This window comes from Cricetulus griseus, chromosome 6 (genome assembly GCF_003668045.3).
Source record: "Cricetulus griseus strain 17A/GY chromosome 6, alternate assembly CriGri-PICRH-1.0, whole genome shotgun sequence".
NCBI classification, from domain to species: Eukaryota; Metazoa; Chordata; class Mammalia; order Rodentia; family Cricetidae; genus Cricetulus; species Cricetulus griseus.
Window position 1 is genome coordinate 46,263,532 of NC_048599.1, and position 72,089 is coordinate 46,335,620.

At 44.5% G+C, this 72,089-nt stretch overlaps 2 protein-coding genes across 3 annotated transcripts in view; one reads left to right on the plus strand and one right to left on the minus strand.

Annotated features, from left to right (window-relative positions):
- Window positions 1-9,575: 9,575 nt before the first annotated feature.
- Window positions 9,576-59,488, minus strand: Cds2 (CDP-diacylglycerol synthase 2). Of its 2 annotated transcripts, XM_027421719.2 has the most exons (13): window positions 59,183-59,484; window positions 31,865-32,001; window positions 30,926-31,022; window positions 29,771-29,868; window positions 27,996-28,135; window positions 27,655-27,713; window positions 26,708-26,790; window positions 22,241-22,328; window positions 21,055-21,123; window positions 20,149-20,301; window positions 17,111-17,230; window positions 16,650-16,753; window positions 9,576-16,262 (listed from the first exon to the last, which is right to left on the minus strand). In XM_027421719.2, exons 1-13 carry the CDS (start codon window positions 59,234-59,236, stop codon window positions 16,130-16,132), a joined length of 1,335 nt encoding a protein of 444 aa, XP_027277520.1. In that variant the 5' UTR covers window positions 59,237-59,484; the 3' UTR covers window positions 9,576-16,129. The 2 variants fall into 2 exon arrangements, with proteins under 2 accessions (XP_027277520.1, XP_035302851.1); XM_035446960.1 differs by lacking the exon at window positions 17,111-17,230 and having other exon boundaries at window positions 59,183-59,488.
- Window positions 59,489-69,264: 9,776 nt separating this feature from the next.
- Pcna (proliferating cell nuclear antigen) overlaps window positions 69,265-72,089 on the plus strand; it is a 3,488-nt gene continuing 663 nt past the window's right edge. The window contains 4 exon segments of the mRNA NM_001246768.1: window positions 69,265-69,495; window positions 70,222-70,319; window positions 70,468-70,535; window positions 70,808-71,002. Of these exon segments, the coding sequence (NP_001233697.1) occupies window positions 69,275-69,495; window positions 70,222-70,319; window positions 70,468-70,535; window positions 70,808-71,002 (582 nt within the window). The 5' untranslated portion in view covers window positions 69,265-69,274.

Here is a 72,089-nt window from a genome sequence, read left to right on the forward strand (position 1 = left end):
GATGGAACATATACTAAATAAATGAATCTTAAAAAAAAAGAAGCCTCTTCTTGTTGGCTCAGAGTCGTTTGACATATTGGCATTTTTTTAATAGTTTACTTGAACATAATGGACCATTGGAAATCTTTGTTCAAAGTCTTACAACACAGAGTGGCTACTAAGAAGAGTTCTGTGTGTTGTCACTATGGGAGTGCTGCCCAGGAGCACACTGGTCCAGGTGGAGCTTACTCCTTGACCACAACAGGACCATCCCAAAGGTAACAGGAAAGGCTAGTGTCAGTGTGGGGTGCAATCCCATACTTAGGAGACTAGAGCAAAAAGATGATGCACTCAAGCCAGAACAGGCTACACAGAGACCCTGACTGGATGTAAGGTAAATAGCTGAGACAAGAAATGAAACAAAGGGAGCTGGAGCGATGGCTTAGTAATTAAAAGCACTGGTCACTCTTCCAGAGGACCTGGGTTCAATTCCCAGCACCTACATGGCAGCTCACAATTGTCTGAAACTCCAAGATCTGACACTCTCACACAGACATACATGCAGGCAAAACACCAATGCACATGCAATAAAAATACATTATTGTAAAAGAAGAACAGAAAGAAACAAAGGCCAAGTTCTCCACATAGACCCAGGGAAATACTAGCACTTTGCTGGAGACAGTGGCTTTGGCTTTTGGCTTTTGGATATTTGAGACAGAGTCTCACTCTGTATCCCAGACTGACCTAGAACTCAGAGGATTCCTCCTGTCTCAGCGTCCTAAATACTGTGATTACATGTATGAGCCACCACCCATATGTAGTTGGCTAGTTTTATGAAATTGACTACAACTAGTGTTTGTGAAAATTTACTGTGTGTCAGCGGTTAGATAAGCTCTGTACAAGCAGAAGCTTATCTAATCCTTACCATTGCATGGAGTGGAACTATGAATTGAATGAGCAATGTCCCCAACATGTTTTGAGTACCTAGTCCCTAACTGATGGCACCATCTGGAAAGCTTAGATAACTTTTTGGGCATGGTGCTTCCATGCAGGCCATGGGAAAGGACCTTTGAGGGCTCTATCCCACCTCTACTTCTGGTCCTGTGCTCTGCCCCTCGGTATGACAAGACACAAGGGCTGCTGCCTGTCCTATCAGGAAGCAGATGGCCACGATGCAGCTGCCATGTCTACCCCACCACCGTGAGCCAGACTCCCAAAGCTATGAGCCCAAATACATCCCCACCCGACTTACATTGCTTCTGTGAGGTATTCAGTCACGGCAACAAGAAATGTAACTAATACAGGTGAGCATGCCATTACTTATTATCCGGTGGTTCCCAATCTTGGGGTCGTGACCCCCTTTGGGGGGGTCACATATCAGATATCCTGCATATCAGATATTTACAATACGAATCGTAACAGTAGCAAACTTACAGTTATGAAGTAGCAAGAAAATAATTTTATGGCTGAGGGTCAGCACAACACGAGGAACTGCATTAAAGTGCCGTAGCATTAGGAAGGTTGAGAACCACTGCATGGACACTGCATTGCTCATTATACACTGAGAAAACTGTAGCACAGATAGGATAACTAACCTGCCCAGTGCCACACAGCCAGACAAGCCAACTGAAACAGAAAGGACAACCCATTCCGCCTCTCTAGATGTGATAGAACATCTGTGGAGGAAGGTCCAGCACTGGCTGGGAATCTCCCCAAAGCCATGAAATAGTCAGCCGATGACAGCCCAATGTACTTTTAGTCCCAGCAGGCCCTAGGGCACCTGAGCTAAGTCAAGTCTAGCAGTTATAACGTGCCCACTCTTTGTTCCCATGACTGGACTTCTTGGAGCACACAGCGGCAACATCCAGCTCCAGTTTCCCTGAAATACTGACTCCGGTTCTTTCTTTCACAGAGAAAGAAATTCACTTCTCAGACCACAGTCATAACATTACAATAGAAGCTTCTGGCCAATGATTACCAGATGCTAGGAACTGGACAAGTTCCTTGCATATTTTCTTACTTATCTCTTACTTCATATGGAGGAGGCTGAGTGGTTGAGCCATTTCATCAAGGCAGAAAAGCCAGTGAAGTTTGGGCCAGGATCAATTGTGCCCTGTGCTGCAGCGCTTGAGTCTAGCTCCTGATTCACTACTGCCCTCTGCTGGGCCTGTGGCAGCACTGCCTGGCTGCAATGGGTACTGGGTAATGTGTACTGTGTTTTTGGTTTGGTTGGTTGGTTTGGGTTTTTGTTTTGTTTTGTTTTGGAAAAAAAAATAGATATTTACACATTTCCCTCTTCAGTTTCCTCACTCCAAATCCTCCCAAATACCCTTCCTTGCTCTCTTACAAATTCATGGCCTCAAATTAATTTTTTCATTAATTGTTGTTGCATACATACATATTTCTAAATAGGTACTGTGTTTTACTCAGGTCTCTCAAACTGCAGTGGACAGGATCAGAAGTTGTGGGTAGAAGTTTCGGTCCCTCCAATCCCAGAGTTGTTTAGTCTCAAATAAACACACAGAGGCTTATATTAATTATAAACTGTGTGGTGGGTGGCTCAGACTTCTTGTTGGCTAGCTCTCTCTTAATTATTAACCCGTTTCTATTAATCTGTGTATTTTCACGTGGTCTTGGCTTAGCAGTGATGCCCAGATCTCTTACTTCCTCAGCAGATACATGGCATTTGTCTTCCAACTCATTCTCTGTGTTCCTCTTCCCAGCATTCTCCTAGTCTGGTAGCCCTGCCTTCTATCTGGCTACACCCTGTCTGTCCGTTGGCCAAAACAGCTTTATTCATCAACCAATAAGAGAAACCTATTCATAGCATACAGGACATCTCCCATCATCCCCCATTAAAGGGGAAATGGGACAGGTGGAGAGGGAGAAGGGAGGCATTTCTTATTCTCTAACCCACTATGAGGCCCCTCAAAATTGCACCAGATAAGAGTACATATACTAATATACTATAGAAATGAGAATATAGCTCAGAGGTAGTACCTGCATGTGCAGACCCCCCCAAAAAAAAACAGGATTAAAGTTGGTAATTTCTCAGAATTCTTCTGTGTAGCAAGGACTCCATACAAAGTAAAAACGACATTTCCTTTATTGCTATAAGACACTCATCTATGTCATGAAACAAATAACAATAGTGTAACACTGACTTTGCATTGTAGCAGGGTCACTCTGGTTCTTTACTTGGGTTTCTTCTCCCTTTTTAAGAATCGATACCTTTTTAGATAGGTAGGTAGATGATAGGTAGGTATATAGATGATAGGTAGGTAGATGGTAGGTAGGTAAGTAGGTAGGTAGATAAAGTAGATGGATGGATAGATAGATAGATAGATAGATAGATAGATAGGTAGATCTATCTAGATGGTGGGTAGGTAGGTAGACAGGTGATAGATACATACATACATACATACATACATACATACATACATAGGTATAGTATGGTAGTCTGAATGAAATGCCGTGAACTCAGATGTTTAAATACTTGTCCCCAGTTGGTGGTTCTGTTTAGTTAGGTTTAGAAAGTATGGCCTTGCTGGAGAAAGTATATCACTGGGGTGGGCCCTAAGGTTTCAAAGTCACATGCCAATACCAATTCCCCCTCTCTGTTTTGTGTTTGTGAGCCTTTAGCTTATGCTCCAGCTGCCATGCCTGCCACCTGCTGCCTCCACTCCATCCTGGACTCTTAACTCTCTGTAACTGTAAGCCTGAATAAACTTCTGTAAATTGCTTTTGTCATGGTGTTTTATCCAACCAACAGAAAAGTAACTATTACAGATAGATGAACCAGGTAGCTAGCTAGACAGACAGACAGACAGCTTGTGCATCTAGGCATTTTGAAGCCCATGCTGAAACCCCTCTCTTTGTCACAGTGCAAAAGTTGTGCATCTGTCAGTTGGGTGGTTCCTTTTCTTGACAGCTGTCCCTGCTTTCTCTATTTCTGATTAAATAACCAGGGAATGATTTAACGTGTAAACAAAATCCTTAATATCAACAAAATAAAATTACCCAAACCTCAAATCATTTAAATCAGTTGTAAACAAGCTAATTGATTTTTTTAAGATTTTATTTATTTATTTATTTATTTATTTATTTATTTATTATGTATACAACATTCTGCTTCCGTGTATATCTGCACACCAGAAGAGGGCACCAGATCTCATAATGGATGGTTGTGAGCCACCATGTGGTTGCTGGGAATTGAACTCAGGACCTCTGGAAGAACACTCAGTGCTCTTAACCTCTGAGCCATCTCTCCAGCCCCCACTAATTGATTTTTAATCTTGGAAATAAATACCTTCTGTGGAAAGGTGCAAATGATTACGCCATGTGAAGACATCCTGCCTTAGTGGGACCAACTTGTAAAGCTTGTGACTTTAAAGAAATCTCTATGATAAAAAGTTTAGGTCAACTCAAACTTATAAAAATAAGGGTCTAGAGGTGGTCACAGTGTTAAAGAAGAAGGGAGATGGCAGCTTTCCAAGAAATCTCACACACACACACACACACACACACACACACACACACACACACACACTGTCTTCTGTGGGAATTTCTGGGCAGGCCTCTGAAAGGAGAGTCCCCAAACAAGACTCTGATGCAGCCTGTTAGTATAGGAGAAAATTGTCATTTGGCTCATTAAAAATCCAAAAGGAACAATATTTTTATAGGAAAGTGTGTTTAATGTCCTTGGGGTTTTTGTTGTTGTTGGTTTTTTGTTCTTGTTTGTTTGTTCTTTCAAGAAACATCCTGTGCAGCCAGTGATGGCCTCAAACTTAGGACCCTCTGCCACTCCCTCCAAGTGGCTGGTTACAAGCAAGCGCCACACCCAGCCTTAAAAGATTGCCCTCTTCTCTGTCCCATGGCTCTGATTTCTCTGGGCCTCCTCCACAGCCCCCATCCACAGTCCCATGCATCGCTTTGTTCTGTTTTTCTTCTGCAGCATCAGGCTTTTAATTTTGTCTTCCACTCTCTTCAGTGATTTCACAAATCAGTTTTTGCAGCATAGCTCAAACAGGGGCTTACTATGCTAAGATGGGAGAAGAAACCCTCTAGAGCTGGTGAGTGTTAGAGACAACTCTGTATTTTCTTTGAGTCTCAGTAGGGTTGTGTTTGGTTTTAATTAATATGAAGAGAGTGAGCCCAGTTTTCACCAACTTTAATCAATCTAAAATACTACTTGTTCTTTTAATGTGTCCTCTCCTCCCGGTCACATGGCAACTCTTACTACATTTCCCAGAATCCTCCTCTCCTAGTCCCGCCTATCTTGCTTCCCTATTGGCCAACAGTGTTTTATTCACCAACCAATAAGAAAGACATAGTTACAGAATGCCATCGCCCATCATCTCTTTTCTGTCTAAATAAAAAGAAAGGTTTTAACTTTAGCATAGTCAAATTATATATAACAAAACAGTTATCAAGTAAGAACTATAGTTACAATATTTAGTCTATTAACATTTATCAAGATTTAAAGAAAATATTCTAGCATCTATCCTATCTTTGTGAGTCTAAAGTCTTTTATCATAACTAAGGAAAACTATAACCATAACCATCTGTCTTCAACTCCATCAATGACCACAGAAGGATAATATATAAACTCTAGAACTGACACGATGATCATGGACTCACCCTCTGAAACCATAAGCCCCCAGTTTTAATTTGTTAGAGCGTTTATGCTTTCTTTTGCAAGGTGCCTTGGCCGTGGTGTCACTTCACGGTAACAGACAAGTAACTTCAGACAGACCTCGACTCTATGGTTGGTGATTTTATCCAGTCTCCAGGCTCGCGGTACTGAAAAGACTGCTCCCTGGACCAGACATCCCCATGAGGAGCATTCACTTCCCTAGGTGTGCCCCATACCATACCCTTCATCTTCACGTCCTGTGCTCTACAGCTTCTACAGCCCAAAACTGGTGGTGCCATTCTTCTGGTAGCCAAGGACAGTCTCACAGCCATCCCTCACAGTAGGGAGACACAGTAGCCCGGCCTCCTAGTAGCCACTACAGGTGTGCCTGGCCACGCCCACGAGGGCGTGGTCAGGGGAGGTGGAGGATGACTGGGGGTGGGTGAGGTGGGGGTTGGGGGGGTGGGGGGAGTGGGGGGGATATTCTTAAGGGGCCGCAGACACGTGGAGAGCCCCTTGGCTCTGGCCTCGCTAGCTTGCTGCCTCTGGGCACACTCTGGCTGGTGTTTATCTGAATAAAGAAATCTTAGCGCACGCAATACCTCACTCCGCTTTTTCTCCCCGTGTTGTATCTAACCTCGCAGCTGCTCCTGTTGGTCTGAGGCACTGGGCTCTTCCCAGCATTGTTGTTGCTCCCTCCTCTGGCCTCCCCTGTTCCCACCCTTGTCCCTCTGCAGTATGTGTGTCATCTAGCAGCATCAGACCAAACAACTCAGGCCAGAACTCTGTCTCCTTCAGCATCTCATTGTGCTCAGAGCACAGTTGTTGCCGGGGCTACATTGCTGCCAGTGCCTCCTTCCCGACTCACCATGCCCCTGCAGCACCTCCGTAGGTCTTCACCCTTGCTGTGCACTGACATGGTGCACCCTTCCCCGCTTTCAGAGTGCCCATTTGTCCGAAGTTGCAGTCTTTCCCCTCCAGCACTCCATGCTCCTCTCTCCTGACTCTATCTGAGTTCCGTCAGAGTGGGGACTCTGTGACAGTGTGTAGACGGGGCCTAGCACAGAGCAGCACTTCCTAAATGTTCACTGAACAAATGCAGGTTGTCAAGGCCCAGTTAGGGGCTCTGAATGGAAGGGTACCAGATGCAGGCCCTGCAAGGGCCTGAGCATCGGGGCCATGAATATATGCACTTCCCTGGTGGACTGCTGACCACATAGTCCCCACTCTAGCTGCACGTGAGTACTCTGTTCCGGGTACAGAAACACAAGAGAGAATGACTATTAGGTTTCTCATCAACCCTAGAAACTGATGGTTATAATCAGGTTTTGTTGGTGCTATGATGCAGATACAAAATGTCCCCAGAGGCTCATGTCGAAGGCTGGATGCCCCTTTTGTGGTGCTACTGAGAGGTGGTTACAACCTAAGGGGGGAAGTTGGTTGTGGTAGGGCATGCCTGCAGCCCTATAACTAGAAAGACTAGCAGGGGGACTGAGACTTGAAGGTCAGCTTGGGCTACATAACAAAACCCTAGCTTAAGAAACAAATGAAAAAAAAAATAGGTTTAGAAGGTGTTAATATCATCAATGCATTAATACGCTGACAAGTTTACGGCTAAATGGACTCTTAGGTACAGCCTAGTTGAAGGAAGGTCACTGGGAAGGCAACATTGAAGAAGGGTCTTTCTTGTCCCTGCTCCTGCCTCTCTGCTTTCTGGTTGCCCTGAAGTGAGCAGCTTTTCCGTCATGCCCTCCCACCATGATCTGCTTGCTTGCTTGTTTGCTTGCTTGCTTGTTTTGAAGCCAACCAAAATAAAACCTCTGAAACTGTGAACCAAAATAAATTTTCCATAAGATTATTTCTGCCAGGGATTTTGTTCCAGTAATAGAATGCTAACACATTTCAAGAAAATAAATGTAATGGGTTTTGCACCTGAAATATTGGTAGGCAATCATTTGGTTAGTCCCTATTATAGAGTCACCAACACAGGCCTCTGTCCATAAGGCTATGGCCATAAGCTTCACTGTTCCCAATCATTAGCCCTGATGAGGCTGGCCTCTCCTGGAGTTTGGATTTAGCCCTATCTTCAACTCTCCCTCCAGGATCTACAGTCTGCCAGGATAAGAGTCCTAAGGCAGGAAACAGGGAACAGAGGGATCACAGGGCCTTTTAGAAACCAGGCAGGAATGATACATGCTGTCAGGAAATGAGTGTCTGGACAACAAAGAGGTGAACACCATGAGTGGCTGGCAAGGGCAGGGTCTAAGTGTATCCTCCAGAAACGGTAGTCACAAATCTGGGCTGTACCCTAAGGCAGCAGCAAAGGGTCCCAAGATAGGAAAACACCAGCTGTGGTAGAAGGAGTGATCAGCAGAGGTGACCACACTGCAGGGAGACAGCCGGAGACTGCCACAGAATTTCTGTCAGGAAAATGGGGCCTTGCCCAGAGGGCCAGAAGGCAGAGTGGCCAATCCAACTACTGATGATGTCATTCACATTACAGGCTTGAAATAGCAGAGATGACAAGTCAAAGAATGTGTTAGAAAAGGCCATGAGTTTGGGTTTGGTCTTGGAAAAAAGCACCTGCAAACACAGGCCCTGTGAGCTACGGCAACACGGGAATGTGGTGACTGCAGCCCTCAGAAAGACTGAACACCGAGGTAACTAGAAGCTTGGGCAGAAGGCCCTGCCATGAGACTGACAAGTGATAAGCCACTTAGAAAGAAGGGAGGCTGAGAAGGAGCAACCACAAAGATGGGAAGAATGCCAGGAGAGCTGGCACGATGACCAAGGGCAGAGATGTCTCTAGGAGCAGGTGTGATGGGCAGGTGACACTGGTTGGGCACACTGCCCACTCCCAGTCACAGGAAGTAAACACACCAAGTCACCACTTTCAGCCTTCAAAACTTCCTGGTATTGGGGCAATGGTTCAGTGGTTAAGAACACTTGCTGTTCTTCCAGAGGACATGGGTTTGATGCCCTGTACCCACAGGGTGTTTTACAACCACCTGTAACTCCAATTCCAGGGGATCCAATGCCATCTTCTGACTTCACTGGGCCCCAAACATACAAGTACTGCACATACATACATGTAGGGGAAACACTCACACATAAAATAAAAAATGAATAAATCTAATTTTAAAGTTTTTAATATATTGAAACAATAAACAAAAACAAAACCATTCTCCCAGTTCTGGTGAGATGGCTCAGCAGGTAAATGCTTGCTGTACAAACCTGAGTTCAGATGTCCAAAACTCACATAAAAATCCGATGGGCATACAGCCTGCCTGTAATCCCATACTGTAGGAAGCAAAGACAGGGAGCCCACCAGACTATCCAAAAGCTGAGCAATGGGTTCAGCATGAGACCTTGCCTCAGGATATAAAGTGGAGAGCAAATGAGGAGAGGCAGACACCCAACATCAACCTAGGGGCCTCCACACACGTGCCCACATATGCAAGCACATCACACGCATGCATATACACACACACATACACACATACACACACACCCACACACACACGCACGCACGCACGCACGCACGCACACACACACACACACACACACACACACACACACACACACACACACACTTCCTGACAGTGATATACGTGACCCTAGCACTTGGAGGCAGAAGTGAGGGGATATTACATTCAAAATGTCAGCCTAGCTACACTGTTAAGACTGTCTAAAACAAACACAGAAACCAACTCCTTGAGACTAGAGAAAAGGCTCAGAGCTTAAGAGCACTGGCTACTCTTCTAAAGAACCCAGATTTGATTCCCAACATCCATATAGTAGTCTACAACCATCCGTAATTCCAGTTTCAGGGGGATCCGATGCCTTCTTTTGGCTTCTGCAGGCAACAGGCCATGCATGGTACACACATACATGCAGGCAAAACATCTATACACATAAAATAATTTTAAAGGGTTTCTCCCATCGAAAACCACACACAATCTAGAATTTAATATATGTTTATTTATTTAATAGGAACATTCAGGTATATAAATAAGGTAAATACTTTCCAATATACAATATATCACATTCTTATACTGTGCTGAAAAGAATCTACATGTGTTCTACACCAATCCTAAGTGCAGAGAGAGAGAAAGGTAGGACACGGTGAAAACACTGATTTAGTGAAATCTGGGTTGGAAAGGGGCCCAATGGGAACACACAAGCACATGCCTATCTGGGGAGACCCAAGGATTGTCAGATGTATTCCACACAGCCAAGTGCGGTGTCCCAGTCCCCCCAGTCTGGGGACAGGAAAGCAGCCAGGCAGCATAATACAACTGGATTCAGCAGGTCCCTCCACACAATGGAAGAGGCTGAGACACTGGTGGTGCTCTGACCTGTCTGCCACTGTGGTCACCACTGTGATTTGGAAAGTGTTAAACTTCAGTTGAGACTTGGGTCCACACAGTCTCTAGAAAGGGACAATGAACCCCAGGACTCCCGGGATGGATTTTCTGGGGTGATTTCTGGTCCCTACAGCCACGAAGAAACACTGAGCTTGTCTGAGTCTACCTTTGCTTGTGTGACTCCCACCCCGGCCCGTTCTCAGTCATGTTGCTGTCCCCTGGCTTCTCAGGAGTCCCTGAAGTGGACAAAGAGTTGCTTCCTCCTAGGGCCTGACTGGTTCCCGGCCTCCACTCTTTCCCTTTGTATTCAGCCTTAGACACCTGCTCAATGTGACCCAGGACAGGAACCAAGAAATGAGAAGAAACTTCACACAAAGGACTGTCATAAACATGTGTGCACATTCAGCTCACTACAAAAACAATCTCCCCCCTTTTTCTACATCCATGTTCCTTTGAGAAAAGCCAGCACAACAAGCACACAAACCTAATGGGTGAGGAAAAGGTGTTCTAGTAAGGAGAGCAGAGATGGCTAAGAAGGTGACACCTAATACCACAATTTCCCTTGGGGCCAATGGCTGTGTCATGAGTCCTTCTGAATGCTGTACTCATTCAAGGTCCTTCAAGACCTGCCAGCTGGGCCTGGCCAGGGTCTAGAAAAGCAGTGCCCCAGGGCCTCTGCTAGCAATGGATTTTTCTCTCCAGATAACAGACTGCCTGGTCCATCAGATGGCACAGTGAAGGAGGAAGGGCAAGCCTGGCAAACCCAAGTCCAGAGGAGCCAACGGAGCAGGAGGAGCTCCAGTATCTGAATTCCAGCCATGGGCCTGTGGGATGCTCCATAGTCAGAACAGTAGTTCCTACTCACAAGGTCTGAGAATCTCCTGGGTTATGGTCACCAATGCCACTCAGAGTGGAGACTTGGCCAAGACACAATCTCTCTCTCTCTCTCTCTCTCTCTCTCTCTCTCTCTCTATATATATATATATATATATATATATATATATATATATCATTCCTCATGTCCATTCAGAAAATCAATTAAACATTTCTCCATTCATCATTAATAATCTATGTGATATGTGATCCTTTGCTAATCTAGAACAGACAGAAACACTCACATTACCTGTCCCCAGTGGTCACCCGCTCTAACCTGTTCTCTTAAGAAAGAAACACGGGGTGGAAGGGTTATGGGGTCAAGAGCATGGGCCGGGCTTTCAGGCTTCTGGCTGGTGCACTCGGCCTCAGGATTGTTCTCTCTATCCTGCTCTATTCTTGAAAATACCCACTTGTAGCGAGAACCATGGATTCCTGAATTGTACAACAGAGTACAGGCCTTGGTGGACAAGGTGGAGTCAGAGCAAGACAGGCCCTTGCTGCCCAGGGTGAGGGCAGCCCCAGGTCAGAGTCAGCAGCCTTCCTGTGAGCAATCTCAACCACAGGGAAAAGAGGAATGGAAGCAGCCTCGCATCATCCCTCAGTCAGGGGGCCTCAATGCCATGGAAAACATCAAGTTGCCGCACAGGGCTCTTCCTATTGGACTGCTAACGTGCTTCTCTTGGAAGGACAGTGTGGTCACTTTATAGGACACAAGTGCCAAACCATGTGCAGGCAGTGAGTGTGGTGGCTGAATACCCAGCAGCCCACCAGTGTGGGCCAAACTGCTCACTGACCTCAGTTTAAAAGAAAAAAAGCAACTCCCATTTATTTATTGAGTGCTTACTATGTGCCAGGCACCTTGCTAATCGCTTACGTGCATTAGCTCATTAAATCCTCACGGGCACCCTCACGGCCAGCTGGTGGGAAGAGACAGCTGCCAGCAGCCTACAACCCAGCTGGACAGAGAGCTAGATGAGCCTCAGGTCCATCTTCCTCACATTGTTCTCAGTCTCTAAGACAGAGCTCAGCTTTCCCATTTGTAAGATGGGTTACCACCTAGCCCGAGCTTCTTCTGGATTAAAGGAGGTAATGCACGCAAGCACTTAGCACTGTGTCTGGCACATATTAAGCACTATATGATTGAGATTGTTAATAACACATTGCTGCTATTTCACCAGCTGGAGAATAAGATAAAGAGCCAGGAAGATAGGCACCTGACAAAGGGGAAGGGTGGAGACAGGGTCTTCAAACATTTGAAGATCACTGGTCATAAATCTCTAGCTTTTGCATAGTCTGCCCTTCTAGTCTCAAAATCACCCCATGTCCTAAAACCCCAATACTTCAGCATCCAAAGCATACCTCTAAACTGCTCCCAACACCAGGATCTTTTGGCCTTTGCAAACAATAGAGCCGCTTGCCCAATGATAACAGCCTTCACCCACAGGAGAGCCCAGAGCCCAGGTAGGGTCGCTGCCAGTCAACTTGAACAGAGGGAGGGGAGAGGAGGCAGAAAGGTGGACCACATTCTAACAGAATCAGTCAGCAGCTATAGATGCTCCTAAGCATAGGCTCACCCTGGAAGAATGTGAGTGAGGCCTGGCTAGGACACTGCAGATGGGCCAAGCAAAACCCTTAAAAAAATAAGGACCCTTCTCTACTACTTGATCCAAACCTCAGCACCCTCTGTAAGTCCCCAACTCAACCAGGGAAACTGAGTCAGGAAGTAGAAGCTAATAATCTCTTTAAAAACAGGATGCTGAGCAACTGCCTTGAGTGATAACGGGGAAAGGAAGTTCCATTTACCCAAGATAAGCAAGAGTCTGCAGTGCTGCCCAAGAACTAGCCTCTCTTCGGCAGCTGACAGTTCCTCCGGGGTGCCCTCTGCACCCCAAGCTCCAGACAGAGTCCACCCATAGTTGACTACCTCGTGTTCTATCTGCAGCTTGCCACCCTGGCTTAGGCCTCCCTCCTCATCCTGACCTGAAAGAAGCAGCCTGGGTACAAGCGAAACCAACCTCCTCCCCACAAGAGCACAGTGTGCAAGAACAGTAGGGGACACAGACTCGATACTCTGAAAGAGAAAAGACAACATGACCTTGGATGTTCCTAACACAGGAACCTTTCTTTAGCTGTGACATCCCACACTGGAAGTGAGGAAAAGTCTCCCCTGGAGATCTACCCAGGCTGACTTCATAATGAACAGTGACTGCCCTACACTCTGTCCTGAAGTCACCCCTCCTCCCAGCTCCACCAACACAGGGACTGACCTCAGGGACTCATTCAAATCAGGCCCTTGCCAACCCAGCAATTAGCCCATAAGGTCTTTGTTGATTCCCTTGAAATACACTGCTCGAATTTTCTTGTATAATATAGGCCAAGTTACAGGATGAAAGCAAGCAGGGGTGAAATAGCATACAAATAGTTTCACAGTCCACCTATGCAGGATTACACGTAGACTTCCTATCTCTGAAGACTGGTTACTGCACTGAATACTACAGAACATTAAGAATAAATACATTTTAAATGTGGTTATAAAGCAGAAACTAAAAGGCTAGGATTGTGAAACAGACTGTGTGTGTGTGTGTGTGTGTGTGTGTGTGTGTGTGTGTGTGTGTACAGGACTTCACCTTCAGAAGTAAAACAGAAACATGAAGTTCGTTTTTTCACACTGAGGTGGTTAAGAGGGTGGAAATGAACACACAAAGGGAAGGCTCCTTTTCCTAGGAACCATCATGAGCAGAACTCACCAGGGAGCCCCCCTGGCTTGTTCTCTGTCAGCCTGGGTTCTGGGACCCCATTGTTCACCAAATCCCGACCTCACCAGTTATAAGTCATCTAAGCACTGCCTGGCTCAGGCCTTGCTCAGGCCTTGCTCAGGCCTCTGGGGCCTGAGAGAAGGAACACTGCAGTACTCGGTGTTGGGGAGGCAGGACTATATAACCTTGTCCTGCAGGCACACTGTGAGGTGGAGTACTTTCTGGTTCCACCACATGGCTCTCATCTGAGGTACCTCAGAAGGCTGCTATGAAGAGACGGCATACAAGCAGGAAAACAAAGCCCTCTAAATTAAAACTGCACAGTATTTACAATCACACAAAGTGGGAAATATAAAGCCATGCATGAAAGTGACAAACACTGAATTCATGACAAGGAAAGGCACAAAAATTTTTATTTCTGACAAAACAAGATGAGTATAAAGCAAGTTATGTGAGCCACTGAGATCTGCATGGTGTGTGGTAAAGTAATCTCTGGGGTGGTGCCTGTTTGATGGGACAAACAACATGCTGCACAGACACACGGTGGCATTGCTCTCCTGGCTACTTGACCTGGAAATCCTCCTCTTTCCCAGGAACTCAGAAAAGAATAAAAACCTCTGGCTGGCAGCTCCAGTGAGCACTGCGTTTCAGTATTTTAGACACCAGCCACCGCCTCCTCAAGTCCCAGTCATTGCTGCTCAAGGGTGAGTCTTGGCTGCTAGGGACTGGTGTGTCCTTCTCTATCTAGTCTGGTGATCCAAGGTCAGTTTTCAGACAGAAAAGTACAGTCTCATTCCTAACCACCACTGAAAACCTTAAGAAAACACTGACTCATCTTTAGGAGCAATTGTAAAACACAACTGAGTGTATTTCCTTTTTTGGGTGCCCATGACATGACTCAATAGCAACAGGGGCCTCCAGTGACAGGAACTTCTCTATAGAGTTGCAGAATTTGTGAACTTCCAGGGTAAGTCAGAAAAGGAGAACCTGAGAGCAAAGCTTCCCACCCAGGGCCACACAGAAGAACCCAAACCCAAGGCAACAGTGGGCTCAATGCAGCCCTGGGAGCCAAGAAAGAAAGAAAAGCCACAGGCTGACACAGAAGTCAAAGCTCAGAACCAAAAAGCTGTCCCACCCCGACCCTTACCCCCATGTAGGCTGCATGGTGGTGCATGAAAGACATTCTGAGAGCTATCTGCATTGGAGACAGGAGGCTAATTTGAAAACAAAGTGGCACAAACCAAGATGCTTAAAGCAAGTCACTGTGCCCTCCTCAGCAGTGCAGACACTATGTCCATGGTGTCAACATGCTTGGGGAACAAGTTCTTTCTCTGCCAACTGCTCCTGGGCCTGACAAAGAAGCAGCTCCCAACTTATCAGTCTCACTTATGATTAGGAAGGAAAAGAACAATCACAGCTTACACAAACAACAGCAAGAGGTCCCCAGTAAAGTACAAACTACATCTAAACTGGCCACATTTCATACAAAGTGTATACTGAGTCTTGAGATTAGGCTTGCTGTAGTTCTAAGCAGGACTCGGGGACTTGAGAAATCCAGGGATGACCGAACTCATATAGGAAACAAGTGACTTTCAAACACACAGACATACATTCACCTCGAGAGTACTATATACACAACACAGCAGCAACACAAGTGGGCTTCCAGGCAAAGGGTGTGTGAACCGAAGCCCTCTGCTCCCCACCTCTCAGGAGTCCCCGGAAGAACTCAGCAGCAGCAAACCCACAGCACATATGTGAAGGCCTCAGCTCTGAAAGATGTGGTCTACAGGACCTCCTCCAGAAGCCCTGGAGCCTGGGGTGGTGGGGAAGGTTGTGACAGTACATTCTACTGCATACACTAAAAATATTACACTGTGGGTTTCTCTTTCCAGACTTCATAAATTCTTCATGCTTTCTGAGAAAAATGAAGTCTGAAATCTTCTTTCAGTCTGTAATGGTGAAAGCAAACTACAAGCAAAGCTCATGTGCCCTCTGCAGGGTTTTGGCTTGGACAAGATGCTCTTGTGATCAGTGAGCCTCCCTCCCTCCCTCTTACAGCAGGCAGCCCCCCATTGCTCCCAGGCAGAGATGCCCCAGTGAAAGTTGTCACAACAACTCTGCCAGGTGGGACAGTCTCTCTACTAGTCAGACACAGATGAATGCATGACCTCTCATACAGCCCAGGAACAACTAGATGGATGGGAGTTAGAACCCCCCAAGTGGACCCCCTGAGCTGGGCAACACTGTCTTTCATGTTGTTCAATACCTGTATTTAAGAAACCCAAATGGTTCTTCCCTGTGACTTCTTTGCAACTCAAAGCTATAACTTACTCACAGCCCACATTATAAACAGACTGTATATACAGATTTTTTAAAATACAAAACAAAACTCACAAATTTAAAAGAAAAAGACAGTGAGTTGAAGCTTTTCATTATCTAAGTCACAGCATCTGGGCTGGCCTTGGTGACCTGCCCTCACTCAGTCCTGCTCTGGCTCTCCTGGTCCTGGTTGGACACTACTCATCTTCCAAGGCAGAGGTCAGAATGCCCTTGTCAGTCAGGTGAGACTTGAGTGTGTTGAAGATGTGGAGCTGCTGATCTGGCCGCAACGTCAGAAACTGCTGGATCAGTTTGCTTGGGTTTGGGCCCCTACAACAAAACATGAAGCATCCCTGAGCAGGGGCAGACACTTTGCTGGTCCAGTTATCTAAGTGGGGCTCTGATCCCTGAATTCACTACCACTGGAGGGGGAGGAACCTCAGACGATTCATATACAGCAACAACTGAAAACCACACTCACGCTTAGGATGGTTTTTAGTGAACTTAAGAAACTGATTTGAGGATTCCATTATCCACAGCCAGGCATGGCAGTGCACGCCTTTAAACCCAGCACTCAGGAGGCAGAGAAAGGGGGATCTCTGAGTTTGAGGCCAGCCTGGTCTACAGAACGGGTTCTACGCTACATAGAGAAACCCTGTCTTGAAAAAAACAAAAAAAGAAATCCACTCATGTGGTTCAGGTAGAGTGGAACCATACCTAATAAAGCTGGCAATGTACACATTGACAAAGGTGGCCATCAGGTACTGGCAGTCAAAGCGATCCATGATGCCTCCGTGACCAGGAATGGTATTGGCAAAGTCCTGTTAGAGGCAGAGGAAAGAAGGATGAGCCTGGGTCAGACTAACAGACCCACCCCATAACCAAAACCCTGCTGGGTACAGAAGGTGATGGAAAGAAGTATAGATAAAATCAAATGCTCAGGTGATCACAGAGTACAACTGTAAATTACAAAGTGTTCTTTTGTTGAAAAAAAAAAAAACCGCCAACTAAAAACTGACTTTTACTTTTGTTTACTGCCCTCCAAATTCAGCTCCTGGGTCAAGAAGAGCAGGGTGCATAAACTGGTATGGTAAAGGGGTGAATGCTGATGGAGCAGGGCAGAGAGACAACGTGGATGGGCAACAGGGAGTGAGGGGTAGAGAGGCGTGTTTGCCTACTTTGATTTTAAAGGCTCGTTTGAATCCACTTGCGAAGAACCCTCCAAATGGACCGATGAGCGAAGCAAAGGTGGAGAGGGCAATGCTGTGGATCTGGAAAGGGTACATCCTCACTGTTTTCTAAAGAGAGTAAGTGAAATCAAAGTCAAGGAATGTACAAGTCTGGCTTTTTACAGTTAATGGAACAAGTTAATAAAACCGGTCCTCTCTCTTTTCAATCAGAAGACTGAAGGGCTGGGGAAATGGTCCAGTGGTTAGGAGCACCTGCTATTTTTGCAAAGAGCTGGGTTCAGTTTCTAGCACATACGATGGCTCACAACCACCCATAACTCCAGTTCAAGGAGATCTGTGTTGTTTTTAAACTAAATCTCAATCTTATGATTTCACCAATAAAGACTTGGGAGTCAGATGCTGGGGTGAAAACCTGCTAGCTCAGAGAGGCCGAGGAGCAACCAGCTGACCTTCCTCTTTAGCCAACTTCAAAGAAGAGAGAGAGCTTCTCTTCCGCCAAACCAAAAAGGCTGCCAAACTCAAAGTCTTTTCCTACTACTTCCTGTGCGTTTCTCTAGCTGTTTTCCTGATTCCCTCTTACTCTCTGTGGCCACTTCCTTTCGACTAGTTGCTGGATCGGCCTCTTGACCCATGGTTGATTTTCATAATGATCAAATATCCCAAAACAGATCTGCCACCCCTCTTCTGTCCTCCACTGGCACTGCAATCACAAACAACCATGTGTGCAAAACACTCATACTCATCAAAGAAATGAGCCTTTAAAAAAAAAAAGGCTGGCCCCCGGTGGTGATAACACACACTTTAATCCCAGCACTCAGGAGGCAGAGGCAGGTGGATCTCTGTGAGTTTGAGACCAGCCTAATCTACAGAGCTAGTTCCAGAACAGCCTCCAAAGGCATAGAGAAACCCTGTCTCAAAAAACCAAAATAAATAAGTAAATAAATAAATAAATAAATAAATAAATAAATAAATAGAAAATAAATGAGGCCAGCCTATGCTTTTAAGTCTCTAACATCTGGCCCAATGGTAGACATTAAGATATTCTGGCCTAGAGTAGTGGTACATGCCTATAACCCCAGCATTTGAAGGCAGAAGCAGTAGGATAAGGAGCTCAAGGGTACCTTCAGCTACAGAGAGTTTAAGGCCAGTCTAAACCACATAAGAACTTGTCTCAAACAAACAAAAGGAGAAATTCTGCAATCAACTTCTTCTGCTGCTTTGCAGACAATACATGAGAAAATTCCTTCTTAGCCTTACAGAGAATGTAATTTCAAAAAGATGAGTATTTCAGCAGTCTTCTCAGAGAATTGTGGGTATCCTTTATCTTTTCATCAGAACTTGACACAGTTCCTTAAAACTTAGGGGCAGGCTGGGGAGATGCTCATCAGTTCAAGTACTTGCCCTACAAGCCAGAGGACCAGAGTTAGGTTCCCCAGAATTCATGGAAAGGGTAAGTGTGCAAGCAGCCACTTGTAATTCCAGACTCTGAAGAGGATCCCAGAGCAAGCTAGCAAGAAGCCATAGTGTAAGCTCATGATTTACTCAAGAAACCCTGCCTCAAAAGAATAAGGTAGAAAAGCAATTAAGAAAGATTCTGCCATCAACCGAAGGCCTACACACACACACACACACACACACACACACACACACACACACACATATACCTACCTACCTGTAAATATGCATACATTCATGCAGCCACACACACAAAGAGAAGAAAAACAGCTGTAAGCCAGGTGGTAGCACACACCTACAATCCCAGCACTCAGGAGGCAGAAGGATTCCAAGTTCATAGTGAGATGCTGTCTCACAAAAACAAAAGCCAAACAAAGTTAGGTAAGTGTAGAATCTGAAATCCTCCTAAGGAATTTTTTGCACTTCTTCACATAAATCCATTGGTCTACAATGTACTGTAGGTGGACCTTTTATCCAGACGTGACTGTGGAATACCATACAAAACTGTGGAACACCATACACTGATCATTTAAGAAACACCAGGTCACTGTTATGCAAATCTCCCACATGTAGGCACATGCTGTTATGGGATGTCAGAGAGCTTTTAATGCCAGAAAGCCGCCACGTTCACAGTAACAGGTGCACACTTTCAAAATTCTCATTTTCGCCTGAAACGTGGATTTTTATCATTGATAACAACTGCTATCAGTCATTTTCTTTGAAGTGACAGACTTATTTCATTCTTCTCAAGAAAAATGTCCATTATATACTCAAGTCTTTTCTAATAAAAACTCTACACCAAGAACTAAGCAGCTAGTTGAACTCACAATTTAAACAACTGAACACATTTTCTCTTCAGTATTTGGCAAAAATATTTTCTGTGGGTTTTCCATTTCAGTACAGAGAACATTAAAATGATATCAGGGATCAAGACTATTTTAATGAAGTTACTAATTTTAGAATCCTATCAAGGGCATTCACAAGAGCAAGTGGCTTGTCTACACTTGCCAGGAGGGTACAGCATGAAGCAAGCAATGAGCTGCTAGTCCAGGCAGTGCTGTGGTTTTAACTCATATCCAACTGACACAAGTTTTTTGTTTATTTGTTTGTTTGTTTGTTTTTAAAGATTTTATTTATTTAGCATACAGTGTTCTGCCTGCACACCAGAAGAGGGCACTAGATCTCATTATAGATGGTTGTGAGCCACCATGTGGTTGCTGGGAATTGAACTCAGGACCTCAGGAAGAGCAGTCAGTGCTCTTAACCTCTGAGCCATCTCTTCAGCCCCTAACACAAGTTTTAACCACTAATTCTTCATCATCAGGAAGACACCATCCCAGTGAAAGAAACACATTATTTGGGAAGTCACTGGAATTTCACAGACCCCTTTAAAGAAATCCATGATCCTCTAGGAATCCACACAATAGAACCATTGCTCTAAGTGACATTAATTTGGGGAAAGGTCTCCTCTACCCTGATCCTGACCCAGAGCTCACAGCTCTGGGAGAGGGGAAGCTAATATCTCTGGAGAAAACTCCTCTCTGCAGTCACCCCATGAAAGTAGTACATACCCAGCCAACAACTGACTGGATCACTCCAGGAATGTTATACTCCTGCAGGCGGAATAGGTCAGATGGCTCACAGTCCACAGTGAAGCTGTTGGTGTCATTGTTGTATTCCACAGGACAGACAAAGCATCTGTACCCAGACATCACATAGGAGAGCTAGGGATGAAGAACAGAGGGGCAAGAAGGAACACCAGTTGTAGATATCCAGCCTGGCTGGCCAGTGTCTGATTGGGCTATGATTCTCAGAGTACCTCCCACCTTGTTCACTGTATGCCATGGGCTCAAAGAGAGGCTTGTGTGTCACCACATATATATTTTACCTCAACTCTTAAGCAAAAAGGTTCGTGTGTCTCACTGGGGACTCACACATATATATCCAAACACAAACCCTGAAAAACCCAGGAAAGATCTGAGCAAAGACCTATAAGACAATTCCTCCCACCTATGGAGCCCTGCCCCATTGTGCTAAGAATTAAAGCCAGTGCTACACAGAAGCCATGGTGGGAGGGTGGGAGGTACAATGACAGTCAGCCAACACTAGAAAACGGAAGGACTGAGGATCAGCACAGGGAATGGTATCTTCAAAGGGGCTACAAGATTGTACTCCTCCAGGCAAGTCATATGCAGAAGAAAATCTTGAGTGAAGTAACACTTCTTACCTCACCCCTTATTCCAAGTTGCCAGTCGTCACCCCAATCTTAGTATTACCTGGTGCCTGGGCATAAGAGGACATATGAGGTACGCATGGGCCCCTATACAACTACTTGAAAACGGGAAGCTGCCATGCTAGTTACAGAACGTGTTCTTCTGAGCAAGGTCAGCACTGGGCAAGAGAGAGTCTCTGCATAGGCCTTTGAAGATGGTGTGGGGCCCTGTCCCCTCCCCATCCAGACAGAAGCTACCACCTACCAGAAGGCCAAACACCACAGTGGCAAAGAAGCCCCCAATGAAGCCTTCCCAGGTCTTCTTCGGAGAGAGCTGCAGACAGAAAACACACTGTCAGCAAAGGATACTTCTGCAACTCCAGTTTGGTGCTTGATTACTTATGAAAAGTACTTCCAGCCAGGTGTGATGACACAAACCTTTAATCCCAGCTCTAAGGAGGTAGAGGCAAGAGGATCTCTTTGAAGCCAGCCTGATCTATACAGGGAGTTCCAAACCAGCCAGGGCTACACAGTAAGACCATCTCAAAATCATACAAATTAAGTATTTCTATATAAAAATCCCTCTTCAATTAATTGTGTCACTTTCAAAATTCTTCCCAAAAAAGTTTTTTATCTTATTTCCTTTCAAAATTCTCCCCAAGAGGAGGGATGCAGAGGACATACCAGCATAGGACTGATCCAGACCCCAGGAACATGGGTTTCTGTGAGGAAACCTCAGAAATCTACGGGACCTCCTGTAGAAGTTCAGTATTTATCCCTAGCATAGGTGTGGACTTTGGGAGCCCATTCCATATAGAGGAATACTCCCTGAACCAAAACACACAGGGGTGGGCCTAGGCCCTATCCCAAAGGATACAATAGACTCTGATGACACCCTATGGAAGGCCTCACCATCCAGGGGAAGCAGAAAGGATATGGGATAGGTAGGGTTTTAGTTGGGGGGGTGGGAGGGGAGGAGGGGGGGGGGGGTGGTAGGGGAGGACGGGAGGGAGAAGAGGGAGAAGGGAACTGGGATTGTCATATAAAACAATCCTGTTTCTAATTCAAATTAAAAAAAAAGTTGAAAAAAAATTCTCCCCCAAAAAAGTTTTTTCTTATTTCCTATGTTCTTCAGGTTAGTGTTCTTTCTATTCCATTAGTGGCTTACACATTCATTATATTATAAAAATATACATTAATAACAATAGTCAAATAAAGACCAGAGCCCCAAAAGTATGTCTACATAAAAATAGTGTATTTGGTAGATTTTTTGAAATAAGTATTTGCCTGTGTCTCTTTGGGTTTTTTTTCCTCTTACATATCCCCGAAATGACATGAAGACGGGAATACAGTGGGTACACATCGGCAAGATGTCCTCCCTACCCACTGGCAATCCATACAGAAAGCATTACCACCCACTGGGACAACCCATATCAAGGTGACCCACTTACCTTAATGAGTGGGGTCCGACCAAAGAAAAAGCCAAACATATAGGCCATAATATCATTGCAGATGACACATGAAATGGGAACAATAAACCTAGGGGGGAAATCCGAGAGAGAAATAACTCTACCAAGATGATCTCAGAAGTCTACCAAAGAGTGTCAATAATAATTCACTACTAAAATAGCTCATGGTGTATTTGTAATTCATTAAGGTTTAAGTTGAGAAGAAAATAAATATGGGAAGAGGAAAGGAATCAGTGGAAGTGGGAAGGAAGAAAGAGAAGGCAATAAAAGGTGAATAAAGAAAATACATTGTATACATATATTAAAGCATAATAAAATACATTACTATGTTTAATTGATATCTGTAAATAAAAATTTAAAAAGAAAGTTAGTCAGGTATGGTTGTACAAGCCTCTAACACCAGCCGGGGAGGGTAAGACAGGATTGCTTTAAGTCCATGACTGGCTTAGGCTTTACACAGACACCATCTCTAAAGAAAAAGCAGTGGGGAGCACACACCAAAATGCCATACCTAGTACATGGCACATGACTGGTATTTAGATGTTCACTGAATGACAAATGAACACAGCATTTTATAAATGGCATTTGTTCCTTTTTCGTTACAAAGTACTATATGAGCGAGATAACAAACTGTTTGGGGGGACATTGCTTATCTCCCCATCCCTACTACTAGTCCCTAAAATAGCTATTTAAAATCTTTCTTTTTGCCTAGTAATTATCTTTGTTTTTAAGCAATATACATCAATATGTCATAGTTAAATTTCCCACTGTTTATTACTAGCACTAATATTCTCCACGGTGTTTGAATGAGAATGACCCCCACAGGCCCATATATCCCATATATGTGAATACTTGGTCATCAGTTGGTGGAACTGTTTGTGGCCTTGTTGGAAGAGGTATGTCACTGGCAGCAGGCTTTGAGGCTTCAAAAGCCCAAGCCATCCACCCCCACCCCCCACCCCACCCCCGTGTGTGTGTGTGTGTGTGTGTGTGTGTGTGTGTGTGTGTGTGTGTGTGTGTGTGTGTGTGTGTCCATCTCTATCTCTCTGTTATGGACTCTCTTTGGAGTCCTAAGTCCCAAATACAATGTTTTCTCTCATGATTTGGTCATGGTTTTGTCATGGCAACAGAAAAGTAACTAAGACAAAAGCCCAGGGAGTGGGCTATTGCTGTCACAGGTCTGGCCATGCTGTTTTGGAAGAATGTGGAAGACTTTGGGATTCTGGACTAGGAAAATAACTGAATGCTGTAACAGGGCTAACTTGGCAATCCTAGTATGGCCGAGAGCAGTGTGGACTGTGGGTGCCCAACTCAAGAGGTTTCAGAGGAGAACAAATTAGCAATTGAACTAGAGGTCATTCTTGTGATATTTTGGCAAAGAATGTGGCTACTTTTGCCCCTGTCCTAAGAATTCACCAGAGACTAAATTGAAGAGTTTTGGACTAACTTCGTTGGCAGAGACTTCAAGACAGCCTAATGTTGACTCTGCTGTGGTTTTTAGTGATCACTCTTATGCAGATGTTCAATGACAAGGAGAAAGTGGGGTAAAAAGAAATGCAAAATATATAGCTTGAAGAGAAAAAAAAAAAAAAAAAACAAGAAATATAACGTTGGAGGCAAGGTTTGTATTGACAAAGATAAGGAGAAATGGATAAAGTGAGTGGCACCCTCAAGGCGAGACGCCACCCAGCTAACCCTACAACTTGTGAGAAGAGAAGCTTTGCTTCCTCAGAACAACAACCAAACCCTGTGCAAATGTAATTCAAGGAGGAGGTCAGGTACCATCCTAACCAGGTAGCAGAATTTGGCAGCATCAACCAAGTGGTCCTGGCTTTAGTCATGAAGGATACAAAAGTAAAGGGGTTGTGGAATCTTCTTCTTTGCTGAGGACAGACATGTGGCAGGAGAGTCCTGAATGGAGGTCCATAATAGCCATTGTGTGAAGCTGTTTAAAGTGAAGCCTGGATTGTACTACAGACCTCAGAATATTGGAAGTACCAGAGCTGTGGGATACCAGGCAAGGAGAGCTGCACATAATGAGTGAACAAGCCCAAGAAAAGAAGCGTGCTGTAGCCAGCAAAGTGGGGAGAAGACATCTAAGCCTTTGACATGAGACATAGAGCAACAGGATTTGGAGTTTGCCCTGCCAGTTTTCAGTCTTGCCTTTGGTCCAGTATTTCCTCACTACGCACCATTTCCTCCCTTGGAATAGTAATACAAATGCTGTGCTATTGTATGTTGGAAGTATATAATTTGTTTTATTTTACAAGGCATTACAACTAAGAAATTGCCTTGAATATCAGAGGAAATTTTGAACTTTGAAGCTATTGAGTCTGAAAAAACTATGGAGACTTTTGAAGTTGAACTAAATACGTTTTGCATTAAGATATGGTCACAAAGGCCTGGAAGTGGTGGCCCATGCCTTTGATCCCAGCACTCGGGAGGCAGAGGCAGGCGGATCTCTGTAAGTTTGACACCAGCCTGGTCTACAAGAGCTAGTTCCAGGACAGCCTCCAAAGCCACAGAGAACGAAAAACAAACAAAACACAAAAAAAAAGAAAAAGAAAAAAAAAAAGGTCACAGGCCTAGAGGGGCCAAGAAGTGGAATGTGGTGGTTTGAATGAGAATGGCCCCCACAGACTCATATATTGAATACTTGGTCAGCAGTTGGTGGAACTATTTGGGAAGGATTAGGAGGTGTGGCCTTATTGGAGGAGGTGTGTCACTAGGGGCAGGTTTTGAGGTTTCAGAAACACTTGCCATTCCAAATTAGCTCTCTCTCTCTCTCTCTCTCTCTCTCTCTCTCTCTCTCTCTCTCTCTCTCTCTCTCTCTTTCTCTCTCTCTCTGCTTCCTTGTTATAACAAAACCAGTACTCAAAGATGCACTTATTCCTTGATCCTCCACTGCTGACACATCCTTCCCAACAGAACTGGTCCAGTCCACCCCTCTCCTCACTCTGACACTGTTCTAAGTTCCCCTGTTACAGTGTAACATACTATATGTAAATTGTATTTCCTGGCCCAACAACTACAGGTGGTATTTCCTGGCTTACTCTGAGGGAGTTGGAAGTGAACATCCTCACTCTATCACCTCCAACACCCACAGCATTTCCTTCAGCGAGGCTTCCAGCCGTCTCTGTTCTATAGAACTATGATGACGCCTTCATTAGAAATGCTACTATTAGTCACAAATGATCCTCATGGTATGCTTAGCCCTGAATTTAGCACTCTTAAATACCTAATAAAAACCCAGACAGGGAAGGAGCTGGGCCATGGTACCTTGTTTTAAATATAATACATAAGGCTAACATTTTACAGGCACTCTTTAGAGGTGAACACATTCTGAGATAAGTTTGTGGGCTTATCATCCCTCTCATTACATTACACATGCTGTGTCTTGACCATCCCACTGAGGGCATCTAGCTTCTCCAATCAGCCTGTGACTAACAACGGACAAGTTTCCAGGTGAAGCCACCACTTAAGTCAAATTACACAGATGTAGCATACTGTTCTTCTGACCCACTGCCAGATTCAATTCTCCAGCATTTTATTTATTTTTAACCATAAAGGAAATCAGTTTCCCATCTCCTTCTCTCTCTGTATGATCTTCTGAAGGGTCAAGTAACTATCTGCTCTTGACCCATCTAGTCCTGTTTCTTCTACCAAGTATGGAATTAACAGCTTTCAAAGCTCCTCTATAATTACTGACCTATTCAAGTGTGTATGCTGTACACTGTGAAGATGTGTCATTCTGACTGATTTAATAAAAAGCTGAATAGTCAATCACTACTAAGTAAGATTTTCAGGGCAGAGAGAATGCTAGGAAGAAGAAGGCAGAGTCACCAGCCAGGTAAGGAGGAAGCAGGAAAGCAGCTTGGGCAGTAGAGAGTAAAGGTAATAAAGCCATGAAGCAGAAAGTAAATTAATAAAAATGGGTTAATTTAAATTATAAGAGCAAGCTAATTAGAAACAAGCCTAAGCTGTTGGCCGAACTTTCATAATTAACAGAAGTCTCCATGTGGTTATTTAGGAGCTGGCTGGTGGGACAGAAAAATCTGCCTACGTGTGTATCTTCATTACCTTTTTTGTTTACAAGTTGTAGGAAATCATGATTATCTCACCTACATTATCAAGTCTGCTGCCACAGTTTTTGACCTTCGGTTCTTTAACTTTCAATGACCCTTTCAATCTAGATTAGAGCGTCTCAGAGTCTGACTCTCAAAAACAGTTTCTACATCACCTGGGAATGGACTAGAAATTCAAATCAGGTGCCACACCAGACCAACTTAATCATCTACGCATTGTAAACCAGCCCACAGAAAATTCTGATAGGCACAAGGTGGGAAGCTTAGAAATGGAGGCAGAGGCCATTAGCATACCTGTATATTAGAAACAACCCCCAACCCCAAAGGGGGGAAAAAAAGGCAATGTCCCAGTGTCCCTACTTACCATATCATTCCTTCAAACAAGTTATGGATAACAAGATGTGACTGGGTTACGACAATAAGCAAGGTCACATGGGTCCAGCCAAACTGCAAGAGAAGAAAAGGAACTCTACCTACCAAGTTTATTGCAAAAATAGCTTCAAAGAACAGGAAGGAACAAATGGGAAACTCCTGAGAAACAGGGAAGTTTAATACCTGACTTACTGGCAGTGAGAAGCACATAACATAAGCTTCTGGAAATAATGTAGTCCTTCCCAGTAACAGCCCCATCAAAGTAGAGGCTAAGTCAGACATGGGTGAGGCATGCCTGAAAACTCAGTGCTCCACAGACAGGAAAACTGCAAATGTGAGACCAGCCTAAGCTACACAGTGATACCCAATCAAACAATAACAGAAACTAGCAGGGTCTGCACCCTACGAGTGAGTGAGTCCTTTCACGCTCTTGAGCCTGGGAACTTTTCATTTTCCCACTCTTGATTCTCTCAGGCTGAGGCAAGAAACGACCAGCACCAAACAATGAGAGAGATGTAGGCCCACAGCAATGCCTATATGGCTGCAGCATGGTCCTCCCACCTTCAGACGCCCAGAGGAAAGACCTCAGCATGTAAGTTGAATGTCTGATCTAGTTAGATGAAGGACGGACGGCAGGACTCTTGTTGGGTTCCAGAATACAGATCAAACCATATCAAGTTTTCATGTGTCACAGAAAACATGAAAGGCCTGATGAGTTTCTACAGATCATCTGAGCAACAAGTTCATCTGGTTAGTTACTGCAGATCTTCAAGTAACCAAGAAATCAATTCCAATCTCTCACACGGCCCCACAACATACATATTCTGCCTCTGTCTCTGTCTCTGTCTCTCTCTCTCATACACACACACACACACACACACACACACACACACACACACACACACACACACACACACACCACACACACACTCCCCTTACCATATAGAACTGCAGTCGATAATGCTTCTTAACTAGACTCAGTACAAACATGCAGAACCCTAGTTGGAAACAGGAGAGAGGATAAAATGAATCACACTGCATTTCTTTCTTTTTCTTTAGCTGAGAGAAGTAGTCCACTCACTAACTTATTTGTAACAATTAAGCACTACAATGATTTCAAAGCCCATGGGGAAAATCAGTTTACAGTCAATGTAAGACAGAGCTGTCAGCTCACTTTCTAGCATGATCAGCTAACATCACAAAACTTTAACCAACTCCTACAAATGAAGCAGAGGAACAGGATGCCCAGAGGAGAACTGGGGGAAATAAATGATACATACCTGTGAGATACAGGGTAAAGGAAATGAACCGGTGGTATTTACTGAGAATCCGCAAAGGCTCCTCTCTTTGGACCAGAGTGAAGAAGTAATCTGTCACTGTCTCACCATAGAAGAAATAGTTTACACACAGGAGAAAGTACCTGGAAATGATAAGAAGACAATGCCAGGAGAGTGCTGCAGCCTCCTTCAAAAAGCCCCGAAAAGAGAATATAGCCCACCACCTTGAGAGCGGATCTAGAAATTTATGGCAAACTTTATTATTCTCCCTCTATTACAGACCTGGAATTTCCCCCTTTTGTGGTGTTCCCACACCTAATCCTGCCCTCCAAAGTGTGCCTCAGCCTACCTCCCTAAGCTCAGTCCCACTATTCCCACAGGCACTCTCCACTTCTGTCGAAAGTGGTTCAGCTAGCGTTGTCACGATCTATTCTGCTTTACCTCTTCCTCACTTGGAACACCCCCTTCACCTACCCATTGTTTGCATTTGTTGCTCCAACACTACTTTATTTTAAAATTAAAAAAAGTTGCATGACCTGACATCCATCTACCTACCACATCACACTTATTTCTATGGCAAGCAGTAGCTGATGACTTCATTAGGCAATCAGGCTCCATCTCAGGACATATGTCCCTTTGGAAGCCTGGCTGTGGCCCAGATCCTTCCCCAGTACTAACTACGCACTGGTTTATATCCTCTCTTCAACTAGAGGAACATGAGGGGGAAGCCACAATCAACACCTCAATTAAGCTTCTGAACATGGGGTCATGCTACATCACCCCATGCCCTCAACAGAAGAAATCAAAGAGCTTCTCTTTCCCATCTTTTAATTATGAAGTACAAAAACTCCCACATTGGGTTTATTTTCCATTGTGTGGAAAAATTTCCTTTTCCAAGTGACCATAGCAAGGGTCAGGTCTCCTGAGTACGTTCACAAAATTCAAAACACAGCTGTCTAACTACAGAACAGCCACAAGGAGAACAACATCTCAGCCCAGGGAGCAATCACAAGGGCAGGTGGAGGCTGAGAGTTGGCCTGTACTATTGAGGGATACAATACACACAAAGACCCAAGTCTAAGCAAGTCAGCTTCCTTGGCCATAACCAAGTTTCTTACACACAAATCATTACTGTCCCACCCATTAAGTCCCACAGCAATTAGCACAGTCAGTGAGTCTTCCCAGCTCTGCTAGAATAGCACCACCTGAGGACAGAGGAGCCAACAGCAGATGGGACAGGAAGGGGCTCAGAAATCATATGTGCTACAATTCTTTATTTAGCTTTTGCTGCTAGGCCTTTTTAGGAGAAGAAAAACACAGAGTTCCTGAAGGAGCTCAGATCCTAACCATGCTGGCACACTGAGCGCCTTAGAGGAAGTAGGGCTCCAACAGATGAGTCCTCAACAATCCGTTGTACTGATGAGGAAATCAAGTTACAGAGAGCCCAACCCTGACACCAGAACCTGCCAATTCCCGATGACTCCAGTGAGGGGCTGGTTTGCAGCAAAAAGCTACACTGATCTCAGGTGGGGATGCAAATACCATCCCTGGCTGTAGGAATCTAGGAAATCCTACTACTGAGGTAAACCACAGACACGTTTGTTATAGGGAAGTCCCCAGCTACTGAAGACTCCTCAAAGACAGCCGTACAATCCAGCCTATGAGAGACACAGGCTCAAAGACACTGTGTAGGTCTGTGGCCACCACCACTGTAAGTACCTGACACAAATCACATCACCTGCATCAGGCAAGGTGCCCCATAGACCAAGGGAACTTACCAGCTGAGGGTCCTGAACCAGGGCAGGTCATAGGAGTGGTACACATTGTAGCCAATAGTGATTATCTCATGGAAACACTTAATCTGGACACACATCACCTGAAAAACAGAGAAATCCCAGAGCTCTTCTTAGGGTCTTCACTGGCTTTCAGCAGTCATGACATTGAAGAAATGTTTCCATCTTACACTGATGCTGCTTTCCTCCTTTTCTCTCACACCACCAAGGGTAATACAGCCCTTTATTTACATCAGTCACAATTGCTCATAGCAAAATGCATAGCCCTGATGTCCTGATTAACCCTTAATTCTAGAACCTTCCAGGACTCAAGCCAATCCTCTTCCCACTTTAACCTTGCACATATACATGGGGGGTGGGGGGAGACCACACACTCAAGTGCTTTGCTCAGCTGTCATCATCTAGGACCGTCTGTCTGTAAGGGTTGTAAATGTTGATTAGGTTTTTGTCCACCTGACACAAACTAGCAACATCTGAGAGCAGCGAAGCTCAATTGAGAAGATGCCTCTACTAGACTGGCCTGTGGGCAAGCCTGTGCAGCACTTTCTTGACTGCTGATTGATTTGGAAGGCCCAGTCTACTTCAGGTGCTGCCATCACTGGGCAGGTGATCCTGGAATGTATAAGAAAGCAGACTAAGTCATGGGGAGCAAGCTAACAAGCAGTGTTCCTCATGGTCTTTGCTTTAGTTCCTACATCTAGTTTTCTGCCCTGACTTCCTTCATGATGACTGTGTCAGGACATGTAAACCCTTTCCTCCCCAAGCTGCCTTTAGCCATGGTGTTTAGCATGGCAACAGACAGGCAAACTAGAACAGGCGGGAAGACTGAATTCCTGTGGACTGCAACTTCTCAATGGAAGTTCTAAGTCTGTGAGTAAAGCACCAGGAAAGCAAGAAACCAGAGTCTCACACAAGCCAACAGCCAGGGCCACCATTCATGCCAGTAACCCTATAGGTGACACGTGAGATATGGGAGGTTACAGGTGCTCTAAGACACAAGGATCTGAGAACTGGGCACTCCAAGGATTCCCAGAGCCAACCCAACACAAGGCACTGTCGGCAGCAGGCACTGCAGATGACCAGTCAGTCCCACAGGAAAAGCTGGATGCAGCACTGAAATGGCTTGTCAATGGTACTTACAATCATCATCAAAACCATTGGTCCCAGGTAAATGATAATGAAGAAAAACGCAATCATTGCCAAAGTCAGGATGCCTCTCACCCACCAGTTCTTCCATCTAGGTGAGAGAGAAAGACCTGTCAGGAGCCCAGAGGGAACGACAGCACCAGTCTAAAGAAGTGAGACTCCAGAGCACCTCCTTCACCTCAGCAGACGCACAGCTGGTGAGGGCAGGACCTCGTCACCAATGCCTGCTCGCTGCCAAACTCAGCGGTGCAGAAGCCACACTAGCACACACCTTAAACAAAGCCTGAGGGTGGTGTGAGAGAGCAGGGATAAAATAGTGAGTGTCCTTTGTTTCTGGGTCTACATGGATAGCTTCCATGACCATTTATTTCTAAGGCTAAAATCATTTTCTCCTACAGATGGCTTCTACATGGCACAGCCTTGAAATCAAAATAAAAACAGCTATTTTAGACAAAGAGAGTACCGACTATCACAAATATACAACAGGCATATCTATAAGAACTTTATGTAGTGACCCACCCAACCCCCGATACAACAGTCTAAATAGGCATTTTTAAATCAATATATAATATTTGTACATATTATGCTGAGAAATGGAAACAGATCCTGTGGCAAGCTAATGGTAAGCTAGTCTCTGAACCCAGGACCCATGAGGCCCTTCTCCACAGAAGGCACACATAAACACTTTCAGGGAATGCTTTGGAGACTTATGGTTTGTGCTTCTCAGACATACAGCTGGTATTAGAGGACTGGTTTGAGAGTCAGGAGTTTTACCCCTGATTCACTTAAGCTGAGACACTTCTTAGTCTTCCTAGAAAACTGAAAGAAATGTTCACGGCAGATATACATGGAGATAAAACAACCTTGAACCAGAAATCCTAAAGACCTCAGTCTTACATGGAGATGGGCATGGTGCACCACTAAGCTGGTTACCTTGAAGACAAGTTGGAAAGGGCCCTGTTAAGGACCTCTGGAGTGTCATCTACGGAGGTTGGTGGGGGGACTGGGTCTGCTCGGCTCTCGCTGTCTGATGCAGTCTCTCCATCAATCTTTGCTTCTGATTCCAATTCCTATGTGGCAAAAACAGAAAAGCACAGGTCAAAACTGCTGAGTTAATTACTCAGACATCAGGGAGGATCCGCAGGATAAGAACTCAATGAGCACCTGGCACAGTGAGGTCACAGAACAGATGGGACACAGTAATCCTGTGCCGTGCACACTGGGGGGGGGGGGGGGCATGGAGGTATGTATGAAAAGACAGGCATGGCTCACTTTTATCCAGAAAATGCAAACAGGAGGAGGCTGTGACCTTCTTCCTGAGGGCCTGGCCACGAGAACAGGAATAGCTATTCACTTCTGAAAAACCCTCTCCATCAGCTCTTGAACCTGAGGGTGCGGCCTCCACTGTGCCATGGCATTCTGGGGACTCTCATAACCTCCAGAGCTGCCACAGCACTGTCCAGGCTCTTGGAAGAAGCCAGTTGGATGGCTTCTTACCCCCAGAAGTTAGTATATACTACCATGCCCCAAAGCCCAGAAGACTTCTGGACTTGACAAGAATACACTATGTGAAAGCTGCCACAGACAGAGTAGAAGCCCCACCTTTCTGGTCCATTCAAATCAATGCTCTAGCCACAACTAGGTACCTCCCTCTGCCTCCCTCATACATGACCCTGGTCATCAGCAACCCTGCTGAGATGTAACTTCAGAGAGCTGCATGCAGGATTACCCTCAAAGGAAACACCTGCAGAACTGACCTTGGCCCCTGCCAGAGAGGGAGGAACAAAAATACACCAGCCACAAGCTCTACCCCAGGACCATGCAAGACTATTTTGATCCTACAAACCATCTTGCTACCCAGCTCTTCTCTTTCTTAGAGGCAACTGGACCAGGCGCTGTGAGAGAGGTGGAGGGGATCAGATCACTTAGAACTGAACAGCACCACTTAGCAATTTGTGCACTTCCCCCAACCCGACACACAATGAAGTTCAAACCTCCTCCCAGTGAGCTTCAGAACACAACTGGGAGGGAAGGCCCTGTCTACAAACAAACCGGTTCTGGGAAGCTAAGGGTTTAGCCCAATATCCCATGCTAATCCACTTCTAACTTCAACGTGCTCACCCCACTACATTTTCTTTCAGTCTGGAATTCATTTTATTCTTCACCAAGAAATTCAGAACAAAATAAACTAAAAATGACATTTTATCACATCTTCAAAACTTTGTGAAATGTGACACAAAAACCATCACTTTTTTTAACCATCACTTTTTAAAAGTTAAATTTTAATCTCTCCCATGCTTAATTTCACAATTATTGACTGTTGTAGTATCTTTTGTGAAATGTTTGTCAAGCTGTAAGTTTTTTCTTCTGTCTTACTCGTCTGTGGGATTTATCTAAATGTATCTCTTATTTAAGAACTCTGTGTCATAGACATTTTCTCTCCCTCAGCCTCATGCTCTCTCCACCCTGGGACCTTCCCTCTGTTCCCTCTGCTCACAGCAAGGGCTCTTTTATAAAACGGTTTCCCAGGCAACTTCTAAAGACTGGACCATGACATCTTGTTCTCATTTCCTCATGCCTACTCATGCCTAGCCCAGGGTGGACGGAGGAGGGGGGATTAATCCCAGGTGTGACAGAGACCCAGTCGCTGCCCAAAGAAAGATGGCCACAGCTAAGTCAGTTTACAACTGATAAACCCTGACATGGAGGGCTTTGGCTAGCCTGGACTGAAGACATAAAAGACATCTGCTGGCTCTGGTAAAGGACCTACAGACACAGCATACCCAGGGAGGAGAAGTCACAGCTTGTGTCACTACTGACACAGATGGCTCAGAATCCTTTAGGAATTCCTTTTTGTGTGTTGTTTGCTTTGCTTTACAGTACTGGAGATTAAACCTAGGACCTTGCACATGCTAGGCAGGCATACTACCTAACTACCACGGATCTATATCCTCTACTCGAGTATAGGGATTCCCTGAAGAGAGAGAAGCAAATTCCACCAGAGCTGTGTCCTATTCCACTGTCACAGAGACACACTAACACCTCCATGATTGGTCCTCTCAGTCAGAGAAAGTGAAGACCTGGCACCAACATTAATTTCCAATCTACACCATACTATCAACCAACCACCTGTAAGAAAGACAAGATAACAAGGATGGTCATCTAGTTCTGACTCCTAAACCTCGGGGCTTCAAAATGTTAGTCCCTGTCCCGTCCGTCCATCTGTCTGTCCATCCGTGTGTGTGTGTGTGTGTGTGTGTGTGTGTGTGTGTGTGTGTGTGTGTGTGTGTGTGTGTCCATCCCGCTGTAAGCCTCTCTAGGAGCATCTAGACGCCCCAGGAACTGAGCCAAGCACCAGGAAAGGCCCAGCACAAAGTTATTTTTAACTTATCTCTCCTGTTGTCAAGGAGACTCACAAAACTGCTGGGTCCCCAGGCAGGAAAGGACAAACACAGAGGCCAGTTCTGGAAAAGCTAAGGGAAGGATGCTAAGAACCTCTCTGGCCAGACACAGTGGCCTGTACCTGCAATCCTGTGATCTCAGCCCAGGAGGATGAGGCAGGGAGACTGCCCTGAGTCTGAGGCCTACCTGGACCTACAGGGAATTTCAAGTCAGTCATGGATGCATAGTAAAACTGTCTCAAAAACAAAGTAAGTCTTCAGAGGCCTTTTATGGACCTCAAGCCTAACACGACACCATCTCAAATCTGATTCAACTTCCCTTTAAAAAAAAAAATAAAGAGGAAAAAGAGATATCCTGGAACACCAGAAAGTAAAAGGAGATAAAGAATCCTCACAAAGCCCTGTGACTGCTGTCACTACCAAGACCTCAAGGTGACTAGGATGAGAGACTAGGAAATGGAGTAAGTCTGGAAGGAACCAGCCTGAAGGAAGGGAACTCCCTAGGTCTCACCTGCCCTCACTGAACCACCTCAGGGTCTTTCTGAAATAAACACCCTGGAGCCCTAGGTAGGAATACCCTCTAGACAAGCGGCCATCACCCATCCTAACGCCACGCTCCTACCAACAGCTGGGAAAGGTGAGGCTGCCACCAGGTGTGGAGGTCAGGACCAAGTACACCGAGGGAACAGAAACCAGTGAGAACCTAGAGCCTGCAGTTTCTCTGGCCTCTCCTCCACTCAGGAAAGCAGCTGCTCATGGGGCTATGAGGGAGCAAAGTGCCCACAGCAGCTTCCCTGGTGGGCAGAGGCTGGGAACTGGACCCGAACTCTGGCACAGAATAAAAGCCGCACATTCTGCACAGAATAATGAGAATGGGGGTGGAGGAGTGGAGAGTTGCTCTGCAGTGAAGAGGGCCTGCTGCTCTTCCTGAGGACCCAAATTCAATTCACAGCACTCACATCTGTCTGTTAGTCCAGCTCCAAGAGAGCTGATGCCCTCTCTGGCCTCACCAGAGACCAATACACACGGAGCACACACATGAAAATGTTAAGGTTTTGAATTATTTGGGTTGCCTTGTTTTGTTTTGTTTTAATGAGAAGTGGAGCCAGGAGGATGGTTCAGTGGGTAAAGACAGTTACTGTCAATCCTGATGACCTGAGTTCAATCTCTGGGACCCACAGGGTGGAAGAAGAGAACTTACTTCCACAGAAGTTGTGTTCTAGCTTCCACACATGCCCCCATCCCACAATAAGTATATAAATATAAATTTAAAAAACTAAAAATTCAAAAGTGCTGAGCTCCAGGTGATAGCAAGACAGACAGACACCCAGGAAAACCTTCTGCAGGAGGTGGTAGCTTCAGTCTGGGAATCAAGACTGGCTCACGTTCACCCTTCTCTCACACATTACTGCAGGGAGTCTGCTGTGGCTCCCGCCAGCCTCTCCTGCGCCCACCTCTCAGTAACACAACCAAAACACACAGTTCAGAAGCAAGAGAACCTTAAACACCCAGCCAACCTGGGCATCACTCCCAAGGAGGGCAGTGTCGAGGGAAAAAGAGTGGCTGGGAAACTAACAAATTACTTGAATGCAGCATTTGCCTGCAGGGCTTCCTTATTTCATATAGGCAGCCCAATCAAAAATGAAGATTCCTTAAGCCAATGTGTGATGTCTAGCACATGCAGGCTACCTGTTAAAGCAGCAACGCACGTATGTGCTCACTCTCCACTAGGATGCACGCAATACAGAAGTGAGGGCCTCCTCCTCTAGAGATGCTTTTATTTTATAGGTGTGAGTGTTTTGTTGTCTGCAGGCATTATGTGCATTATATGCATGCTCATGCCCTCAAAGACCAGAAGAGGGTGTTGGATCCCCTGGAAATGGAAGTTACAAGTGATTGTGAGCCACCATGTGGGTACTGGGAGCTGAGCCCGGTTCCCAGGTTCTGGAAGAGCAGCAAATGCTCTTAAGCACTGAGCCATTTTTCCGGACCCTGAGTCTCTTACACATTTGTAGTCAAGCTGTCTGATTCCCATGCAGGAGGCAGGGAATGTGGGAAGCAGGATATGTGGCCTCCAATGACCTTTGATGTATCACTTCCTAGATGAGATCCTGACACCTGGGAGTCTGTTAACTAGGAAATCAGACCGTGTCTCAGTAGAGTGCTTATAGGTATCTGTGAGAGGACTGCAGAAGGTACTGTGGTCTGTTCAGGCCCACCATGCTGTTTTTCTCTGGTATTGGGGCCTGAGCTCTCCTCAGAGTCCATGCAATACTGTTTTCTGTCTGTCCATACATTAATAACTCTTCAAATAAACTCCACTCCCCCAATGAACCATCTCAAGATCCCTCCAGAACCCACATTCAAGACCTTATACACAATCTACTTAACGTACATCACCCTCACCAACTCCCAGCTCACATGGACAACACACAGACTGCCTCCACTGCTACTCAGTGCTCCTGGAACTCACTCTTGCCTGCATTCTGGATGGGCAAAGGTCAGTGCATGAGGAATAAATAGGTTGCTCTCAGGGGCCCTCCTACTTGCCAGGACTCCCATTTCTCCCCAGGACCTCCATTTCTTTCCAGGCCCCTCCTCCTTCTCAAGAGCCTTCCTTTCTTCCTTCCTTTCTATTTCCCAGAGCCAAGAGCAGAGGATAAGCAGAGCAGCCCCTCAGCCTCCACCCATCCTCCCACAGTCACTGAGCCAGTCCCAGAGGAGTGGGGATGCTGCTGTAAACAGGAAACAGCACTTCTCAGCAAGGCAGGGAAAACCGCCCCTCTGGAAGCCTTTTCCTGTGGGTTCACACTGACCCTTCAGGGAAAGGTGGCAGCATTCTGAGTGAAGGAACACGCATAGTCCTGGACACCAAGAGCCATGCAAAAGACACTGGCATCTTTAGAGAAACTGTTACTCAAAAAGTGCCTTGACCAGCCTTCCAGACTCTTCAACCCCTAGCCCAGGACCACACAAGTCTCAGAACAATGCAGAAGTCTGGCTCCAACAGAAAGAACTGGTGGAAGGAAGCAGAGGCAGTGGGTGGGCAAGGAAGCCCCTGTGTCAAGGTCTGGATTTTGCTGTGGAGGGACCTCAGTCACCCCACAACAGCCTATGCTAACTCATGCACCCTACTTTCTTCCTAGTCTCATTTAATTCTCGGGATTCATGAGGGGCTGGCTCAAGCTCACAAAACCAGCAACTTTCTGAAGCCCCCCATGAGTCTGACCTTTTAGAAGAAGTGTGGCTGGGCCCCGGCTGCACAGAAGCCCTGTGGACTGGGGATCCGGGTAAGTGGGACTCACTCATCCTGCTCTACAACCCATTTCTTTACCAGACATTGATTCTCTTTTGTATCCTGATAAAAATTTCACATTTTGCCCGTTTGTCTAAGAACAGCTAAAAACTGGGGCAAGGAAACAAGCAGAACCACCCATTAGGCTTTCATTCATTCCCAAGGAAACCTCAAGTGGTGGGTGGCATTTGGCACACTGGTCATTATGCTCCTTAAGCTCTTTCCCCTCTCTGGGGACCCTAAGTTCCACTTACTGCAGTGACTCCACAACTTACAAACTACCTTTTGCACTGCTTTGGATGCAAACTGCAAGCCTCCTCCTGGAGCAAAGACATAGCCTAAGTGTAACCTTAGGGCTGAGTACCAACCCTGTCATCTTAAAGAAGCCTTTGGCCAGCTGCCAGGGTAATCAACTCCCCCTACTTATGGAGACAAGTCCCCAGGAGAGAGACTGCTAGACAGAGGGTACTTAAGAAATGTTAGGATCTTGTGTCCTTCTCAATGGGAAAGCCCAGTAGGTTTCCACCTGAGTTCTTACAGAACTGAAAGATGAATGCCTGCATGTGTGCTGTGGGGGTGTTGTTAGGAAGAACAAAGAAATACTTCTAGCCCTTTTCAATACTAATTCCATTTGACAAGCTCATATGTCTGAAGAAAAGATCAAAGCTGAGTTTCCTTGAGTTTGGAACTGCAGAAGCAAAGTGCACTTCCTCCCTGCCCTAAACAGATCAACAGGAAAGGCGTTGGCATATAGATTTTACCTCCAGTGGGAGGGGCAATCACAGGCGAGTGAACACTCATGAACCCCAGAGAACAGAAGCTTATTATTAATAAACTCTTCATGAGCACACTGGCAATTCTGAGCAAAGTGAGAGCTGGTGCTAACTGACCAAGTCCCTTCTGCATGAAGTCAAGTCCTTCTGTCTGTGGTATGGTTCAGTTGCTAGCTACTGTGGAATCAGAAAAGAAAGTTAACAACTGCTGGAGAATACGGCTGGCCGGCTGTTTCAGAACATCAGGAGAGTCAGTTGGTCACAGTGACCGAAGAAGAGAAGAGCCAAAAGACGTTGGTTCTGGGACTTAATTAAAAATACTCAGCATAGCTGGGCGTTGATGGTGCATGCCTTTAGTCCCAGCACTCAGGAGGCAGAGGCAGGCGGATCTCTGAGAGTTCGAGGCCAGCCTGATCTCCAAAGCTAGTACCAGGATAGGCTCCAAAGCTACACAGAGAAACCCTGTCTCGGAAAAAAAAAAAAAGAAAGAAAGAAAAAATACTCAGCATGCCAAAGTGCCACTCACTGGGGTATCACTTCTGAGCTCACCATAGCACACCCTGCCCTCTGAAAGTCTCAATCAATACTGAGATCTACAGAAAGTGCACTCAGTTTCCCGAGATGAAACTCATTACAGGCTCCCATACAGTAACAGCACTCAGAGAAAGATCAAGTGGGGGTGCTGATTGAGCTTTTCAAAAACCTAACTGACTGTAAGCCATTTCATCAGTCCAGGCGAAACTATTTAAAGGGGTAAGGGACCTTGGCAGAGGACACAGCACTGAAGGCCATGTACCCCACCAGGGCTCCTGGAACTACACTAGGGGGTCACCATGTGCTTGCCTGGTCCTTGATTCACTCACCCCACTGCTTACCCTCCTCCCTCTTCTCATCACTTCCTCCCAGCCATCTAAGCAGGCTCAATCATAAACAACTTCTAAAAGTTCATCCAATTGATGCACTTTCCTCCCCACTCCACAGAAAGCCTCAGGGAAGAACTATTCATGGCTGCACCATTCCTCAAACCACAGCAAGTCAACTTCATCTTAGCCTGGTCCACTAAGCAGCTCCCTCATCAACAGAACCTCATCACTAAACCTTTCCGAACACTCCATCCTCATCTCAGCAGCGAGGGAGAGAGGGAGGGAGGGAGGGAGGGAGGGAGGGAGGGAGCTCCTCTGGCTTCTAAGCAGCACACCCCCTGGTTTCCCATCTCTGTTCACAATATCTTAGCCAGCCTTCTCTTTAGCAGCTCCTCTTTCTCAGACTGTCCCTTAATTTGGGGGTTCCTCAGAAGCGTGTTCTACCACTGGACATGATCTGAGTAATCTTACTCAAATCAGGCCTGAGCCTGTGCGTACCCATAGACACTCCCTTTATGCTGCCCTATAAGATCTCTATCCTGTGGCTTCTCAGTGTCTTTTCCCAACCATCTGCCATGGTGGGTGGATGAAAGGCCTGAGCTAATGGGGTTAGCTCGTTAAACAACTGCAATAAAAGACTCATTGCTTTTGCATCGAAATGGGCCTCTTGGTGATTTGGGGATTCAGAATTTGGGCACAACAACACCACCTAAGTTTCACAATCTTAACTGTTAACTGAAAGTATACCAATAGTTTATAACCTGGAAATACTTCATCTGATGCTCTAGAGCCTACAGATCAAATATAAAAGTATGCAGATTCCATTATAACATGGAAACGGCTAAAGAAGTCTAGAGAGAGATTTTAGGTTTCCTTTTAAAATTACCAAAAGGCTCCAAGAACATGCTCTTTTAAAAACCAAAACTGTTGGTTCAGCCTGTTTGGTTTGGCCTGTACTCCAACCAATCTGAAGTCCAAATCCATATGCCGAGGTCCTAACCCACCCACCATCATGATGAGGCAAGAGCCACCAAGGGGTAAGAGGTTCTTCACAACAGAGGTCTCAGAGAGTCCCCTCTTCTACCTGTAAACAATGAGAAGCCATCTCACAGCCAAGTGTTTACCTGCTGGCATATCGATCTTGAATTTCCCAGGATTTAGAAATATAAGAAACAATTTTTTTTTGCTTGTTTTTGTTTTTTCAGACAAGGTCTCACTGTATAGCCCTGGCTGGCATGGAACTCCATTTGTAGACCAGGCTGGCCTTGAAATCACAGAGATCCACCTGCCTCTGCCTCCTGAGGATTGAGACAAAAGTTGTTCACCAACACACCTGCCAAACTTTTGTTGTTTTAGCCACCCAATTGTGGTCATCTGTTATAGCAGCCCAGGACTATACGACAAAGATAGCTATGAACAGGGCTCAACAGTATAAGGGTTCGCACTGTTTGTTTGGTAAACTGAAGTGGGCAATTCTTAGGCACAAACTTTGTAGAAAACAAGATTGTGTTGCAATGTTAAAGGCTGACCACACTCACTACACCATCTTCATCAATTTTATCTTCTGATAGTTTCCACAGAATGTTATACACCTGCCTTGAAAATATACACCTTTAATCCCAGCATTTGGAGAGGCAGGAGTTCAAGGTCATTTTGATCTACATAGTATTCTAGACTAGCCAGGACTAAACTGTGAGACCCTGTCTCAAAAAAAAAAAAAAAAGCAATAATTAACTAATAATAATGCTATATGTATCTCATACATATAATTTATTATGCTTTACTTTTACATTAAGAGGATACTTTTTATCACTTATATTGTATTATTAAGATCATCACAAATAGGGACTGCTATATTCCATCTTTATCTTAAGAGCTCAATGCTTTTACTGCAGTGTGCCCACGTATGTGTGTGAGTCAGAGGACAATTTGTAGAAGCTATCCTTCCATCATGTGGATCCTGGGAATCAAACTCAAGTTTATTAATAAGTGTCTTTACCCACTGTGACATCTCACTGGCCCGAAAGTAATTTTTCTTAAAGATTTGTTTCTTACTTACATGCATGTGTATGTATGTGCATGGGTGTATGGGTGCCCAGAGGCCAGAAAAGAACATGGAATTCCCAGGAGCCAGAGTTAGGTGAGCAGCTAATGTGGACACTGGGAACCTATTCCAATCCTCTGCAAGAGCAGCAAGCACTCTTAATCCCTGAATCATCTCTCCAGTCTCCAGGTATGTTTTATAATAAATCAAATTCATGAACCTTTTTCAACAGGGTCCAGAATATTGTCTTGCCAACATCTGTGTGGAAGGGACAACTGGAGAAGGACTGTTACAGTTCTGTTTCAGCTATCCCAGAGGTAAAAGGTTCCCTCTAGGGACAGCCATAAAATTGTGGGTAGTGGTGAACAGTACTTTCCAACATCAGCTAATAGACTGCTAGGAAAAATGAATAAACAAAGCCTCTTAGCATTCTCAATGTTTCCACCTACTCTACAGAATGTACAGGTACATTTTCACTTGTTTCTCAGACAGAGTCTAAAACATCTACATCCCTACCAACTGGACTACACGTTAGAAGGCCCCTTAAGATGCTAACACTTGAAAATGCTACCCTCAAAATAAGATACACCTAGTTAGTCCAGACATGGTGGCGACAACTCTATAAGTTCCAGCACTAACGAGGCTAGATAGGAAGAGTGTGAATTTGAGGCCAGCCTTGACTATACTTGTCAAGAACAGAATAGGAAAGGAAGAAAAGACCAACAGACCTAGACAGGCCTGGCAGCATGTTATCGGCTGTCCCAGATACTTGGGAGGAATCAGAGGTGGGAGGATCATTTGAGCTCAGGTTTTTGGAAAGCCTGGGCAACACTGAGACCCACAAAAGAATGATCTGCTTTATTCTGTATAACTTCATTAACTCTTGACAGTAATGAACTCCATGCTGAGAGGGACTTATTTATTCACTTCTATATCCCATGTCTGCTTCCTAGATAATTCTAGCATGAGTGAAGAACCTGAAAATTCAAGGCTGTTGGAATTGTCTCAGCTAAGCATTAACAAAGTTAGGGAACATTTATTTCCAGCCTGATAGTGTCCCTAGAGGCATACTCGAGCAGGAATTTCTGGGTATAGACTGTATGACATGACCTCAACAGCTCTCAGTGTACCAACTCCCAGAGAAGCTGCTTAGAAGTAATGGCCTCTTGAGCAGAAAGGTGAGGAGGACAGGACTGCTGCACTGGAGTTTCCAGTAGGTATTCTAAGCCCCTGAGACACGTGATGGACAGAAATCTCTCCAACATGCCATGCCAGAGAGGAGGGGAGGCACTAAGCTTTTCCTGCTTGATGACAGCCCATGCCATCTATGCCCCTTCTATCCTGAGACCAGAAGACAAATGTCAAGAAAGCTTCCAAAACACCACCAAAGCAACAAACAAATGGATCTGACTCATGCTCAGAATGCTAATAACAGCAATTCACCAAAACTCTCTTCCTAATGAACATCCATTCTGTAAGCACATTAAGAGGGAATAAGCTGAGCATAAAACAAAAACAGCTACAACTGACCTTCTAAACAAGACAATCTTCATCTCTGGAAGAAAATGACATGGGAACGAGACAAACAGCACAAGAGCCATGTGATCCTGGGAGAAATCAAGTCATCCTGGACTTCATCTTTTTTATCTATAAAAATGAAAATTCCTACTTCAAGAATAATTAGATGAGGGGCTGGAGAGATGGCTCAGAGGTTAAGAGCACTGACTGATCTTCCAGAGGCCCTGAGTTCAATTCCCAGCAACCACATGGTGGCTCACATAACCATCCGTTATGAGATCTGGTGCCCTCTTCTGGTGTGCAGATATACATGGAAGTAGAATGTTGTATACATAATAAAGTCTTTAAAAAAAAAAAAAAAGAATAATTAGATGAAACTTGGCTATATTTTTTCCAAGTAGCAAGTTGAGACCCACTAGGTTTTGAAATTAATTTAGTAGGTCACAACTAGCTACACACACACAAATGCCAGAAGGCAGGTGGCTCCCATGAGAGAGGTCAGTAAATAAAAAAACATCACACATGAGCCTCTGGGGATGTTCTGTTTGATCTGATGCGGCTGAAGGTATGTGCTTATGAAAAGTCACTGTGAAATTACAGTGTGTACACATTTCCAAATGTCTGTTACAGTTCAACAAAGCTTTACAGGAAGGATAGATATAATAAAATCCAAAAGCAGAAAACTTTGACATGTTGACAGACAGTGAGATTACTGTTTTGCAGCCAGGTGGTAGTGGCACACACCTTTAATCCTAGCACTTGGAATGCAGAGGCCAGAATGGCCTATAGAGAGAGTTCCAGGACAGCCAGAGAAGTACCGTTTTGTGAAGCTTTTATTCCCAAATCCCATGTACATGGAAGCTGGCATACACAGATGCAAATCCAAGTGTTGGAGGCCAACAAGGGTGATGGAGCAGAGAGAAGACACCCTTTCACTATAAAGATCTTAGCTTTGAAGGTATAGTTCAGAGGAAGAGCACTTAGGCAGCATGTGCCAGGCCCTGGGTGTGATCTTGAGCTCTACAGCCCACCCATGCGTGATACAATGCACTCTGAAGCGACAAGATTTTCTCATTGCTTGTATTCACTTTGAGGTTCACTTGTACCAAGTGTACTCTTTTAGAAGCCTTACTTCCCTGCATAATCCTCCGGAGAAAAACAACTAACAAGGCAAAGCTTTTGTCTGAAGACTAAGTCTCAATCGGGTTCAAGGACTTTCTAAAAAAAAAAGAGAGAGAGAGATGAAACTGAAGGGGGACAAGACAAACGGGAAATCCTGTGTTGGAGACAAAAACCAGATTACTAGCAACTAAATGCCACAGTCAGCCCACTGGCCTCAATGTCCTCAGAGTTACCACACAACGGGATCCCATAGCAATGTCAGACTGAGAAAGAGTGGCAGTTGAGTGGTCCCCACTATTCCCTCCTCCTAGAGTATGCCAGCACAGGGAAAACACCTTGAACAAAATTACCTAACTCAACGTCACCATTGATGCAAATCTTAAAAGTGCATTCATTTTAAATCTATGTTTTGACTTTGTATTTAATAAACTCAATTAATGTGGGATATTTTTGTAAATTTTAATTGGAAATAACATTTAAATGTTATCTACTAACCTACCCAGGAAGAATAATTAATGTTCAAGGTTACATTTTTTTTAACTTGGGATTTTAATTACTATTCTGTAGTATATCCAAACACTGAATATTTGAACTGCTTAATTTTATTCATTTCTTAAATCCTAAACACTTTTAAATAAAATACTGGTGTTAATGAAGCATTAACACATATTTACCCAGTACTTCAGTACTAAAATAAAACACTCACAAGCCAATCTTCTTTGTGCTTCACAATACTTTAGCCACCAACTCCTCCCTAAATCACAGGCCTGGTTCTCACTGCCCAAGCAGCTGTTAATCTTCACAGCAGATTTAGCACCAACTCAACCTCAACCTCCTGACACCGGGTCCAGCCATCTAAAAGGAGTTCATGACCTATTCTGTAGGAAAGCCAAACCTGTGAGTCTAACAAGGCAGTTGCAGCAATCTAAGACAAGAACCAAACATGAAACCATCTACTGAAAGGATGACAGGAGATACCACCTAATGGAAGTGTGGATGGACAGTGATTTCCACAGAAGCAAGGGGAAGAATAGATAGGAGATGTGGAAATGGTCTAGAAGTCCAGAGAGTTTCACAGAAAAAGCTGGGCTGATTGGGGTTTCAGGAGCCTAAGGCTCTGTGGTACATCATTTCCCACTAATCCAGGATATTCCTGCTTCCAGTATGTAAGCCTCAAAGAACTCTAAGCATTTGTCACCACCTTCTCTCTACAAAACTGGATGCAGAGAAAGTTAGGGTTTTCTCTGAAACACTCACAAGGCTTGATTCTTTGGGTGGCTCTTTCACCACACCCCAGTAGAAAACTGACTTAAGAAGTGACGTGTTCTGGGCTGGAAAGATGGCTCAGAGGTTAAGAGCACTGACTGTTCTTCCAGAGGTCCTGAGTTCAATTCCCAGCAATTCCCATTGTGATATAGATGGCTCACAACCATCTATAATGAGATCTGGTGCCCTCTTCTGGTGTGCAGATATACATGGAAGCAGAATGTTGTATTCATAATAAATAAATAAAATCTTTAAAAAAAATGCATAGGAAAATCCTCACAATAAATTTCACATAACATCAGAGAAATGATCCATTCTGCAAAGCATATGAAGTTTCAAATGTGTAGTCCCCAAAGCTACTGACATTTTGAAGCTTGCATTAGTAGTATTTCTTTGGGCAACATGATTGTGAGATATTTTCCATAAATAAATGAATAAATATTGAGGGGCTCGAGAGACGACTCAGCATTTAGGAGCACTTGCTGCTCTTCCAAAGGACCTAAGTTTAGTTCACAGAACCCATTTGGGGGTGGCTTTCGAGCCCTTATAACTGGATCTCAGAGGATCCCACATCCTCCTGTGGCCTCAGGCACCTTCGCTCATCTGACATTCACTTACACACACACACACACACACACACACACACACACACACACACTTTTTTAAAAAACAGGTCCAACATTTAATCAAAATGTCTTATAACACCTCTAATTAAGTCTTTTCTTAAAGTGTCACTCTACCCTTTTTTCAGCCTAGAGCTTGACTATCCAGAGTCCACAGGTCAATTAAAGACAGCAACACAGATACTAAAGAACCCATACCATTACTGTGATTTCACCCAAACCAGAACACTGTGGAGCAAAGGGTGTGTCACCCTGCTCCAGATCCAATCACACCAGCAATGACAGTTTATGACTTTAATCCCAGCACTATCGAGGCAGAGGCAGGGATGGGGGAATCTCTATGGGTTCCAGGCCAGTCTGCTCTACACAGTGAGCTCCAAGCCAGCTAATACTACATAGTAAGACTGCCTCAAAAAGAAAAAAAAAATTAAAGAAAGTTAATTTCATTTATATTATGTAGTGGGAAATTCTGTCTAGAGGTAATGCTGACCACACCTGCTTGGGACATGGTCAGAGTGACGTGGGAAAGGTTCGGGCCCCTTCTCTTACTCCCTGCCACCTGGCTGAGTGGACTTGCTAGAGTACTATTACTTAATAAACTATCTGCTATCACTCTAGATCTGACTCCACATCTGACTCCGCATTTGGCTTTAATATTATAACAAATACCCAATATTAAAGAGCCAGAGGATGGATGTGCCTGTAGTTGAAGCTACTTGCAACACTGGGTAGAGGACTTTTTGAATCTGAGAGTTCAGGGTAAGTCTGAACACAGTAAGACCACACCTCTTCTTTTGTTTTGGGTTTTGTTTGTTTGTTTTTGTTTCTTTGAGACAGGGTCTCACCTGGCTGGTGAGGAACTCACTATGTAGACCAGGCTGGCCTTGAACTCAGAGATCTGCCTGAATCTGACTTCCAAGTACTGGAATTAAAAGGCTTTTGCCACACCTGGCTAAGACCACATCTCTTCAAAAATATAGAAATTAAAAAATACAAATATCAAATATTCAAATATATCAATAATCTCAATTATTTTTCTGCATAAGTTTGATTGGATCAATATTCAAATAAAGTTCAGAAATAATTAATATTCTTTAATCTGTTAATGTAGTGAGTGATTTTACCTTCCTACCATCTCTACCTTTCCCTCACACTCCTTGTCTCATGGGAAATCGAAGCATCTCTAAGCCATTTATTTACAAAAGCACCCAGGCCATTAGTCCAATCATGTTTTTCAGTGTCTTCTTCTGTCCTTCAATTTCCTCTCAATTAGTCTTTACAACTAAAAGTTCTGATCACTTGCAAGTGGGATTTTTCCAAGAACACTCTTCCATCAGAAGCTACAGAATAGATCTGTCTACCTCTATAATAGCACAATTACTTCATCCCATTAATTCAATGTGGCTAAAACAGCTCCATTATTGTTTTGGTAGCAATGGAGATTGAAGCCAGGCCTAAGCACAGTCCTACAGTCCCCCAGACCATAATGCTCTATCATTCCTTTGCCACTTTCTATAAAGACAAACTTTCCCTAATCAACTATTTGGTTTCCCTTAAGTTCAGTGTGGTGACTAGTTTTAGGCTAACTTGACATAAGCTAGGGTCATTTTGGTTGGAAGAGAGAATCTCAATTAAGAAAATGCTTCCTTGTTGGGCAGTGGTGACTCATGTCTTTAACCAATCCCAACACTCAAGAGGCAGAGGTAGGCAGATCTCTGTGAGTTCCAGGCCAGTGTGGTCTACAGAACTAGTTCCAGGACAGCCAGGCCTACACAAAGAAACTCTGTCTTGAAAAAACGAGAAGAGGGGAGGGGAGGGGAGGGGAGGGGAGGGGAGGGGAGGGGAGAAGAGAAGAGAAGAGAAGAGAAGAGAAGAGAAGAGAAGAGAAGAGAAGAGAAGAGAAGAGAATGGCCTGTGATGTATTTTCTTGATTGATGACTTTAAGTGAAAGAGCCCAACTCACTGTAAACGGTGCTACTACGCCTGGGCTGGAAGTCATGGGTGCTATATAGAAATGCAGGCTAAGCAAGCCGAAGGAAAAACTCCTCCATAGCCTCTACTTCAGTTCCTGCCTCTAAGTTGCTGTCCTGTTTGAGTTCCTTTCCTGACTTTGCTCAGTGATGGAGTGTGACCACAGGTGTAAGCAGAAATAAACCCTTTCCTCCCCAAGTTGCTTTTGGTCATGGTGTTGAATGTCAGTAATAGAGCCCTAACTACGACAAGATGCTGTTACTGCTGCTTTCTGTGGTAGTGGTGGTGGTGGTTGTTGTTCTGCTGTTTGTTTTGCTTATTTGAGACAGGGTTTCTCTGTATAGCCCTAGCTATCCTGGAATTAATTAGACCATGCTGGCCACAAACTTAGAAATCCACCAGCCTCTGCCTCTGCTGGGATTAAAGGCATGTGCCACCATGCCCTGAAACTTTTTAAATTTTGATTTAGGATTTCCTTTTATCATGTTTTAATTTTGTTTATATGTATCTATGTGTGGGTGTGTGCCAAAGGACTCAGATCTGTCAGACTTGGGATTGCAAACAGTTGTGAGCCACCTCATATGGGTGCTAGAAACTGAACCTGGGTCCTCTGCAAGAGCAGAATGCTGAACCATTACTCCAGCCTCACCCCCAAAATAAAACCTGAAAAAAAAAAAAAAAAAAAGAAGGTAAGAAACTAAAACATCAGGAAAATCCAACTGTTACCAAGTCTGATGATGTGAATTTGACCTCCCAGAACCACATGGTGAAAGAATCAACTCCTGAAAGCTGTCCTCTTACACCCACACATGCACCAAGGCTTGTAACACCCCCACAAAGTAAATAATATTTTTTGTTTGATTTTTGAGATCAGGTCCCTCTACTATGTAGCTGCTGCTATACTGGAACTCACTATGTAGACCAGGCTGACCTCAAATTCACAGAGATCTGCCTACCTCTGACTCCGGAGTGCTGGGATTAAAGACATGGGTACCACATCTGTCCTAACAATAATGTGTTTTTAAGATTTATCACTATATAAAAATAAGAGCATCCAACTCAGATGCAAATGTGCTTTTTGCTCAATGAACAAAATTATATGTATAGCAACTTTAAAGAAAACTACTGGAGTGGCAGGAGAGATGGCTCAGTGGTTGAGAGCACTGGCTGCCTCTTCAGAGGTCCTGAGTTCAATTCCCAGCACCCACATGGTGGCTCACAACCATCTATAGTGGAATCTGATGCCCTCTCCTGTCATAAAGTCATATAGATAGGGGACTCAGATAGATAGATAGATAGATAGATAGATAGATAGATAGATAGACAGACAGACAGACAGACAGACAGACAGAATATTAAAAAGAAGAAAGAAAGAAAACTACTGGGGCTGGGAAGATGGCTCAGTGGGTAAAGGTGTTTGCTACCAAGTCTGGCAACCTGAGTTTGATCCCCTGGAACCCATGTGATGCAAGGAAAAACTGATTTCAGCAGGTGATCTATGATCACATACACACCATCGCATACTCGACCCATACATAAAGAAATGTTAAAAAAGAAATTGTGGGTGGTGGTGGTGCACACCTTTAATCCCAGCACTCGGGAGGCAGAGGCAGGTGGATCTCTGTGAATTCAAGACCAGCCTGGTCTACAATAGCTAGCCCCAGGACAGCCTCCAAAGCCACAGAGAAACCCTGTCTCGAAAAACCAAAAAAAAAAAAAAAAAAAAAAAAAAAAAAAAAAACCCTCAGGAAAAAAGAATTATATGTGCATGCATGTATACACGTGTTGGTGTGGGTGCTTTTATGTGTGTATATATGTGAAGGCCAGAGGTCAACTTCAACTGTCATTATTCAAGAGTCATTATTCAGGAGACAGGCCTGTCATTAGCCTGGAGCTTGCTGAGTAAGCTAGGCTGGCTGGCTCCAAAGAGTCATTGTCATTGCCTCCACAACTGTAGATTACAAGATGTGTCACCATGTCTAGCTTTTTTGGGTGGGTTCTGGGTACCAAACTGGGTCCTCATGTTCATGTAGCTAGCAATTTGATGGATATCCCCATCCCTAAAATAAACTTAGGAATTTAATTAAATGTTTGATTTGTATAGCTACTTTATTTACCTATATACCCAAAGTTAAAAAAAAAAAATTCTCTGGAGAAAATGGGTAGCCTGCTCTAAAGTGTGCTTCATGCGGAGAAGGAAAGAATGCCTCACAACAATCAATAAGCCATCATTCCCAGCCCACTGCTGTTCAGGTAGCAAATCGCATAGTGCTACAGTATAAACCAGACAAGCCAACTCCCAAATCTGCATTGTCCCTGCCAGCTTATCATACTTCTGCTGAAAAATCAAGAAACAAGTGAAGGATAGATTACAAACACATGTGGAATCTACAAATTTCCTGTACAAGGAAATGCATTCATTGTATCAAAAGCTTAAACAATGGACATCCTTTTCTGGGTCACTGACTCTAAACAAAAGAATCTTCCAAGGATATCACACAAGAATCAGTTTAGTGGTGTTGTTTGTTAGCCACAGCACTCATACAGCACAACTTCTAACAGGCAAATATTTAAAACAACTTAAATTCTTAACTAGTTTAATAGAGTAAGGCTCGTCACACAATACAATGGCCTACTGCTATTAAAATGATGGGGGCAGGGGCTACAGAAATGGCTAAGTGGTTAGAGTACTTGCTGTTCTTGCAGAAGACCAGAGTTTGGTTCCTAGCACCTATGAGGCAGTTCATAACTTCCTATAACTCCAGTTCTAGGGAATCCAATGCTCTCTTCTGGCTTCTGCAGGTTCTTGCACACATGTGGTGCAGACAACTTATGTAGGCACATACACATAAGAACAATTTTTTTAAGTTTAAAAAAAATGATGGTGAGAGCCTGGAGAGATGGCTCAGAGGTTAAGAGCATTGACTGCTCTTCTGGAGGTCCTGAGTTCAATTCCCAGCAACCACATGGTGGCTCACAACCATCTATAATGAGATCTGGTATACAGTGATACCTAAACAGCAGAATTCAGAGCTTTTCTTTCTTTCTTTTTGGTGCTTCTACAGTAAGTATCCTTATCTTCATCTGTTTCTTCATATTCAAGAGTAAGTTTGAAGCACTGTTTACACAGAATCTAGGGCATTGCTTCCATCGGCACAAAGAGGAAAGCTGTCAATTACTCAGGGCTGCTATTCCAGTCTCACAGCTACCTGCATAGGAGCTGAACCATGGTTGGGTCTCTCATGGGTGCACAGATTTTATACTGACAGGTACACATTCATTTGTTTCTATAACATAGGCCTGAATGTGTCCAGAGAGAAAGTGGTATTTAAACAAGCCAAAGTAGAAGAGAGTGACAACCAAAGATACATCAGAGGTTGGAATTAAGGACCAAGATCAGTGGCACAGAGGCATCCAGCAGGAGGAGGCACCAGGGGAGACAGAAAGGAGTCTGTGCCTTTGTTCCATAAGTCACAGGATAACTTCTGAAGCGCTGGAAGATGCAAAGCCCAGCTGGACTACAACAGCAGGCACTGACAGCCAGCCCATCCTGAAGGACCAGAGGAAGCTCAATAGGAAGAGTTCACAAAGGTGAAGGTATCAATCGAGTCCTGAACTACTGGAAATGTGCCAGGGTGGCAGGTAAGAAATCCAGGAAACACTTGGTTAGATCCTGAGTCCCGGACTGGGCAGAGGAGCAGAGGAGGTATTCAACACTAGTAGATTTCTTCTTAATAATTTAGAGGGTGTGTGTGTGTGTGTGTGTGTGTGTGTGTGTGTGTGTGTGTGTGTATTCGTGCACAAGGCACATGTATGGAAGTCAGAGGACAACTTCCAATAGTTGGTTGTTCCCTTCCACCAAGTAGAACCCAGGGATCAACTCAGGTTGTCAGAGTTGGTGGCTTATACATTGGGCCGGAAGAGTAGCAGATGCCAAGCCTGAGTAACTGAGGGATCCGTGGTTCTAGCTAAGGGGGAAAGGAAACTGTAGGAACAGGGTCAGCACAGAGAACATGACAAACTGAGGTATAAGACAAACCAAGTATGTTTTGCCAAAAGGACCAATAAATGCATTCAGATTACTGAAACCACGGACTAATTAGAAAACAAGATGGGAAAGACAGAGCTCTAAGAGTCACTAAGTTGGGGTGGGAAGGAGTCCATGGCAGGCATCTTTCCATATCAGAGATTCAAATACAGTATAGCCTGATAATCCTAGGTCCCAAAAGCTTTCTCAACTTTCAGCCAAGTCTTAAGGAACACTCAAGATGGCTCTGTAGGGACCCTATTAATTACAAAAAGGTTGATGCCACAGGTACCAAATCCAAAGGACATCTGATCTTGGCAAGACAGGCGAGGCTTTTCCACAGGTACTAGCCCTCAGGAGCTCTACAGCTTACCATGGAAGGGGGTGTGTCTCTGGTAAAACACAGGCAGGAGCCTCACAGTGCACCCTTCCCTTCACATCCTGACCTAGCAAGCACTGCCACTTAAAATAACACGATAAAATTTAACTTTCTTTTTGAGGTCAGGCAGCTCTGTGGACCCAATGCCATCCCTACTGCTGGATAAACAGGAGGTCAAAGATCAGTGACTGGCACAGGGACGGTGGTTAATGGTGTGGGGGTGGGGGGGTCTGACAACTCCCCCCCATCAAACAACTACTACAGAACAAGACTTGGAAAGCAGAAACTCTGCTTAATGCCAGGAATAAATCAGTATTAGTTTAACAGGACTCTGGCAAGCTTAACAGTCAAGAGCCCTAGACTCTTTTCCAAACTGGAGGAATGGCTGTACTTTTTTTTAACCCCACAACCTCTCATGCCAGTGAAGACTAGAAACCATCACAGCACAATTGCAGGGAAACAAGCTGTATGAAGGCATCTGCTTAGCCTTTACAACCTCAGAATGACAGACAACTATAAAAACCAAAAATATAGACACAGATACTTTCAAACAATCGAAAGAATGATTATTTGCACTGTGAAATGTATAACAAGATTCACTTTCAATGAGCTTCTCGGCAGGGGACAGTAACACACGCCTATAATCTCAGCACTAAGGAAGCAGATGCAGAATGATCAAGGCTAGCTTGAATTACATGAGACCTTGGTCTGAGAGATGGAGACCTGAGTTCAAACCCAGGAACACAAATAGAAGTGGAAGGAGAAAACTGATTCCACAAACCTGTCCTCCTACCTACCTACACCTACACACACACACACACACACACACACACACACAGGCACACACAATTTTTTTTTTTTAAGGGCTAGGGATGTAGAATACTTGAAGTAGTAACCACTGGGTTTGACCTTCTGTACAACCAAAAACAAAAACAATTATTTAAATCAAAAATCAAACTGGTATAGAGGCTGTGATACAGGTCAGTTGGTAGATGATCTGCCTGGCATTACAAGGCCCTGGGTTCCATCCCCACGTGTGAGCATGAGCACACAAAACTGGAACTAAATTATAGTAGGATCCAGACACACTGACATCCACCTCAATCAGAGCCACAAAGTATACCAGAGCCACGGGCAATGTGCACAGCTGACTGGAAGAGAGAATGCTCTGGGATGTGCTGAACACTGATGACTGGCGATGCTGGAACAGACAGTTCTGATGCTTAGTCATGCATGACCAGCACTTCCTCTAGGAGCCTCACACACTGACCTAAGTGGAGTTCTCTGGTGGCCAAGCCTAAACAGGGGTTCCACTCAAGGATGCCTCAGTGGCTACTTTCAGGGATGGACTTCAAAATAAGTAAGAGAACCAATGACTGAGAATTGTCAAATCTACTTTCTCTTTTGTTGTTGTTGTTTTATTTTATTTTGTTTTGGTTTGTTTTTCAAGACAGGGTTTCTCTATGTTACAGCCCTGGCTGTCCTGGAACTCACTCTGTAGACCAGGCTAGCCTCAAACTCATAAAGATCTGCCTTATGTCTGCTTCCGAGTGCTGGGATTAAGGGCCTGTGCCATCATCCCTTGGCCTGGAGAGGCTTTCTGACCAGGAATAGAACCAGGGCCAAAGGGGCGAAAGTGCTGAACCCTAACCACTAGACCACCAGGACGTGTCGTATTTTCTCTTTAAAAAAAAAAGTTCTCCCTCACAAATTCACCACAAGCACTGAAACCTCACTTGCTTTTACATTTTACATTTTAAAAGATGATTCTGCAACTTTTTCTTTATAACTACATAAGAAAATTAGGCCTCTGGCAGGCAGCAGTGGTGCACACCTTTAATCCCAGTACTCCGGAGGCAGAGGCAGGTGGATCTCTGTGAGTTCAAGACCAGCCTGGTCTACAAGAGCTAGTTCCAGAACAGCCTCCAAAGCCACAGAAAAAACCTGTCTCGAAAAACCAGAAAGAAAGAAAGAAAGAAAGAAAGAAAGAAAGAAAGAAAGAAAGAAAGAAAGAAAGAAAGAGGGAGAGGGAGGGAGGAAGGGAGGGAGGGGAGGGAGGGAGGGAGGGAGGGAGGGAGGGAGAGGAAAGAAAATTAGGCCTCAAGTAGTGGCACATGCCTTTAATCCCAACAGTCAGGAGATAGAGGATCTTTCAGTTCAAGGTCATCCTGGTCTATACATTGAAATCCAGAGCCGGAAGTTGATGGCACATGCCTTTAGTTCCAGCACTCGGGAGGCAGAAGCAGGCGGATCTCTGTGAGTTCGAGGCCAGCCTGGTCTCCAGAGTGAGTGCCAGGATAGGCTCCAAAGCTACACAGAGAAAGCCTGTCTCAAGAAAATAAAATAAAATAAAATAAGGGTTGCAGAGATGACTCAGAGGTTAAGAACACTGGCTACTCTTCCAGAGGGCCTGAGTTCAATTCCCAGCAATCACAAAGTGACTCACAACCATCTCTAAGGAGATCTGGTGCCTTCTTCTGGCCTGCAGGGATACATGCAGGCAGAACACTATATACAAACTAAATTTTTTATTAAGGAATAAAGAAAACTAGATAAAATTTAGGCTTTTTTTTTAAACCAAAACATCAATATAGGAACTCCTAGAGACTGTAAATTAACGCATTAATACTATATCCTTAAAGGCAGTGTTGTGCAACATGAGAAAAAACTTAAAATGACTTCTCACTATTAACCCCTCTACATCTAACTAGCTATGTTACTTAAAGAAATATACAAATACATGCAAAGTATTTTTGAATAAATTAGCTTTGTGAGAAAAATTATTTCCAAGCAGTCATAAATTGGGAAGTAGCTAAGTCTTTAAAATAAAATAATATTTTACCAACACAAATACTAGCAAGATGGTTCAATGAGTAAAGGTGTTTACTGCCAACTCAATGACCTGAGTATAATCTCCAGGATCCTACAGGCAGAAGAACTTGTTCCTTCAAGTCCTCCTCTGACCTCCACAGTTACCAATGCAACTGTTATAGTTCTTAAAATAAGATTTCAGTAGTTAATTCTCAAAATCTACCAGAAAGCCATATAAGTTATTCAGGAGAGTCTTCAAGTATATTATAGCTAATGCTATGGAAGAAGATAACCACAGTCCAGACCTGGTGGCACAAGCCTGAAAATATATGCTGAAGCAGGAGGAATTCAACTTCAAAGCCAGCCTAGTCAACTTAATGACACTCTCTGACAAAAGAAAAACTAAGAGACTGGAGGTGGGGCTCAGTGGTAGAGCACTTGCCTAGGATCCCCTTTCCCTGGTACCAAGGAGACGACGAAGTCTGCCCATACTAACCCCTAGTGTTCCTTCTACAATTAAAGTGTGTCATCTGAGCACTGAAAAATTCATCAAAAACATGAACTCAAAGCAGGTCACAGAAGGCCAAACATTATTCTACATATAACGTGAAGGTTTAAACACATGCCAAGATATAATAATAATAAAAATAATTTAAATCCTATAAAAGTGTATTTTAACCAGCAACAACAGTGGCTGACATGTTCTTATTGTATACCCTATGTACACACTGAATCCAGTCAAATGACTGGAAGCATATACAATTTCACCACCTGTAATTCAGGGTTTGACAAACTGACTTATAGAAGAGGCAAGTGGCAGAGCCGAGGCACAAGATAGATTATCTGCAGTTAAAACTTGAATTCTCCCTTCTAGCCAGGTGTGGCATACACCTGTAATACCATCCCTGGGAAGACAGAGACAGATGGATTTCCAATTCAAACCAGCCTTCACTACACAAAAGCAAGTCTGAGACCAGCCCAGATACCAGTAGGAACATAAGACTATGTTTCAAAATAAATACATAGATAGGTAGATCAATAAATAACTTGCTGTCTGTCTATACTTTTTTAAAAAGATGTATTTGTTATCTATACATCGTTCCTCCAGCATGTATCCCTGCAGGCCAGAAGAGGGCACCAGATCTCATTATGGATGCTTATGAGCCACCATGTGGGTGCTAGGAATTGAACTCAGGACCTCTGGAAGAGCAGCCAATGCTCTTAACCTCTGAGCCATCTCTCCAGCCCCCTATCTATACTAACTTTATCCATCTAGAATGGAAGGCTTTGAAACAACTAAAGCTGTAATTTTCACACCATTTCAGCATCTAAGTAAAGCAGAAAACCCAGAACCTTCCATTTAAGTTCATAACAAAAATCTCCTGAAATGCCAAACCAATCATTTTTAGTATTTTGGTGTAGGTTTCATCCTTCTGCTTCCTAAACTGTGCTGAGAAAACATGGCCAGGCAGCATGGAACTGTGCTAATGCTTAACTTCCAAGGGTCTTAGTTTGGCAAATGATTTGAGACTCTAGATCCCAGAAAACATTTCCTTTATTAGCAACTGGCTTTGAGAATACCATTCTAGGATGCTAAATATAACGAAATCCTCCTGACCTTTATAAACACATTCTCCAGATTATTTTGATAGTGGTGATTGTCTATTAACAAGACAGTTTTGCAAACACAGTTTAGCAACTGTAACATTTTGAGGAATCTTTCAAAATTGTTCTTTAAAGAATTGACCTGAAAACTGTTCTTTGGATTCTTGTACTATGAAGTAACAGAGTTCAAATTCCACAATTCATTTCCCTTAAAAGGCACAGAAACATAAATAAAAACAAACCTTTTTTTTTAAATTAAGATTTATTTTTTCTTTTAAACCAGGCAGTGGTGGTGCATGCCTTTAATCCCAGCACTCGGAAGGCAGAGACAGGAGGATCTCTGTGAGTTTGAGGTCAGCCTGGTCTACAAAGTGAGTTCCAGGACATCCTGTTACACAGAGAAACGATGTCTCAAAACACACACACACACACACACACACACACACTACTACATATATTCATAAAAAATAATGCATCTCGCTGTTTCCTAAATGTATTTCCCATGCATAACTGCTATATTTTAGGGAGCATACTCCTAGCAGACCTCACAGCCACAAGCCTCTTTCATTGCACATGTGGTTTAAATGCACTTGTAATTAATAAGGCTGGACAGCTCCTCAGATCTGCTCTATATAAAATATGGATGTGAATGGAAGAATCAACTGACACTTTATGTTTGGGGAATGGAGCCAAAAAGCTGGGTGTGGAGTGTGAAAAGTGCTTCACTACTAACATTACAGTTGTTTTGTCTTATCTAGTTAAGTATAGCTAACTTTCAGTGTGTGACTCTGTGTGTGTGTGTGTGTGTGTGTGTGTGTGTGTAGCTGTAGTCCACCAACTATCAGGCTTTAAAAAAAAATAGAAAAAGAAAAGAAAAAACAAGGTTTCTCTATGTAGCCCCGGCTGTCCTGGAACTTGCTCAGATCAACCTGCCCCTGCCTTTCCTGGAACACTGGGACCAACTCACGCACCACCACACTCACCCCTCTAGGCATTCTTTCTTCTCCCACCTCCTTGGTCCAGAACCCCCACTAACTTTAAGTATGCAGTCACCCTTAACTAGGCAGGGTCACCCACAGTGTAGCCTTCAAACTCACCAACAAGTATCCAGGGTGAATACAGCATTCTGCAGGGCCATACCCACGGGGAAGATTAGAGATTTGTACTGTCTTTGCAAGATACTCCTAAATCAGGACCTCAGCCCTAACCTTTCTCCAAAGGGATAGAGTTCTCCTCTGATGACCCACTGTCTACAGGAGAAACAAAGTTATTTAAGCCCTCTATCTTTCATCTAAAACATTCTTCCTAGTAAAATTACTGTTGGCATGCTGTCACCAAAGCTTATGCTTATTTCCTTCCTGATGTTCCCGCTAACCAATTTAAACACAGTCAAAAGGTACAAGCTGGCTGTGCGGCTCATGCCTTTAACTCTAGCACAGGGTAGGCAGAGATGGATGACGTCCAAACCAGCTAGCAGGGCTTCATAGAGAGATTCTGTCTAAAACCAAACAAAAGTTTAGAGGATAAAAGTGGGGGTAAAGTGGGTGATGGTTGCCCACACCTTTCATCTCTGCATTCGGGAGGCATAGGCAGACAGATCTCTGGGTTCGAGGCCAGCCTGATCTACGGAGCGAGTTCCAGGGCACCAGGGGTACACACAGAAACACTGTCTCGAACAAACAAAAGGATAGTAAACTCTGTCAACTATTAATCAGAGAAAGGAGGCAGATGCTCCAATACCGAAGACAAGCTAGAAACCATCAGAAGAACCCTTATTTCCGTATCAGCTTGTGGGCCTAAAAAAAGCATCAGCAGGTCATCAGCTGGCAATCCCTGAGTTAACCAGTCCCCACCACTCTGGTCCAGGATCCCTCAGTCTGTTCGCACATCACTGAACCTGACAACTGCTAAGTCGAGAAGCGCAAATGCTGTCATGCAACGTCCACAGTAACACAACCACTCTCCACCTTTCTCAACTTCTCCACACAAACCTTGCACTTTCAATCAAAGGAGCGCCCCCACATTGGTTGTGTCCCTGCCAAAATGGCCTCCTCCTTACCTTCCTCCTTTACCCCATCAAAGCTCACACTTGGCGCAGTAAACAAACCCACCATTGGGAGCACACACCTGCTCATTAACCGGACCGCACGTGGCGTGAATCAAGACGCCTCCCTGATAAAAACCCAACATATTGAATGTTTTAATCAAGTTCAAAAGATGATTTTAATCTCCCAGGGGACAAATGCTATGGCCTGAGTCCTCCCCGCTCCCCATTTAACAGCAGCATTTTTAAAGCGAGAGGTGAGGCTACATCGCACTCACCCGCTCTGTGGGGTGTCCAGTCTCCACACCAGGAAGGCCTAGGGAAGGCGTGGACCCCCCAGAGCTCACGCGCTACTCCCCGCGCCCGAGTAGCGCCCGCAGGCGGCTGTCCCCACGAGCGGAGAACGCTCGCCGACCCCCTGCGCAGCTCCGGCCTGGTGCCGAGGGCCCCGAAAAAAGGTCAGAGGGCGAGGCTGCCGGCGCGCCCCCCGCACTTAACGACGCCACTACCTTGTCCTCCGGCGGTGCGTCCTCGCGGAAAGACCTCTGCCGTAGCTCGGTCATGCTGAGGACCCCGGCACGATGTCACCCAGGGCGAGCAGCACGGTGGCCGTGGAGATGGGCTCAGCGCGCACGGCCTCTCCGCGGGCCCGAGCGCCTCGCAGCCCCGCAGTGCTCCGCACAGCCCCTGCAGCCGCGCCGCTAGCCCCGAGCCCGTGCCCGCCCAGCACCGCTGCCGCCGCCCTGGCCCGAAGAGCCGATGCGCTGCCTCCCTAGCGGCCGCTCGCTCCTCCTCCCGGGCAGCTGTGAGCCAGCGCGCACGCGCACCGCCGCCATCTCGGCCCAGAAGCCTAGACGCCAGGGGGCAGGGCAGCGGGACGGGGGTGGGGGGGATAGGCGGAGTTAGACGCGGTCATTGGACAACAACGGGAGGAGGCGGGAGAAGGGAGCACAACGAACCAATGGGCGCTTGCGTCCTACCGCGTGTGCCCGCGCAGGAGATAACCCGTTACTGGGGGACCACAGCGCCTCCCGGCTGTAAATATTGGCCAGTAATTGACGTTCTCAGCTTAGAGATCAAGTGGAGAGACCAGGCGGACCTCTGAACAGCGGGCATCATAGCAGAGGTGAAACCCGAACTTCAAGCACACGTTGTCTTGCCAAGCTGTGGTTGTTAGTAAATTAGGAGCACTGATTCTGTCTAGGCACAGAGCTCAGAAATCGCTTTGGTTGGTTTGTCTCGTTCAAATCATAGGCCTTTTTAAATCCCATGACAAGTGAGAAGACAGAGACAGGTGGATCTGATCGATGTAGCCTGTTCCAGAGCTACCCAATGAGACCTTGCACACACACACGCCAAAAAAATGGAAATGGATATAATTTTTGCAAGTAAGATCATCCAAAGTATTATAAATTTCTTGTCTTAGTGTTTGTTGCTGAAGATAGAATTCAGGAGTATGCTATTCTCGCACTTGATTTTTTGGAAGCTCTTTTAGCTGACAGGAGCGTTTTCTGTGGCTCCCCTAGATCCCTAATATAGCCTATGCGGTTGATAAATGGATTTTAAACTTTTAAAGGGAAAGTATTTAGCTAGCAACTACAAATTAACTAGTAAGAATTAGAACCCAGATGTTGGTTACCAGAATCATGCTGTAGCCAATGTTCACATTGGCAGCCTGAACCCAGTAACACCGGTATTACTCCAGCATTGCCCTGGTGCAAACCAGGGGCTCCCTGTCTTAAGCTATATGTTAATGTAACAGTAAGAGGTCTTCGCCACAGGGAAGGTTCAGTTTCTTAGCGATTTTGTTCTGAGCTGTGAGTTTTCAGAAAATATCTGAAAAGGGCATTAAATAGTACTGGTCTCTGTGAGTATATTCTGAAGTTCTTGTTAAGATAATTCAAAGTGACAGTAAAATATTTAGACAAACTTCAGAACCTCTGAACTCTGAATTTTGTTTCCTGTTTAACAGCTTTGCACAAATACTTGGGTGCTCTGGTTGCTTGGCTGGTGGCTGTTGTTTTTGTTGGGTTTGGGTTTTGTTTTGCTTTGCTAGAAGCAAGTATCACTGCCTTCCAACAACAAAAGCTCCTCTGCCTTGTCTCTAAAAATAAAGGTGCCTATGATAATTTTAAAATTCTTGTAAATGCTTTGAAGTCTGTGGGAACACCAGTTTGACCAACACCATTTATCAAAGTATCTAAAAAACTTAGAAGAGCACCAGCTCATAGTGTCCATATCTTTAGGACAAGTAAAGGTATTGCTATCCAGATCCACACCTTTTGGGTACCAATCATGTAGTTGAAGAGTGTTGCACTGGTTTGTACAAGCCTACCTCTTCCATTTCAAGCCCAGTCTAATATAAGAAGGCTAGAGGGCTAGGGATGTAGCTCAGTTAGTTGGTAGAGTGCTTGCCTAGCATCCATAAAGCCTGGGTTTAATCCCCAGCACCAAACAAACTGGGTATGGTGTGAGGACACACATCTGTAATACCAGTATGAGAAAGGGAGAGACAGGATAACCAAAAGTTTGAAGTCAGCTTCATCTATAGAGTGAGTTCAAGTCCAGCCTAGAATACATGAGACCCTGTCAGAAACCAAAACACAGGACTAGAGAGATGGCTCGGTGGTTAGGAGCTCTGGCTGCTCTTGCAGAAGCTTGGTTCTCAGCACTCGAATCGTAGCTCACAATTGCCTATCATTCTGGTTCTAGCTCCCTCTTCTGGACTACAGAGGATTAGAGAGATGGCTCAGTGGTTAGGAGAACTGGCTGCTCCTCTAGAGGAACCAGGTTCAATTCTCAGCACCCACATGGCCAGCTTACAATGTCTTTGACTCCAGTCCTAGGGGATACAATATCCTCTTCTGGCCTCCTAGGGCACCAGTTGCACACATAGTACACAGACATACATGGAGACAAAACACCCATACACACCAAATAAAACAAACCAAGACCTGGAAACCAATTAACAGAAGTCAGAGTTATGGAGTGATGAAACATGTATTCAACTAGACATTGCCTTAAAATCTGACCTGAACAAAGTTCTCAATTATCATCAAACCTATCTGGTTTAATTAAACTCACACCAAATAGTGAATTAAAAAAGTTAATTGAACCCACACCTAAAATCAGTGTTGTGGGGAGCAAGAATACATTTGTCAGACATTTCTAGAAGTCATGTTAATAGTACTTTGTGTCAATTTTAATGCCTCTCCAATTGCAGAAAAAAATCAAAAGTAAAAAGTCTTCCTCAGCCAGGCAATGGTGATGCACACCTTCAATCCCAGCACTTGGGAGTCAGAGGCAGGCAGATCTCTGTGAATCCAAGGCCAGCCTGGCTACACACTAAGTTCCAAGACAGCCCAGGATACATAGAAAAACAAAAAAACAAAACAAAACAAAAAAAAAAAACAGTCTTCCTTTACCTCCAGCCAAATCATTTAGTTCCTTTACATTCTCTTGTGCCCCCTCAGTTCCAGGGTTTTGTTTTTGTTTTTTGTTTTTGTTTTTTTTTCTGCTCATTATATTTAGTCTTTCCTCTGTGTCTTAGTTGGGGTTTCTATTGCTGTAAAGAGACCCCATGACCACAAGAACTCTTATAAATGAAATCATTTCATTGGGGCTGGCTTACAGTTTCAGATGTTTAGTCCATTATCACAATGGTGGGACATGGCATAAATGATGCTGGAGGAGGAGCTGAGAGGTCTACATCGTGATCCACAGGCAACAGGAAGTGAACTGTCTCTACACTGAGCATAGTTTGAGCATAGGAAACCTCAGAGCCCACCCCCTACAGTGACACACTTCCTCCAACAAGACCATACCTACTCCAACAAGGACATACCTCCTAATAGTGCCACTCCATATCAGCTTATGCAGGCCAATTTCATTGAAACTACTACACTCGGAAATAATTTCTTCCAGAACTCAGACATTTTGTAAATCCTTTTTTTAAAGTTTTTATTTATTTATTACTTATACACTATTCTGCCTGCATTTTTGCTTGCATACCAGAAGAGGGCACCAGATCTCATCGCAGATGGTTGTGAGCCACCATGTGGTTGCTGAGAATTGAACTTGGGACTCTGGAAGAGCAGTCAGTACTCTTAACCTTTGAGCCATCTCTCCAGCCCCATAATTTTTTTATATAGATTTACCTTGTTTCATGTGTATGTGCCTGATAACTGCAGAGGTCAAAACCAGAAAAAGACATTAGGTCCCCTGGAACTGGCGGTACAGATGGTTATGAGCCATCATATGGGTGCTGGGAAATCAAACCTGGGCCCTCTACAAGAGCAGCAAGTGCTCTTTTTTTCCCCTTTCTTTCTTTCTTTCTTTCTTTCTTTCTTTCTTTCTTTCTTTCTTTCTCTCTTTCTTTCTTTCTGTCTTTTTTTAGTAAAGCCCCCTTTCTCTTATTGAAGGAAAAGTCCAGAACTGCAAACAAGCTCTCAGGGGCAAAGCTGTGCTACCTTGCTGGAGGACCTGTGTCATACCCCAGTACCAAAAAAATAAAATGAAAACTTCTTTACACTAATTAAATTCAGTAGAATTTATTTAACACAATGTCACTCTAGAATTGACTGGCTTCCAGAACCCAACCAAGCAGGTTCTAAGAATTTGGGCTCACAATGCAATCAAACAGCATTTTCAGAAAATCATAGTTGTGAATTAGAAAACAATTTAGTTGGATACAACTTAGTCAATCAACTAGCAATTAGCTGTAGCAGCAATTCAGTGTAGCTGAACTAGCAAATTGTTCATAGCTTTATTAGTTCATTGGATACTGGACATTTGATAACCAACCAAAGCTGCTTCCTCCATTACACTTTGTATTGGTTTGGTCTCTTAGACTCAGTTGAGATGCCTAGTCCAAATATAAGGCTCCAACAGAATATTCTTAAGCCAGGTGTAATGGTTCATGCCTCTAATCCTAGCACTCCGGAGGCTGAAACTGGAGAATTAGTGCAAGTAAGTTCCAAGCCAGCCTAGGCTACAGAGTTAAGAACCTGACTCAAATAACAAAAACTAGCAGGAAAAAAAAAAGTTTGAGTTATAGTATGAACCACTAAAACCGAAAGTGTACTCACCAATAGAGTATTTTTAGGAATATTACTTTTGGTCTTTGGTTGGTTGTTTTTGTTGTTTTGTTTTTTGAGACAGATTTTCTCTGTCTGCCTCTGCCTTCCAGGTACTAGGATTAAAGGCGTGAACCACTATCAACCTGCAAGAATATTAGTTTTTTCTTTTTGTTGTTGTTGGTTTTGTTGTTTTGTTTTGTTTTTCCCGAGACGGGGTTTCTCCATGTAACAGCCCCAGTTGTCCTGGAACTAGCCTGTAGACCAGGTTTGTAGAGAGCCACAGCCCTAAGATGGCACCTGGCTGGATGCCAGGTAGTCCGAGCTCATCTGTAAACAAGCCTTATTTATAAGTGCTTGAGGCATCTGGCGCACTTCCTCCTTCTGTGGCCTATCCGGGATTGCCAGATGGCATGAGCTGATTGGGCACTGAGCATCTACTAAAGGGCTTGCGGGGCTGGGAGAAGGGAGAAGCTGATGTACAAGGTTTCTGAATAAACTGCTTGAAGAAGAGTCGTGGTCGTGTTTCTCTTGCTGGTCGAGATAGACGCGACACAGGTTGGCCTTGAACTCACAGATACCCACCTACCTCTGCCTTCCAGTTGCTGAGATTAAAGGTGTGCGTCACCACCACCACAGCCTGAGCATAGTTTTTTTTTTTTAATTGTTTATCATTTATTCAATGAAAAAGAGGGAAATTAAGCCACTTTCATTTTCTCCTAAACTCTCAAAACTCCCTTCCTTCATTTAGAAACAAAACAAGAAAACAACAACAAAAAAAAAACACAACAAACTCCCCCCACACACACATTTGTACAAAAGCCACACAACCTGCTCCTAACAAAACTGGATGGAACCCAACTGACAGACATAAAAAGAGCTGTGTTGAACTCAGGTTCTATAGGTTACAAGCGCTGCAAAATTACCTCCACTTGCATCTTTCAAACTGGAAAATGATCACATTACAGACCTGAGGTTATAAAGGAACACAGTGTACACGAGTGTCCTGTTCTCCTTCTAGGACTCCAGGGGAAAGGCGAGCATGGGAGTGAGCTTCCTTAGGAAAAGAGAGAAAGGAGGGAAATAGTGGAAACCCTGGCCACTGTCTAAGGCACTGGGGTATTCCTGGGGCCAAATGAGTTATGTAACCTCCCAAGGAACAAGCTTACTTGCATTTCTACTCCACAAGTCTAGAGCACACACAAGAAAAGAGTAAGCTTTCCTTAGCTCCAGTACACCAGGACTCAGTGACCAAGGCCACACGGTAGAGGCAAACCTGAGGGTCTCAAGAGCAAATCTCAATTTTTTAAAAAGTTTATTTACTTATTATGTATGTATATAGTATCATGCCTGCATGTATCCCTGCAGGACAGAAGAGGGCACCAGATTCCATAACGGATGGTTGTGAGCCACCATGTGGTTGCTGGGAATTGAACTCAGGACCTCTGGAAGAGCAGCCAGTGCTCTTAACCTCTGAGCCATCTCTCCAACCTATAGTGAAGGGACCAGCTCTCCATTTTGGCAGCCATAACAGCCTAGCATGTGCTTGCTTGACCTTGCCTTGGTCGCTAGGAGGTCAGATGCCTGCCTTGTGGCAAGGAACCAATCAGAAGTTAGCTGGTAGTGCTATGCTTTACGTCTCTGGGTGTGCTTTACAGACAAGTGCACAGTAATGACATGCAGCGCATAGCAACCACCCTGGGAGGGCCTATGGGCCATAACAACCAGTTGACCAATCAACACAGGGCAAACCCTCCAAGCCTGGAGGCACACCAATCCTGAGCCTGTGCGTACCCCTAGACATTCCCCTTACACTGCCCTATAAGATCTCTATCCTGTAGCTTCTCGGTGTCTTTCCTAGCCATCTGCCATGGTGGATCGATGAAAGGCCCAAGCTAACATGGGGTTAGCTTGTTAAACAACTACAATAAAACCTCTTGCTGTTTGCATCAAGTTTTTGCCTCCGCCTGATGATTGGGGGGCTTCAGTCCTGGGCTGAGATCCTGGGGGCCTGAGTCTCTGGGGGTCTTTCAATAGATTTATATATTCTGACATTAAGGGTTCTAAGATGTTGTAGACACCTCCCCCAACACCCTCTCATATGTAAAGCTTTAAAATACACATAGAAAAAGATATCCATAAGACATTCTACCTTGCATTCTCAATAACGAAACTGCCAGCCGGGCAGTGGTGGCACAGGCCTTTAATCCCAGCACTTGGGAGGCAGAGATAGGCGGAGCTCTGTGAGTTCGAGGCCAGCCTGGTCTCCAGAGCGAGTGCCAGGATAGGCTCCAAAACTACACAGAGAAACTCTGTCTCGGAAAAAAAAAAAAAAAAATGAAACTGCCACTAAAGTGAAGCTCTCACAGAAACACCCTCTTGCTACCAAGAGCATAGCTATTTGTAAGTACATATTTTCAACTAATTCATGGGCACTGCAGGTACCATACCAATGGAGTTCATGAGCCATTTAAAATTTCTTCAGGGGACTTAGGTGTAGCTCAGTGGCAGGGTTTGTGCTTAGCCTTCATGAGGTCCTGACATCAGTTCCCAGCATTTTTTTTTTAAGTCTTTAAAATGATTACTCTGTGACTAGGCATTAAAGAAAATATTACATAAGCCCCTAGCACTGAGACAGGGCAATAGAAAATGCACATTTATTGTAAGCAAAGCAGTATCCTGGGTGGGAAAGAACACATTCTACGGTTTGCAAAGGAAAGGAGATTTTAAGAAAATCTGGTCGGTGGTGGTGCACGACTTTATTCCTAGCACACGGTAGGCAGAGGCAGATAGATCTCTGTGAATTCAAGGCTAGCCTGGACTACAGAGTGAGTTCCAGGACAGTCAAGGCTGTTATGAAGAGAAACCTTGTCTCAAAAAAACAAAAAGAGAAAAACCCAAGAAAAGAAAATCTTCACAAATATATGTAGCTATATTATAGGTTTTCATTTTTGTTTGTGATGCTGAAGATCTAACCCAAAGTCCTAAACACACACACACACACACACACACACACAGAGAGAGAGAGAGAGAGAGAGAGAGAGAGAGAGAATCACTAACCTATAAGCCCCACCCTATGTTATGTTTTGATATGTGAAGGAATAATTCAGGCTGCCAAGACTGCTTAGCAGGTCTGGCAATCCGAGTTCTAACGTGGAATCCACATGGTGGAGGAACAGAGCTGCCTCTTGCAAGTTTTCCTCTGACCTCCATACACGAGACGTGACTTACATGCACCACATATAAATAGATGTTAATAAAACAATTCATTATACATAAAGCAAAAAAGTGACAGTAGCAAAACTTAAAAATGAGCCAGGCAGTGGTAATGCACCCCTTTAACTCCAGCATTTAAGAGGCAGAGGCAGAGGCAGAGACAGACGGATCTCAGTAAGTTCGAGGCCAGACTGATCTACAGTTCCAGGACAGTCAGGACTGTTACACAGAGAAACCCTGTCTCAACCCCCCCCCAAACAAACAAACAAAAACCCCACAAAACCCCAAACAAACAATCAAACCTTACAAATAAATGACAGGGACTTACTTGGAAGAAAGTCCAGAGACAACAGAGCAGCATTCTCTTAAAATTATTTTTATTTTATGGAGTTGCCTGCAAGTATACCACAAGCATGCCTGGTGTTTTGAAGAGGGTGTGAGGTTCCCTAGAAGTGTAGTTACAGAGGTTTATAAACTGCCATGTTGGTGCTGGGAACTGAACTCTAATTCTTCGAAAGAGCAGCCGGTGCTCTTAACCACTGAGCCATCCCTCCAGCCTTAGACTGGTATCTGAGTTGTTTCATCAATGCCCTTTAACAAAGCAGAGTATAATACATTAAAAAGAGAGTAGCAGCAACTAAGTGAGAAACTCTGGATGTAAGAATGTAAGCAAACAGTGCAAACACCTTCATTCTCTCTTGTGACACTGTGAATCATGCTGGGGCCTGCACAGGTCAGGCCAGCACTCTCCTGTAAAGGCCAGCACTACAACCTTTCATGGGTTCTGGCTAGGGAACCTGAGGATTAACTAAGAAAAGACACAATAGGTCATTTTTGCAAGGAGAATGCCAGTTTATTTCAGAGGGGAGGAGACTTATATGCCAACAGCAGCCACAGTGGAAATTTACTCAAATCAAAGTCCATGCTCTCAAGCCCCCTGGCAGAGGGCAGAAAATTTACACTCTGGCATACAAACCTAGGCAGAAGGAGGAAATGGACAGCGAGCCCCAGGGGCCCCTTAGGTCACCCAGCCGGGTCCCAATGTTAGGAAGGCAGTGGTGGCATACACCTTTAGTCCCAGCACTCTGGAGGCAGAGGCAGGTGAATCTCTGTGAGTTTGAGACCAGCCTGGTCTATAAGAGCTAGTTCCAGGACAGCCTCCAAAGCCACAGAGAAACACTGTCTCGAAAAAAGCAAAACAAAACAAACAAACAAACAAACAAAAAGAGGCATTTGAAATAGAAACTGTGGACTTTCACATTAATATTTTACACTTTCGGCATCAAACATATTTTATCCATCACCAAAACAAAACAAAGAGAAGAAACATTAGAAATTAAAAAAAAAAATAGCTTTACATCCGTTTGTAGCTGGTGTCCACCACCTGCATTCAGTTTCCCCCACCCTTATAATCAACAGGAAAAAGAAATTTCAGTAGAACAAAACGCAGCAGGAACACATGCACCTGTAATGGCTGACATTTTCAGGAATGGGTATTGATTTTAACATGAAGTTATTGGTGCTTAGCCTCTAGGCCCTGGGTTCATCTCCAGCCTAGATGGGGTTCAGGCTAGGGAAAGAGGCGTAACAGGGAACTAATTAGGTGGGACCTATGGATTATGTATCTTAAGAGATAGTCATACTTTGGGGTTCTTTGCAGAAGTGTTCACGGCAAGAAGGAACTCTTTAATCTTTAGGGAGGAAAGTTCAGAGCGCCCAACACAGTGAAGTGATAGAAAACCGGGGTTAAGATGTGGTGGCTCCTTCCTTACTCGGTATTTTGCAGCGTTTTCGCCTACGCAGTAGCAAAAGCGCTCTGTAGTGTTTGAAACAGGTATACTTTTCGACTTCAGGCAGCCCTGCACCCCACCCCTCCCAACCCCCGACCCGCGCCTCCCGGCGCAGCTCGGCTTGCACGTGACTTTCATTTCCGTGGCGCGGAAACTTGCCGGGACAAGCCTCCTCCAAAAGGTGGGCCTCCGCGGATCCCATAATGCCCCACGCTTCCCACGCCCGTACGCCGCAGCCCCGCCTCTGTGTACGCGGCAGGGCGGGCCTTGCGCGGGACTCGGATACGATTGGTTCTGAGGGGAAGGTGGGTGGGGCAGCGCGGTGACGTCGCAACTCTCGCGCACGGAAAGAGCGCGCGCCTAGGAAGCGGCAGCATAAAAACGGTTGCGGGCGCCCAAGTTGGTAGTCGCTCCCTGCGGGTCCTCGCTGCCACTTCTGCATCGCGAGCCGGGAGACCTTCGCGGCCGGCCCTCTCTCCTGTCACAGTCTCTAGTATCTAGTCGTCGCGACTCCGCCAGGATGTTCGAGGCTCGCCTGGTTCAGGGCTCCATCCTGAAGAAGGTGTTGGAGGCTCTCAAAGACCTCATCAACGAGGCCTGCTGGGACATCAGCTCGGGCGGCGTGAACCTGCAGAGCATGGACTCGTCGCACGTCTCCTTGGTGCAGCTCACTCTGCGCTCCGAAGGCTTCGACACATACCGCTGCGACCGCAACCTAGCCATGGGCGTGAACCTCACCAGGTGAGCGGGTGGCGGGAGCTGGGCTCTAGCCCTCCCGCCTCGGGTCTTGGCGGGGCTCCGGCTCCGTGCTCTCATTGGCTGACGTGGTCATCCGCGCCTTCTGATTGGTGTCTGGAGCTGGGGGCGGAGCCCGAGGAAGCGCGCGGTTCTGAAAAGCCCGCGCTGGTGGCCGCGCGAACCCGCTGTTTCCGCGCCAAAGCCACAAAACGGGTGCCGGCGGGAAAATGCCTGCGTTGGAGATCAGTTCATTAAACGCCAGCAGCTTTTTTTATTTCAGGGCACAACCTTGTCCTGGCTAATTTTAGCTGCCTACTAAACGTGTTCTGGTGAAAATGTGGTACTGTCCACTTAGAGGGACAATAGGCCTTTTCTACTTGGAGTCTAGAATCTCATTGCGAATCATTTGTGGGAAAATTTACCAGTCTTAGCTTTTAACTTTGTTACAGATGCATGAATTTGCCACCGGTATACGTTTTAAAAGATTTGTGAAAAGGCCACATATGATATAGGGCACACTCTGATACACTGGAAACCAAGGACATCCTGCTCAAAAAATTATTTACTGGCATATTGCCTTTGAGTGGTTTTAAGGATCACATTCCCGATAGTTTACTCCCCCCCCCAGGGGATTTGGTGTGGGCGTAAAAGGGTAACATCTTGTAATTGCCTTTAAAAGAGTAGATGTTGAACACATGGTGTTGATAAGCCCTGCTTCTTGTTTTCTAGCATGTCCAAAATACTAAAATGTGCTGGTAATGAAGACATCATTACACTAAGGGCTGAAGATAATGCCGATACTTTAGCACTCGTATTTGAAGCACCAAGTAAGTTACACCTCTAAAACTCAATTGTTACAGAAAGCAAAGTATGATCTGTTTCTCAAAACTAAGGATATTAACAGAATTGCGGTTGTAAAGTTTTACACCATAGGTATGAACATGTGCTTCAATAACATTTGCTTCCTTTTGTTAGATCAAGAGAAAGTTTCAGACTATGAAATGAAGTTAATGGACTTGGATGTTGAGCAACTTGGAATCCCTGTGAGTATCTTGTTCTCGTTTCTGGTGGTCTTTGAACTCATTCTGTAGACTCAAACTCAGCAGAGATCTGCCTGCCTCTGCCCCCTTAGTGCTGGGAGAATATCCTGTTTTCGCTGGTGAATTTTACCAAGCTGTGATACCAGCTGATGAGTTCCAAAGTGGGTATTTGGAATGAAAGACAATTTCACTAAGCAATGACAGTCTAAAATTGAGTTTTAAAGAAATCAGATACTTGTCCTCACACTTCTGACCTTTAACTTTGGGATTTACAGGAACAGGAGTACAGCTGTGTGGTAAAGATGCCTTCTGGTGAATTTGCGCGCATATGCCGAGACCTTAGCCATATTGGAGATGCTGTTGTAATATCCTGTGCAAAGGATGGGGTGAAGTTTTCTGCAAGTGGAGAGCTTGGAAATGGAAACATTAAGTTGTCACAAACAAGTAATGTTGATAAAGAGGAGGAAGCTGTAAGTAGTAAAAGTTGTCTGCAGTGTCTGAAAGGGGAATGAATATAAGCTTAACTGCTGAGCTGGTTCTCCAGACCTAGCTCTTTTGAGGTGGAGTGTGAGTAGACCAGGCTGTCTTTGAACTTAGATACTCCACACTCTGCATATATGCTTTCACAGGTGGGACTGGGAAGCTAGGTGTTTCCAAGCTTTTGCTTCCTAGAATGACTGACAAATAAGCATTAACAAGTGAACAGAAGAAAATGGTTGGGGTTGTGAGTCTGTTGGGATCATGTAGATCTTGTAGTAAGTAGCTTTGTGTTGGACTTTCACGTGCTACCCCATTTAATGGTGCAAAAGCAGACTAAGTAAAGTTGAGTGTTGATAAGTTTTAAAGTCCTCAAAAATGAGGAAGATGTTGGAAAGGCAAAGGAAAAATGCCTGGAAAGCCTCATTCAAGCAGAAGATACTAGGCTAATTGCTAAATATTCAGAAGTCAAAACTTTTTAATTATACTAAGTTTTTTAAAAAGTTTTGCCAGCTAGTCTGAGCATCAGACTATAAATTGCAGACACAGTCTGAACTAAATATGATTTTTAGTGCTAAATGTAAAATTCGGAGTGCTTAACACAAAGTGTTTAATGTTATTTTGTCTGCAACTTGTATAACTGAGGATTAGAACATATATACACAACCCATAGGGCTGGTTCTTAACCTTAATCTGTCTGCTTAATTATTCCTACTTACCTGTCATCCTCAGATCACAAGGTATTTAATTCATAAGTATTTTGTTTAAAGCATAAGCATTACCACAACAAAGGAAATTAAGTTTTCAGTATTCACATGTTTCTTATTTCCTTAGTTTGAATTGGGACTTGAAAAAAATTCCTGATAAAATGAAAATTGGTCAACATGTCCCTTAGCTTGCATTTAACTTGTTGCTTCTTGTTACTAGAGTTGGTTATGAGCTGCTGGATGTGGGTGCTGGGAACCAAACTTGGATGTTGTGGAAGAGCATCGAGTATTAACTGTTGGGTCATCTCGCCAGCCGTGGTTACTTTTGGGGGTGGGAGTTGAGTGTTGTACATTGAACCCAGGACTTATATTA

Excerpts from the sequence above, each read along its gene's own strand:
- Cds2 (XM_027421719.2), bottom strand. The coding sequence starts at position 59,236 with ATGACCGAGCTACGGCAGAGGTCTTTCCGCGAGGACGCACCGCCGGAG. Across the intron at positions 20,302-21,054 it reads CTGTGGTGTTTGGCCTTCTG|CTCTCCTATGTGATGTCTGG; the intron begins GTAGGTGGTAGC and ends CTTCATCCCTAG. Across the intron at positions 16,754-17,110 it reads AACGAGCCTTTAAAATCAAA|GACTTTGCCAATACCATTCC; the intron begins GTAGGCAAACAC and ends TGCCTCTAACAG.